At 39.9% G+C, this 72,089-nt stretch overlaps 1 pseudogene; it reads right to left on the minus strand.

Moving 5' to 3' along the window:
- Positions 1-702: 702 nt before the first annotated feature.
- LOC127221013 (heat shock protein HSP 90-alpha-like) lies at positions 703-37,538 on the minus strand (annotated as a pseudogene).
- Positions 37,539-72,089: the final 34,551 nt, after the last annotated feature.

Here is a 72,089-nt window from a genome sequence, read left to right on the forward strand (position 1 = left end):
TTTCACTGGTTGTGCTTAATGAACACTTTAAGATACAATAAAGACTTCAAGTTCTTTGTGTCAACCATTATTACTACTCATGATCATTTGAAAAGATCTGTTTGCTTAAGAAGAGAATAGGAAAAATGATAATTAGCACTCTATAACTCCTTACTCACCTTGATGGGTATTTTTTTAAAAAAAAATCTCACCTGCATTTACCTTTTAAAGTAGAATGTGATTCATTCTCATGCTGAGTTGCATGAGCTAGGGAAGCTTAGGGTTTTGTTCTCAGTACTTTGAAAACAAGACACATGAGGAACCCCTCCATTGTTTCAGCTTGTGAATTTATTTCTAAGACCAGTACATGCAGAATTAACTACAGGGATTGAAAAATTTTTAAGATGAAACTTAAGCCATCTTAATTCTTCCCCTTTAAACACGAAGTTATTAGACAAATGATTTGGTCTACTAAGGAATCCAGCTCAACCGCTAAACACTTGCAACCAGAAACTTAATAGGTTACTTTATGTCTTATAATAAACATTCTACCAACCTGTTGAATCAAACCTATAGTACCACAAGCTGAAAGAAATTTTATCTTCCCCTTAGTTTTCATGCCGCACCAATGTTTTAAATGTTAACAAAAATCAACAAAAATCCTTGAAAATATATTATCAGAAGGAATGAAAGTGAGCATCAAATATATAGTTTTGGTGATGCTTAGTCTACTTCTTCCATGTGTGACATGTCATTATCTCCCTCCAGGGGTGGCATTCTTCAGTTACAGCAGCACTGGTATCATCCATGGAGGATCATCTTCATCAGTACCTAGACCAACCTTGATCATCCTGTAGATGCTGGGATCTTCCAGACTGAAGCCAGAAGACAGAGTGCAGTTTTATACAGCAAGGTCACCAGATCCTTCACAGCCTTGTCATTCTTGTCAGCCTCTGTCTTTTGTTGTAGGGTTTCAATGCTGGGGTGGCCAGGGTTTATCTCCAGGTGTTTCTTTGCTGCCATGTAACCCATCATTGAGTTGTCTCTGAGGGTCTGAGCTTTCATGATTCTTTCTGCATTTGCTGTCCACCCATATATACAGCATGAGGATGTCACCAATCAGTTTTATTTAACCACTTGTTCAACCCTTTCTTTCATAACTTTGCAGAGGTTTTCAAATTTTGTCTTTTCCTCCTCTTCCTCTTTCTTTCTGGAAGTTCCAGTCCCTCTTTGGTAACTGACATCAAGGTCTTGCCCTCAGACCCTTTCAGCTATTACAAACAATACTCATCAATGAGCCTCAATCATATAGATCACATCTAAGCCATGCTTTCAGAGATGGTACACAAAAGCCAAGTTAATAACTTGGTCCTTGCTTAAGTAGATGTGCTCTGGCTTTTCTTCATCCTGATGAAATAGTCCTTGAGAGAAACCATCTCATCTCCAGGAGCAGATGTGTAGTATTGCAACAGCTCAGGAAACTTTTTCTGATTTTGAGAGGCTTTGTGAATTCCAAGGTTTGTATTTTTTGAGAACTGCATATAAAACTTTTTGTAGTTATCTTTATCTTCTGCCAGTTCAGTAAATAGTTCTAAGCATTTCTTGACCAAATTCTTTCTGATAACTTTATAGGTAATCTTTAGAGATGACCTCAGAATCCACCACTCCTCTAATGAAATTCAAATACTGAAGATTAACTCCTCACCATTATCCATAATGAAAACTCTGCTACATACAAATTGATGTTTTTTTCCTTTCTGTTTTCCTTCTCTTTTTTAATAGATTTTTTTTATTATTTTTCTTATTTTACGTATCGATCCCAGTTTCCTCTCCCTCCCTCTCATACCATTACTCCCCACCCCCACCCCACACACACTCCACAGGGAGGGTGAGGCCTTCCAGGAGGAATCAACAAAATCTGTCAAGTCATTTGGAGTAGGGACTAGGCCCTCCCTCCTGCCTCTAGGCTAAAGGAGTATCCCTCGATGGGAAATGTCCTATGCCATTTTCTGTTCTTGGCAGGAACCTAAATGCATAGATACATCAAATCACCCCTCCACACATATAAAATATAATCTTTGTACATTTTTATTTCCTTGATGAGAAAAATATGATTTCTATAAGTTCTGCATAAAACACTGTTAGAATAAGTGTGGTGAGTAGACCAAGTAAACTCTTAGACTGAGACAGTCATGTTGTATTGGGATTGCCTTTGTTATTTCTCAGTCTGGATACAGCAATGTCATGAAGCATGGGAAACAACTCAGAAATGTTCTACCTCCTGAAAACTTTGGAAATCTTGGATCTGAAGGGTCCTTTCCACCATGAGGAAGACACCCTGTCCTCTCAGCTTATTCAAGTTCCCATGAACCAGAAGACAGCATCAGAATGATAAATTCTAATCAGACTCTCCACTGAGAGCATGTCAGCCAACCATTGTGACTCAGAGCCCTTGCTCGCCACCAAAAACTTACAGGAACGTTTGCATCCAACTAGGAAATAGTAAACAACAGGCTCCAGGCCCAGCCCATCTGCTACATCATCCAGGTATAATATCAACAGTGTTTTAACATCCTGACCCTTTTTTCTTAACCTATATGTAGAGACAATGGTGGTAAGAGTAAGCACAAAGGAATCTAATTTAATTTCCTTACCATAGTCTGTCATTTTAAAGATTATTAGGCCACTTGCTTCCCACTTAAGAGACTTTAAACAGCAAAGTTTGACTCCTCTGTGGGAGGAGTCCTGTATTACAGCATCATTCAAATATTTATTCTAAATCCTTCTCTGGAACAACTCTCAGAGTCCTTAGGAAATTCAGTCTTCTTGTACTGGGCTCACATTTAATAACAGCAAAAATCTCACAGTTTTTTCATCTGCTTATGTCTAGATTGATATAAATGTTTTATGGTAATTTTAGATACTGAAATCCTCGTCAGATTCTTCCCTATCTAATAATACTCAATACTCAAAGCAAATCCAAATGATTTCCAAATATATTTATAAATCATGTTATTATTTGAGCAGATGTTTAACCCTCTAAGGGAACCAATTGCAAAAGACAAAATATTCTTTTAATGCATGAGTTTTTGTGTTTGGTAAGTTAGTTATGTTCCTTTCTGATATTCACCATCTTATAGTTCATCAAAATGAAACATAACTTGGTAATTCATTCTTCCCATGTCACTTTGGAATCTTTGGTTATAATTGAATATTTGGGTTTGATAATTATTAAACTTTAGGGTGAAGTCCTGTTTCTCAGATGTAATAAGAGATTGAGGAGAAATCAGTGTTAATTACCCAGTAATGCCCAGGATGATTATTTTATAAGGAGAAGTTGCAAAAAAAAAAAAGAAGAAAGACTAATAATTTCTCATTTGACATGATGTTTTTCTCACTAGAGAAAGATTATATTGGCCATGGTGAGGACATGTTACCCTCCAATAACTATGGAGAAAATGGGCTATGGCTGCCTCTGGTGAAACCAAGGTATCTATTATCTTCTTGTCACCCTACAGATTAAAGACATGTTCATCTGCTTTACCTGTCTTGAGTCCAGCAAAGCTGCTCAGAAGAAACCATTCAGCATCTGGAGAATGAGGCACTAGAATATTCAAGATGACTTTGTGTACAAAGACATCTTCTTACTGTGGAAAAGAATAGGGTTTCTGGAGGAAAGGAGATAAGGAAATGTATAGTGGAAGATGGCCTCCTGAATAGATGCTGCAGGTAAAGAAACTAAAAAATACATGAATTATTTTTCTTATCACTATGACCAATGCCTGCCAAGAGCAATTTTAGGAAGGAAGGGTTTGTTTGGGCTCACAATTAAGGAGGGATGAAATTATGATAGTGATGATATATGAGACAGCTGGTCATATTACCTGTGTGGTTAAGAAAGCAGAGAGACAAATTTAACACAATTACTTGGCTGACTCACATTCCTCCCCCCACTCCCCATCCCCACCCTCCCACCCCTGCCCAGCCTTGTTTTTTTGTTTGTTCGTTTACTTTACTAACTCTGGGTGCCCATCACACAATATGGTACTATTCACATGTGGTTAAACCTCTCTGGAAAGATTCTCACCAACACACTCTAAGATGCTTCTCCTAGGTAATTCCAAACCCAATTAAGTTGACAGTGAGTATTAGCCATCTAGAGGGATGCAGCCAAAACAACTTCCAACTTCCAAGGATCTAGCTCTAACACTTGCAACTGTCAGTTGGGAACAAGAAATACACAGAGAAAAACAATAGTATATACAATATACTTTATCATACATTTTCTTTAAGTCTTATAGATGAGTCATGTACTTAAGACACATAGATAAGACACAGAACATTTCATTCAACTCCCAACCTCCCTTCTGCTGGCCTTATGTAGTCAAATTCTTCCTCTGAAAACCACTGTGATGTTCTTTATTCCTACAGTCTTGCCTTTCCAAAATGTTACATAAATGTAATAATGAGCTTGTTTTCCTGAGGACAATACATTTCAGGATTTATCTATTTTGCTTTATATAGCAATAGTTTTTAAAAATCATTTTGCAGTATTTTGTAATTATTCATGTGGCAATTCAAAGAACCCAGAAAATGTAAAACACCTGAATTTTTAAATAAGGAATCCAAAAATATACTCTGGCAAAAATACAGCACCTTTGGTACATGGTGCTGGTAAAATTGAAATTACAAGAATCCAAACAGATTAGCACCCTATACAGAACCCAAGTTCGAATGAATCAAAGACCTCAATATTAAACCAGATACACTAAACGGGGTAGAAGAAGAAATTGAGAGGAGCCTTGAACTCACTGGAAAACAAAAACAAAACAAAACAAAAAAAGACTTTCTGAATAGAACACTATTAACACAGGCACTAAGATCAACATTAAGTAGATGAGACCTCATGAAATTGAAAAGCTTCTGTCTGGCAAACAACACTGAGTGGTTTGAAAGAAAATGACCTCCAAAGGGATGGTGCGATCTTGTTTGGAGGAAGGGTGTCACTGTGGGGGCAGGCTTTGAGGCCACTTTCACTCAAACTTTGCTTACTGTGACAGTCAGTTCATTTCTTGTTGCCTTCTGATCAAGATGTAGCCAGTACCATGTCTGCCTGCACATCGCCATGCTCCCCACCATGATGATAATGGACTGAAACTCTGAACTATCAGTGAGCCACCCAATTAAATGTGTCTCTTCACAGCAATAGAAACCCTAACAGACACCATCATTCAGACAAAACAACAGGCTACAAAATGGGAAAAGTTTTTTTTGTTTGTTTTCCAACTACACATCCAATAGATGGCTAATATCCAAAATACATAAAGAACCAAACAACAAAAACAAAAATCCCAATAGCAACAACAACAAAACTAGATACCAAGAAAGCAAAGCACAAGAATGTTTTTTCATCATGACCTTAGTTAGAGTGACTGTTGCTGTGATGGAACATCATGATGAAAAGCAACTTGGGGAGGAAAGGGTTTATTCCATATAACCATTCATCATGAGAAGCAGTAAGAAGCATGGTTGAAACCTGGAGGCAGGAGCTGATGCAGAGGCCAATATATATATATTGTTTTTCTCCCTTTTACCTTACAGGTCCTCTCTGTGTATATCATGGTTTTCAGTGTCGTGCTTTCATGGAATTCCTGGGTGTGTAGATGAGAGGGTCTCTGTATCTATATCTGTTTCTTGTGCCTTTTCTTGGGCTCCTTTTCTTCTGTTTGTTTGTTCTAGTCCAATGTATTAGTTCTTGTTTTGTTTTATCTCATTATTACCCATTAGAAGCTTGTTCGTTTTCTAATGAGAGACAGAAAGGGAGTAGATTCTGATGGGGGTGGAACTGGGAGGTGTAGATGGAGGAAAAACTGTAATGAGGACATATTACTTGGGGGGGGAAGCTACTTTTCATTCCCTGGAGGCCTCAGAGAAGTGAAAAGGCAATTATGAAATTACATTTTAAGAAGGGTATTCTTACGGCCTCGGGTTATCCATTCATCTATAAGTGACTGAAAGATTAAGAACCTCTCACACTTTAAATCCATTTAGCCATGAACCTTCCAGTCTCATTTTCTCATCATGAAATAGGGCTGTAACTATTAGAATCATTTGCCCTTTCCATTAATTCTCCTTCACTGATTTGGTATAAGGAGACTCCAATGGGCAGAAAAGCAGTCAAACCTGAGAACAAGAAACATGTCTGTTAAGAAGGAAATCAAGTGTAGCAGAGATGCCCATCTATAGGATACAGAAGTGAATTGTGTATGGTCATCAAGTTTTGCTATCATCAGAAGTACCATTTACCAGTAGGGAACGATTTAGGTCTGGATAAGCAAAGGTATTAGATATTAAGAAAGACAAACCTTGATTTTGTTTTTCAATAAACATTTATGTAACTATGGAGAAAGAGAGGGGGGAGGGAGGGAAAGGGATAAAGAGAAAGAGAAAGAGAGAGAGAGAGAGATGCCTAGATGGGAGGTGAAAGAAGACAAAATCAGGTAACAGAAATAAATGTGATCAAAATATATTACATGCATGTATGAAAATGCTTTAATGAAACCCATTACTATATGTAATCAATATATGTTCACAAAAACAAAGAATAAAACGTAAATATTTATAGACCACCCACTGTAAGGCAAGCACACTGCTGATGCTTAGTTACACAGGGACAGATTGGGGAGGAGAATAAGCTTGCTTTGGTCAGGGAATCCAGTCTGAACTTGAAGATGCTCTGGAATTTGTAATTTTAACATGAAATGTTAATTGTAGGAATACATCTCCATTCCCAGCATGGTGAGCAGAGCCTATGGTACAACTATAGGTAGTGGCAAGAGGAGACTTGCTGGTGATGGGACTAAACTTGCCCTTGATCTAAAGCAATGGAGAAAGCAGGGAAGGTTGGAAGAAGCATTTTTTAGGTTGAAAGGACTGGGAAGAGACGACACAGAGAACGAAGGATGCACAGTGCCAGTGCAGGCTGTGTGGGACTCGGGGCAGAGCAGAGAACAAGGAAAGATTTGGGAAGAAACCTCACTCCATGTGACTGATCCTCCCGTTCTGGCTTACCTGGCCTGCCTAAGATGACTGTGCAGTTCCAAGGTGAGAAGGGGGGACACAGTGCAGCCACAGGACAGTTAAGGAAGATGACATTTTCCTTTTCTTAGCCAAAAGCAGGAGGGTGTGGGCTGAAGAGCATAAAGCTCTTTGGGTTCATATGTTAGCACCTTGGCTCCAAGATAGTACTCGGAGATGGGGCCTTTGGGAGGTGATTAGGTTTGTATTAGGTCATGAGAATTGATGCCCAGGTTTGATAGCATGAATGCCTTTATAAGAGCAGACATCAAGGGTCTTTCTGCTATACTTCTCCTTCCCTCTAACTCTTGAAGACAAAAAGATTCAAGCTCAAAGAGGACTTTCACCAAAGCAGAGCAGAGGGCAGAGAGTGAGGTCTAAAACGTTTTACACAAAAATCTTTAAGAGAAATCTGTTGGCAAGGGGGAGAGGTGGAATGCCAGCTCCCCACCTTCTTCCAGAACTGACGAGTAACAGCATGTGAGAAAGTCCTCACTATGCCCAGTTTTATGGACCACCACTGAACTTCTAAGCCATTTCTCTGCTACAGGCCATTCTCTATCCTTACCAGCATACTGTTCTTAATGGCAATGTCTGTTTCTGCTCAATTCTTTGTTTCAAGACATATGAACCTGAAAATCCTAACATGCTACCGAACCACGACACCCGTTGATACCATTACCAGTGATCAAAGTGGCTGACCTTGATCTAGACCTTCCCAGATTTGTGAGAAATAAATCTTGTTGCTAGAACCACTCAACTTTATGGTATGTTGTTACAGCAGTTACTGTGTTGCCATAGTGTTTAATCTTCATTGTCAACAGACTAGACTTAGAATCAACTCTATGTCTGCCAGGGTGTCTCCAGAATGTTGCAACTGAAGAGGAAGAAGGATCCACTGCAAATGTGGGCAGCACCATTGATTGGGTCTAGGACTGGATTAAAGGTTGAAAATGATCAGAGTGCCCAAATTTGTCTCTCTCTGCTGCTGTGGTACCTGAGTGACTCGCTGCCTCATTCTGGGGTCACCATGCCTTCCTTCATGATGCGCTATATCCCCTCAGGCTCTAAGCCAGAATAAACTTTTCTTGTCTTAAATTGTTTTGGGGATAACCAGCTGCTTTCTGCCTTGATTAAAGGCCAACTCCACAGGAAGGAACACTTGCCTAGTACTAGAAAGGCTCCAGGGAACCCTACTATTATTATTCGGCTAAGTGGACATGATGTCAATCTGTCTTCTAGGGCTGTCTCTGTATCCACAGATTAATACAGCTCTCAGTCCTTATCAAGATGGGTTTTCATTATTTCACCTGAATAGTCAGGTTTGTATTCCACAAAGCAAGAACTGAGCAGATTGAAGAGTGTCCCTGCTAGGTTAGGTCAACAAACATTTGACATATTGCTCAACCATCAATCAGTCCCTCTAGTCTGTCATACGGGACAGGCTTAAAGACTACTTTCTAACAAGTGTTCAGAGGCCTGTCAATCAGTGTTATGCCCACAAATCAGGGAAGGTTACACAAAACAAAGAATGAAGAAGCATTAGATACTGGCTATTACTATGTCTCAGTATCAGGAAAGCACTCTTGGCAAAAACTGTTTCCGACCCCACCTTCTGCATCACAGCCCAAACAGTACAGCCTGTATAAAACTAGGCTGTATTCATAAGACAGGCCTAAACCCCAAACAGTAACACCTGTTAGTAACACCTAACGCTATAGGCTAATTGAAAAAGAAAAATATTAGATGAAAGACTGTTCAAAGTACTGTTTCAAATCATTTTCAGAATTTCCTTGGCCTAAACGCTGATGGTCCAGTAACTCACAAACCAGAGACAATGAAAAGCAGTCATAAATACAGGAGTCCAGCCATGGAGCAGAAGTGAGCAGCTGGACAAAGACACCCAACAGAAAAGGATGCTGGAGAGATGTTGGCAGGACCCTCTGAGCTTTACGCTCTCTGGAGACCAGACAGCACAAGTGCCCTGACATGCCTCTATGACATTTTAATCTTACTCGTGCGTTTTAATTGATTTCTGTTACTTACACCAAAATATATGCTATGATTACATCCCAGCAATAGCTCCATATCATAGGATAATGTTATACACAGTACACATTAAATTCTGTATAGAAATCCAGTAATCTATTTAACTGAATGTATAGAGAGGGGCAGAGAGAGAGAAATTTGTAGTTACAATTTTTCATTTCATTTACATTTGCAAGAGTACCTTAAATATGAATCTTCAGCATACAAAATATGAATGATACAGAAAAATACTAATTTTGTTGTTATGATGAGAGAAAATAAAGAAAGGACTTACTTTGGCTCCCAGTTCAGTGATACAGTCCATTGTCGTGGGAGGGTGCTGCTATAAGAGCATGAGGGAGGGAGCCTTAGTCAGGAAGAGAGAGATGATGATGGTGTCAACTCATCCTCTACTCTCTCTTTCTTAAAATCTAGCCTAGGACATCATCCCACAGGGTGGTGCCACTCATATTCAAGGTGGGTCTTTCCTTCTCCATCAAACGTCTCTGAAAATTTACTCAAGGACACACTCAGATGTGTGTGCCCTAGATACTTCAAAAGCCAAACAAGTTAACAGTAAAGGTGTACCAACACAATAAATAGACAGAAAAACTGTGACTATGAGCATTTTTTCACGTTCTCGCACAATATGGCTTTCAATGGATCATCTTGAAAGCATAGCGATCAGTGAAGAGATACATAAGTCTGCAAGTGAAAAAATGAGGGGAAGAGAGAGGAGTGGAGATAGGGAAAGATCTCTAGACAAGGAGAAGAATGGGATTGATAAGTGAAGAAAGTGCAGTACCAAATGCTTTGCAAAGGAGTGTGGCCAAGCTCTGGATTTCAGTTCTTCCCTGGATTTTGTAGGGCATTGCACTGAGAAGCTATCCATGAGGTGTGCCTTTGACCGGCTTCCACTCAGCAATCTAGGCTTAATATGGCCTCAGATTTCCATTTGACATTAACATTGCAGGTGGCTGATGATTGGTCCTCAAACAAGTGATCAAAGCAATGTCTCCTGTGATATAAAATTGGCAAAGATTGTTCTGAGTGTTACAGGTCACAAATGTGAGTACAGTCACCCGCAGTTATGAAAACAGTTTCCAGCAGCATCACTCTAAAACACATTATCTTAGTGTAGGGAGGGACCTTGAAGAACATACACATCAACTGGTCCTTGGTTGAGATGTGAATACTAAGAGAAGTTGATAGGTAGTGACCACATATGGCATTTATACTCAGCTTGAACTAGATAGCCAGCTTTACTACCCTTGCATTTGTTCTGTGGCCCCTGCCCTTCAAATGCTTAGAGATGGGGGGGATGCTATATAAGAATTGGGGCTTCTCAGCCAGTTAGTTCTAACAAGTATTTTCTCTTTTAGGACCCTGCATTGAGAGAAGAAAGTGATTATCAAAGTAAAACAACCACTCCACAGAATACTAATATGCTGTTTTCCGATGCATTTTAACTTTACATATAGACTCTATTCAGTTTTCAAATTTTAAACAAGCTTTAAACATGACATTAGAGAAGTTCACACACATCTGTTTCCACCTTTTTTATCATAAAATTTCAGTGTCTTCCTTTTTGTTTTTATAAAGGTCAATGAACAAAATTTTCATTTTGAAATGCAATCCCCAGGACTACAGACCTTCTAGCAAATTCTACCTAATGTTCCAGTCAGCATACACACCATGGAAACAATTCCTGACCCATGAAGGAAATACTATGTCACAGAAACCTTTTGTACAATTCTTCTTGCTAATGGAACCAGTGATCTTCAACTGAATTCTATCTTCACTTTCTAGGACACTGCGGCTGGATGCCAGAAAAGAATATATGATCTTCTGCAGTGCCAGAAAATTCTAGACTGGCCTTCAAATGAGATCATGCCCATATTTCACCAAGCAACTGAAGACTAGAACTAAATTTTAATCATTATAGAAAGTGTTTAACATAGTCTCTGGCACTTAGCAGGAATTCGGTAAATAATAAAGTCTTATTAATTATATATTGGCATAATCCAGTAAGACAACAAAACTGGTCAGACATAAATCACAGATAAACGTTAACTGTTAGCACATGTGGTGACTGTCTTAGTTAGAGTTTCTACTGTTGTGATGAAACACCATGACAGAAGCAACTTGGGAGGAAAGGGTTAACTTGGCTCACACATGCACAGACCTGTTCATCATTGAAGGAAGTCAGGACAGGAACTCAAGCAGGGCAGGAACCTGGAGGCAGGAGCTGATGCAGAGGCCATGGAGCTGCTTACTGGCTTGCTCCTCATGGCTTGCTCAACCTGCTTTCTTATAAAACTCAGGACCACAAGCCAGGCATGGATGGACATAGGATGGGAGTGGGCTGGGCCCTCCCCCATCAGTCACTGATTAAGAAAATGCCCTACAGATGAATCTTATGAAAGCATTTGCTTTTTTCTAATTGTGCTTCCCTCCTTTCAGGTAACTCCAGAGAACTAGTTTCTCTGACTAGAGCTCTGAGGCTTTAGGCCAATGTTCTGGTTTCCCTGGGTGCTATTTAATCCTTTTCCTGCATTCTTCCAGCTTCCAGGCTTACCTTGCCTAGACAAACACCAGTCTCCTGGGGATGGACTGGCCTGGTCCCCGGGTTACACAAAGGATTGTGGCCAATGACTAGTATGGGTCGTGCAGAGTGAGATAAGTAACCTGCCCTGGAGGAAGGACAGATGAGAGAGGACAGACTGCAGATGAGGAATCTTAGAGGGAGGGTTTGAAGTGTTTGGGAGAAGGGGAAGAATGTCATCTCCAGACACCAATGGATTTATACAGGAGCTGAGAGGTTTGGTGGGTAGATGAGATCCAGTGGGGCAAAGACTGGACTCTCAAGCAGGGCAGGAGACTCCTGTGAACCTTTTAATATACTGGAGAGCATCTTTAACGTATTTTGAAATTTGATCCAAATTAAATAGACATGACAGATTAGATCCAAAAATCAAAGAGACAGCCCCTCCTCCTTAAAGGTGGAGAGGAAATGAAAATTATGCCTCCTGGTCCTCTGGCCTGATGCATTTGTTCCCTTATTAATATTTATCATGGATGCTCCAGCATCAAGTACTCTCATTCAGCTAAGGTCCAGGGTCCAGGTATATACAGGAGCTGGCAAGCTACTGTAGGGGGCTGGGAGTGACAAGATGAAGAACAGTATTAGGGGCACATTTCTTCTGTTTCTGTAAACACAGCTGAGCAGGCAGGGATCACATGGAAGAGGTAGGGCATAACTAAACTCTGGGGTCCCATCACCATGTTTTGAGGTGTTTGTGTCCTTTCCCCAGTCTCCATCTTAACATGAATGATTTAACCAGTTAGGGTTTGTATTTCCCACTCATCATGTTGCAAAGAAGCGCATCTGCATTCAAATTTTGAATGTAGTTTGTAAGCCTCATGTTTTCCACGGTGGCTTTCCCGGTCTACATCCCTTCTAACGGTTTATGAGGGTTCCAACTTCCCCAAATCCTTGCCGGCACAAAGTTTTGCTATATAGGTCTTTCACTTGTTTGGTAAGTGTTACCCCAAGATACTTGATGTTGTTTGTGGCTATTGTAAAGGATGATGTTTCTCTGATTTCTTTCTCAGCCCCTTTATCATCTGCATATGGTAGGCTATTGACTTTTTTGAGTTAATCTTGTATCTTGCCACTTAGCAGAAGCTGGTTATCAGCTGTAGGAGTTCCCTGGTAGAGGTTTTCGGGTCACTTATGTAAATTATCATATTATCTGCAAGTAGTGAAAGTTTGACTTCTTTCCAATTTGTATCCCCTTGATCTCCTTTTGTTGTCTTATTGATCTAGCTAGACTTCAAGTACAATATTGAATAGATATGGAGAGAGTGAACAGACTTTTAGAGGGATCACATTGTGTTTCTCTCCATTTAGTTTGATGTTGGCTGTTGGTTTGCTGTATATTGCTTTTATTATGTTGAGGTATGTTCCTGTTATCCATAATTTCTCCAAGACCTTTATCATGAAGGCGTGTTGGATTTTGTCAGAGGCTTTTTCAGCATCTAGGGAGATGATCGTGTGGTTTTTCTTTTTCAGTTTGTTTATATGGTGAATCACATTGATAGATTTTCATATGTTGAACCATCCCTGCATCCCTGGGATGAAGCCTTCTTGGTCATGGTGGATGATTTCTCTGATGTGTTTTGGATTCGATTTGCCAGTATTTTATTGAGTATGTTTGCATCAATGTTAATTTGGGATATTGGTCTACAGTTTTCTTTCTTAGTTGTGTCTTTGTGTGGCATGGGTACTAAGGTAATTGTAGCTTTGTAAAAAGAATTTGGCAATGACCCTTCTGCTTCTTTTGTGTGAAACACTTTAAGGAGTATTGGTATTAGCTGTTCTTTGAATTTGCATGTTCTCTCTCTTCCTTTTGGTTAGTTTGGATAAACTATCTATCTTGTTGATTTTCTTGAAGAACCAAATCTTTGTTACATTGATTCTTTGTATTGTTTCCCAAGTTTCTACTTTATTGATTTCAGTCCTCAAATTGATTATTTCCTGGCATCTACTCCTCCCGGGTTAGTTTGCTTCATTTTGTTCTAGAGCTTTCAGTTGTGCTGTTAATTCTCTAATGTGACTTTTCTCCAGTTTCTTCATGTGGGCACGTAATACTATGAACTTAATGCTATGAACTCTTAGTACTGCTTTCAAAGTGTCCCATAAGTTTGGGTATTTTCTGTCTTCATTCTCATTGAATTCTAGGAAGTCTTTAATTTCTTTATTTCTTCCTTGACCCAGGAATGACACAATTGCCCATTGTTCAGTTTCCATGAATTTGTAGGATTTCTGTAATTTGTGTTGTTCTTGATAAGATGGGGGGGGGGCGCTAATCCAATTTTTTTTTGTACCTAATGATGTTTGCTATATTGCCAAGTATGTGGTTGATTTTAGAGAAGGTTCCATGTGGTGCTGAGAAGAAAGTGTATTTTTTTGTGTTTGGATGGAATGTTCTATATATGTCTGTTAAACCCAATTGGGTCATAACTTCTGTTAGTTCCTTTGTTTCGTTGTTAAGTTACTGTCTTATGGACCTGTCTAGTGTTGAGAGTGGGGTATTAAAATCTCCCATTATATGCGTGTGAGGTCTTATGTGCGATTTGAGTTTAAGTAATATTTCTTTAATGAATGTGGATGCCTTTGTATTTGGGGCATAGATGTTCAGGATTGAGACTTCATCTTGATGGATTTCTCCTGTGATGAATAAGAAATTACTTTCAGGTCTTTTGATTGATTTCAGTTTAAAGTCTAGTTTATTAGATATTAGGATTTCTACACCCGCCTTTTTCTTGGGTCCATTTGATTGGAAAATCTTTTCCCAACCCTTAATTCGGAGGTAACGTCTGTCTTTGAAGTTGAGGTGTGTTTCTTGTATGCAGCAGAAGGATGGATTCTGTCTTCGTATCCATTCTGTTAGCCTGTGTCTTTTCATAGATGAGTCAAGACCATTGAGGGATATTAATGACCATTGATTGTTAATTTTTGTTTGTCTTTGATTTGGTGGTGGTGGTATTACGTGTGGATTTCCCCAATTTTTCTTTTGGCTGTTGGTAAAGTGGAATTATCTATTGCCTGTTTTGTGTGTGTAGTGACTTCCTTGGGTTGGAGTTTTTCTTCCAAAACTTTCTGTAGTGCTGGATTAGTTGATATGTATTGTATAAATATGGTTTTGTCATGTAATAGCTTGGTTTCTCCATCTATAGTGATTGAAGGCTTTGCTGGGTATAGTACTATGGGTTGGCATCCATGGTCTCTTAGTGCTGGCAGAATATCTATCAAGGATCTTCTGGCCTTCAGAGTTTCCATGGAAAAGTCAGGTGTAATTCTGATAGGTTTGCCTATATATGTTACTTGGCCTTTTTCCTTTGCTGCTCTTAATATTCTTTCTTTATTCTGCTTTGATTATTATGTGGCAAAGGGACTTTTTTGTGGTCCTCTCTATTTGATGTTCTGTAAGCTTCTTGTTGTTTCACTGGCATGTCTTTCTTTATGTTGGGAAAGTTTTCTTCTATGATTTTGTTGAATATGTGCCTTTGCGTTGGGTTTCTTCACCTTCTTCGATACCTATTATTGTTAGGTTTGGTCTTTTCACAGTGTCCCATATTTCCTGGATAGTTTGTGTTAGGGATTTGTTAGACTTAAGATTTTCTTTGGTTGATGATTCTATCTCTCTTAGTGTAATTTCAACAAGATTCTCTCTTTCATCTTTTGTATTCTGTTGGTTATGCTTGCATCTGTAATGCCTGATCATTTGCCTAGCTTTTCTATTTCCAGCATTCCCCAAGACTGTGGGTTTTTTTGTTGTTGTTGTTGATTTTTTTGTTGGGTTTTTTGTTTGTTTGTTTTTGTTTTTTGTTTTGTTTTTGTTTTTTGTTTGTTTGTTTGTTTGTTTGTTTGTTGGTCTCTATTGAAGATTTTAAGCCTTGCACTCTTTCTTGCAATTTTTGGTGTGTGTTTTCCTCCATGTCTTGAATTTTTGTTTTGTATTGTTTTTTCTTCCATTTCCTTAAGGGATTTTCTCGTTACCTCTTTGAGAGTCTCTAACATCATGATAAAGTTGTTTTTAGAGTTATTGTCTTCTGCTTCATCTATGTTGTGATGTTCAGGTCTTGCTGGTGTGGAGTCCCTAGACTCTGGTGGTGTCATATTGATCTTTCTGTTATTGACTGTGTTCTTATACTGTCATCTACCCATCCCTTTTTCCAGGGCATACCGGTGGGCTCTCTCCTTCTTCTGGTGGATACACGACCAAGGTTCTCTTCCAGTGGGTGCAAGTAGGTCCAGTACTAAGATGGTTCTCCTCTATCAATGGGTAGAGGCAGGACTAGGACACTGGCAGACTCTAGATGGTCTGCTGGGTCGGGTTACCCAGTGCATAGTCCCCAATCCTCAGGAGGTTCTGAGCAGGGCACTGGAAGGCAGGCTCCTCCTATCAATGGAGGCAGAACTAGGACACTGGCAGACTCTGGATAGGCTGGTCCTCCAGGAGAAGTTCCCTTGGGCACAGTCCCCAGTCCTCAGGAGATCCTGTGTTGCTTTCTTAATCTGTTTTGTGCTGATGTAGCAGGGAAACATTTGGCCAATTAACAAGAAGCAGAAATGTATTGGCTTACAGTTTTGAAGGCTTGGAATCCAATGCAAATGAGATATTCCCAACACATTGCATTTGGGATGAAGCTCCCAACACATAACCTTTGACAGACACAGCCAAACAAAACATGTCTTACAGCTCTCTGCCTCCCCTAAACTCAGGATCCATAGCTCTTCTCCAACGGGAAAACATACTTTCCTGATAACATGTGCTCCTCCTAATCTACGGAGTTTTAATATGAATACTTTCATGTATTCAAGCCTTAAAATAGTTAGCTTTTGAAATACTTGGTATAGGTGCAAAAATAGGAAGACCAATGGAATAGAATTGAAAACCTATGGGCACCTGATTTTTTACAAAGAAGCTAAAACTATACAATGGAAAAGAGAAAGCATCTTCAACAAATGGTGCTGACATAACTGGATGCTGACTTGTAGACTGCAGATAAACTCATGTCTATCACCATGCACAAAACATAAGTCCAAATGAATCAAAGACCTCAACATAAATCCAGCCACACTGAAACTCTTAGAAGAGGAATTGGAAGGTACCCTTGAACGAAATCCTAACTTTTCTTTCAAACTATAAATTTTCCAGGAGAAAATTTGAATCCCAACTGAGATTTTTTTTTTATTATTTTATTTTATTTTTTAGTACCCACTCATTCCTATCACACTCCTCCCCAGATAAAACTGATAGCTTTGGTCTAGTTAAAATGTGAGGTGAGTGCCTCATTCAATAATAGAATAATCTTCAAATAGTTAATGGATTATAACATGTTAATTACTCAACTTTGAGGTTCACTTACCAAAGAATCCTTTCCCTGTATGCCTAAGCATCCCTTTAGCTTGATATCAATGGATGATTGTATACACCACCCTGGTTCACATAAGCTTGTCATCCTTCCTTCCTTTTCTCTCCTTCCTTCCTTCCTTCTTTTCTTCCTTCCTTCCCTCCTTCTGTCCTTTCTTCCTTTTGGCAGTATTTATTATATCAATCTGTATTCATGAGGAACATAATGGTTCCATCAATATTCAAGTGACTTGGATTCAGAATCACTAGATCCATTGAATATGCGGATGAAAAGGAAAGTTGGTCTATTCAGCCTATCCCACTATAAGCCAAGAAAACTCTGGCACCAACCAGGAAAAACAAAAATGGGGGTAAAATGTGCTTAATAATAGGGTATCATTCTTTGAAGTGGGATTAGTGGCAAAGCCCATTGGTTCTTTTAATATCGACTGTAATGCTATGAATCCCTCCTGATTTCCAATAATGTTTTTTTTCTCAACAATTGTTTCTTATTGAAATGAACTGAAATAACTCTGAGAGAGATATCTATTATAATAGCTGCAAGTATTGGAGCAGATATGTTTGAGCAGGCTTATGAGAGTGTCAATCTCTGCCACTGGCTTGTGATTCTTTTCCTAAATTACACATTACTTTGATGAAAGTTAATATTTCTATTTTCTACCAGCCACAATTGAATGAGATCAACATAGGGGCCATTTCAACTTGAAATTCAAAGAAAACTAGAAGTTAGTGTTTCAGTGTTTGACAAGTCATCAAGACTTATTATCTATGATGTAGATGCATGTCAAGAAGAGAAAAGACTAAAAATGCATGCAATGATTAATAGAAGCTAACAGTTCATGTGGTTCATTGACTAGGTAATGTCATGGGAAATAATAGATCATCATAATCCCAAAACAGGTGGATTCAATTACTTTCTCAGAAAATCCATTCTAATAGCCTATATTCTCTTGACTTTTGCTGTTTGAAAAAGAATCTTTCCTATTTATAAAACAAGTGAATATTTATTTTTAAATAAACATAACACATAAAATAATAAGAAAGAACTTCCCTGGCCCATCCCCATGAAGCATGATTAGCTTAGTGCTACTTCCTGAAATACAAGTAGTTAAGCTCTTAGAGTCCCTGGATGACCAAGATGGATTTGAGCTGTGCCTGTTCAATTTAATAACTGTCCTCCACCTTATAATCCTATTACCCCATCTCAACCACCTCAAAGTCCATCACTCATGAGTTCTGGAATGGGCATAGTGGGTAATACTTATCTCAGCACTTGGGAGGTGGAGGCAGAAGGACAGCAAGTTCATGTTCATCCTCATCTACATCAAGTTCAAGACCAGAATAGACAGGGACCCTGATCCTACAACACTCTGGGTAGAGTGTGATGTCACACGGTAGACAGACAGCAGCTTCTGGCATATCCAAAGGCAGGAGCCTTTCTGTGTAGAAAGCCCACAAGAGTTGCCTTGTGCCAAAGTGTTTTGAGCTGAGCAAGAACTTCCTTTTATTCCTAAAACAGAGCATCTCTCCCCACACCCCAGGGCCTACAATTTTTACCAGTATGAAACATTTACTTGGATTTTAAAAATCACAGCAAATGTTTGACATTGAAATAACAATGTGTATGTCACTATCTTCTATTCAGTTGCCCACAATCACATAATGTTTTGCAGAAAAGGAACATAAACCCTGAGCTTGTATTCTCCTATGAACATCAGGAAGAGATTCATTGGAACTTGGTGTGTTTATCACAGTTTGGGGGAATAGAAAGTGGCTTTTTCTTGAGAAGCACAAACCCAGCTCTATAAATGATTGGCTCCATGACCTTGGACTAGCTAGCTACTTGGGATGTCATTTGCTCCTTCATTAAATGAATATTTCTAAAGGTTTAACTATGCGACTAAAATTGTGCTAAAATTGGTTATAACGATAAATTAATGCAATCTCTACTATCTATAGCTTAATGGTAAACTAATGCATCCAGTTGAAAAGATAAAGCAGTCATCTCAAGGCTGTGGTGTTCACCTGGGATGACTGTATGTGGAGGTTGAAAATTAGCACAATGTCACATATTGTAAACTCAACACTGGGAGTTTGGAGGCAGGCAGGTCCTTGAGGCTCACTGAGCAGTTTGCCTAGAATAGTGGGTAAGCTCCAGTCTAATGAAAGACCTTGTCTTAAAACATAAGGGATGATATTCTCATAGAATGACACCTGAGGTGTTCACATGCACACACACACACACACACACACAAATCAATTATAGTTAATTTTTAGAAGTACTTCACTTATATTCTGCTTCCTGTATGATATAAAGGATGTCTCAGCACTGACTGGCCAAAATCACTATCCTCACTGGTCAAGACATCATTTGGGACGCCCTACTAGACTGCATCCCTAAGCTGCTCCAAGCCTCTTATTCCTTCCCTGTGTCACAGTGTGCCTCAAGGAAAGACTAGACTGACTAACTACACTATGGACTGGGGTTACTCTGGGATTCTTGCTTTCATGAGTTCCACTGAATCTAAATTCAGTGTAGTTCCCCACAACATGGGAAAAAGAATTTGACCAATTTGTATTTTTTTTTCTAACCAAACTGGCTTGATCTTTCTCTTGAACAATGTAACCTAAGAATACAGAAAAAAATCTGAGGCTAAAGCACATCACTTTGCCCTTTATTTTGAACTAATTGAGTAGAAATTCTCTGTGTAAAATCTTAACTGCCCATTAATGTTTGTTTCCTTACTTCTGCTTCATTGACTATTACCAAGGTACAGTGAATAATAATAATAATAATAATAATAATAATAATAATAATAATAATAGACTTTGAGAGCCTTTTACCCTCTCCACCCCAAAGAATAACGTGTTTGTTTTAAAAACTGTATCAAGGCGGTTGGTTTTCTAGACATAGCAGTGTGGAAATGACCAATGAGACAATTAATAATTTGGGCTTTAAAACTAAAATTGTGATCCACAAAAATTTCGTCAAAAGAATGAAAATAAAAATCATGGACTGGAAATACATATTTTCAAAAGACATACCTAAAGTGCTCTCCGGGACCTCTTATAAAAGTAGTAGATATTCACAAGGGTTCACCTCATGGCCCAATCATCTTCCAAAGGTCCCATGTCCAAATACCATCACATCCGGGACTAGACTTCAACAACAACAAAAATCTTTGGTGAACACGAACATGTAATCTACAAAGTTAAGATATAACAATAAGAAAATGAACTATCCACTTAAAAATTCATACCAGAACTAAAGTGTTACCTCAGCAAGGAAGACATACACAGCACATATGCAAATGATCATCATTATATAGCATTAGGGAAATGCAAATTAAACCATGAGATACCACCACATATCTATGAAAAATACTGAGTAAAATGCAGGAAAGTGTATAGAGCAACAAAACCACTATATATATATATATATATATATATATATATATATATATATATATATAATTGTTTTCTGTGGAATTCAGGCTGAAAGGCAGTTTGGTAGTCTCTTCACAAAACTTATCATATCTTTACAGTATAAACCAGCAATTTTGCTTCTTGACTAAAGGGACCCCCCCTGAGGCCTCATCCCAAATAAATTGAAAACCCATGTCCACATGAAACTGGAATATCGATGTAAGCTTTACTTGCAGCACCAAAACTTGGAACAATCAGTATGCCCTTTAGTGGGTCAATGGATAAATAAACTGTGGTATGTCCAAACAACAGATTCTTTCTCAATGGCAAAAGAACTGACATATCAAGTCATGAAACAAAGGAGAGCAGACAGAAATGCATATTACTGAATGTGATTCTAATTATATGGCATTCTAAGGGGGGATATTTGGGATTAGTCAGGAGTAACCCCAAGAATCAACACCAAAGTAAACATCGGGATATTTTTGACAACAATGTTTCAATATAGGTCCATAAAGTATAAAAAATGTAATTGTGTTAGTCAGCCTTTTGTCACTATGTCAAAATGCCTGAGAAAATCAATTCATAAAAAATCAACTTAAATAATAATAATAAGGAAAAACTGTATGTAGAACAAAAAGTTATTATCTGGAAACTGAGATGGTAGAATGTTCCTCTAGGTTACAAAGTAGAACAAATTACATAATGTGTTTCTAGAGTTTCCTTTGGTTACAATTTAATAAAAATTGGCCATCTGTGAAGACCCTGAGGCACCAGAGTGTCTGCCCCTCCCCTCACTTCCAGCCCGGGAGCCTGCTGCTTCCACATGGCAGCTCGCGACTTGCTCCAACAGTTTCACATCTGGGACTTTTCTTCCCACAGCCAAGGGATGGGCTTTTATTTCTCTTTGAACATAGAGATACAAAACTTTAAATATGAGAGGGATGGATGGGTTGAGGGAATATTTGTTGCATCTCTTGTGCATACTGATTCACTCATTTCATGAATATTTATAGAGTGTCTACTCTGTAGCATCTTCGTACTAGGTAGTCCCTACCTGGGATGTATTGACATGCATACAGAATCCTACTGTTGAGCTTGCTGGCAGGGCAAATTACATCAATTAAAAGCAGTGATTATCTTTGTGGTTGACTCATCCAAATTTTTAGTTGCTTGGGTGAAAGTTTGATACTTTGGGACAGCCAGGTTAGGTTTTGTTTTGTTTGTTGTTATTGTTTTGGGGGGGGGGTTGTTTTAGTTTTGTTTTGTTTTGTTTTTCCCAAGTTGACACAAATTTGGATCATATGGGAAAGTGAACCTAGGTTGAGAAAATCCCTCCATAGGATTGGCCTGTAGGCATGCTTGTGGGCATTTTCTTGTCTAAAGACTGATGTAAAGGGGCTCGGCTCACCATGGGCGGGTGGTTCTGGGTTGTAGAAAAGAGCAAACTGAACAAGTCGTGGGAAGCTGCCTTTCTTCCAGGACTCTGCTTCAGTTCCTGCCTCCAGGTTCCTGGCCTGCTTGTGTTCCTGCCACAGGATTCTCTCCATGACAGACATGTAAGCCAAATAAAATTCTTTCTTGTTTCTTGCCCAATTTGCTTTTGTTTGTAGTCTTTAACACAGCAATAGAAAGCAGACTGGGACTCTGTGTGTGTGTGTGTGTGTGTGTGTGTGTGTGTGTGTGTGTGTGTGTGTAGAATGAAGGAAATAAGCATAACTATCATCCGTATGATGGTTTGAATGACATGTCCCCATAAGTCTCCATTATTTTTGACCCCTGACTGGTGAAGAGTACATGGTAATGCCCTGTTGGAGGAAGCATTGTCACTGACAGGAACTTGGTGGTTTCAAAAGACTTGCACCATCCCCAGTGTCTGCTTCCTATTTGCAGTTTCAAGATTTGCGTTCTCAGGTGCTACTCCAGCCCCCTGCTGCAGGCTACCTTCTCTCAGCCATCTTGGGCTATTATCCATTTGGAACCATGAGTCAAAGAAACCCTTTCTTCTATAAGCTGCATTGGTCATCATGTTTACCACAGCAATAGAATAGTAACTTAAAAACATCTGTTATCTTGGTAGGTTAAGAAAGATATAAAAATAGATTAATTACTTATATTTAATAGGAGCTCAGGCTTGGAAGAAAACCAAGGTCAAAACCAAAGGTCTGGGGCAAGGCTCTTCAAGGAAGGGGAGAGGTTTGTAAAATAATAGTAAGGATTTCTGAAAACATCCTAAGGAATCACACTATTGATGTTTTACCTTAAATACATAACACACATAAGTCTATATAAATCAACATATGAAGTTGAAATGAAATTCTCTCATCTGAGCTAACAATGCTTCTTCCTATAGCCAAAGACCACAACAAAAACCCCAAGAGCAGGCATGAGTTGTTGGTCAATGTTGTTAACATACAGCCTATTGCTATTGCCCTTGATTGCCCCTAAGAGGTGGAGGGTAAGTCCCTATTGCTGGAGACAAATGCACTTCAGACATGGTCCTAGAGGTACCAGAAGGCACCATTCAAGCTCCCAAAGGAGGGAAGCCACCAATAGTCTTTCCCAGATATGATGCCTGTGAACTACAACGAGCAGCACTCTATATTAACAGTAAAAGCTCCACCAAGAAAACTCCTCTCCCTGAAACCAACTGGTTGTCTTGCTCTTACTGTTATCTTCCCCCCACCCCTAGACAAAACATTTTCCAGGCCTCACATTCCCACACATGAATAGCAGTAGGAACTTGTAATCAACAACAACAATTAGCCAAGTGACAATACAACGCCATTCATGGCACCAGAGGAAAGGAGAGCAGGGACAAAGATGCCACTCTACAAGGGTGTCGGGACCCGTAAAGATGGCTCCACTCCATCTTGACTAGAGGTCAGAGAGTTCAAAACTGTCCTTAGTAAGTCATAAGACCTAAAGGTCAAAGGCATGGCTACAGTAGGATGTTTGATCTTGGCCTTGGATGTCTTATCTAAATAACAACAGACCTGGTCTGAAGTGTGGTTACTCTTGACTCTCAAGGCCAGATAACCAGAAATTAAATAAAAGGTATGGTTGCCTAATCCTTGGAGAATTGAGGAAGAAAGGGGACACGGTGTCCCCCCCCCCTTTTTTTGGTAAAGGTATTTAAGAATGGTGAAAAATAAACTCAGGGTTTTTCAGTATGGACTGGATGGCCCTCCTGCCAATACTCCAGTGTCTCCATCTTTCCCCTTAACGGTTTTAGCTAGCCTTTTCCCAATTCCCACTTCCCCTCCCCCTCTCAGGTACGAACCATGGGCATGTCAGCTGGCTCTCACTGCAGCCTCACAAACACAGCCTCCCACACAAGAGAAAGGCAATTCCTTGTGCCCTACCATGGTGGAGGGGACCCTGAGTGACACAAAACAAGCCCTAGTTCATTCTGCCCTAGATCACTAGAAAGTTAGATGGGAGAATGTTCCTCTAGGTCACAAAATGAAATAAACCACTTAATGTGTTTCTAGAGTTTCCTTTTTGTTAAAATTTAATAAAAATGGACTGTCCATTTCATGAAGACACTGGGGCTCCAGGGAGTCTGCCTCTTCCTTCAGCACCAGCCTGAAGCCTGCTACTTCTACGAAAGAATTTAAAGGCTAAGTTTTTTATTTTAAAAGATTTTGCTATTTATAAAAATCTCTCTGTGTCTCTCTCTCTCTCACACACACACACACAGAGCATTATCTTTTAGGTTGTAGGTATATTTAGCGATGCATAAGCAACAGAGGAGCCATGGTGTTTCATAGAATATTAGAGAAAGCTAAAATCAACAAGTAAAGATACTGGTATAGACACTAAATAGGCTTCTAGCATTTTCTATCATAATTCTTTCTTCCTTCTCGAAGTTGTAAGGATGGTGTTCTAAAATAGAATGTGTGGTGTTGGAGAGATGGCTCAGTGATTAAGGACACTGACTGCTCTTCCAGAGGACCTGGATTTAATTCCCAGCACCCACGAGGTGGCTCACAACCACCTGCAACTCCAGTCCCAGGGAATCTGAAGCCTCTTCTGACCTTTGTAGACACCAAGCACACACATGTGCCGCACACTTGCACATGTAGGCAAAACACGTATACACACGAAACAAATAAATCCAAAAAACTTTAAAATGTGCATTTTTGTCACTAAATAGTTCTGACTGAAGTTGGGGGGACATAGATGGTAGTGCCAAGGCCACCTTGAACGTCTAAACCAGCAGCCATTTAGTTAATTTTTCTTTGTTCTTCAGTTTGAAAGTCCAGATAAAGATAGGAACCTCTTGTTTTGTTTCTTGCACAGGGCATTCGTAAGTACATTTTGGTTTGTTACTGGTGTAACTTTGGCAAAGATGGCCAGCACCGTGGAGGTCAACAAGAGCTCCACCCTGGGTGGCTCATGTGGCACTATAGCAGAAACAATGTCTATCACTGTGTGATATGTTGGTACTGATGTCTTCATCGTTTTATGCAATAAATGTTCCCATCCTGTCACTTTAAAAAGAGAAATTTGAAAGAAAATGGTTTTGCTTCCCAGCAACCATTATCATTTATAGATCTTGAGGGAGGGGCAGGGCCTTACTCCGACATACTGTCTCCTGAGCCCTCTGCCCTCTCCATGAGAAAATGTAGTAGGCCCAATTTTATGACTTCAAGATAGCAATGACCACATTGAGGCTGGGAGGAGAGAGCTCCACAACACTGACGAGCCCTAGGCTCCCTGCTTCAGCTCTGATAACAATATTGCATGACCTTGTCTTGTATGTGTCCCTGTATAGAAGTCTATCCTCCCAGGAATGACAGTCACTGAATTCATTATAACTATCAATCGTTATATCTGTAAACACTCTATGTACAAATAAGTTCCAGGCAAAATTTAGATGGGATGGGGGCTACTTATTTCCCTCAGAAGGTGAACAATACCCTATTTTATAGAGGCCGTTACAATTTATTATTATTATTATTTTCAAGAAAGTAAAAACTTCCTTTTTCTAGTAACAACTTTGGAAGAGAGGACACTAGATTCCACAGAGTGAGCCACAAAACCACTGATACGGCCAGCTAGGAGACTAGAAGGAAGTAGGAGTTCCTGGCTGCTCCCCACCATCCTCCCTGTGGTACCGTACTCAGATCTGACCTGCAGTCGCAGCTCAAAGATCCAAATGTTTCTGTTATTCCAAGAACCATCTGAATTTCCATTTGGAATTCTATCTGAAACAATGTGACACCGGATCGGGCAAGGGAGCTGCTATTCATTTCCCATTTTGCTTTGCGGTGTGGCTGTGTGTTATTGATGCACATATGAGTCAAACTGCTGACTAATCGGGCTGCTTTCCCTCAGAGGAGAAGGGCAAGGACTCTGGCAGGGCACTGACAGCCAAGAACTTGACATTAGAGGGCCATTATAGACCAAGGGAATTTGTCCTCACGTGATCTCTGATGGCCCCTCCTGGATGGAAGCAATGGAGAAAATAGAAAGAATCTGTTCTTTGTCTCCTAGCCAAATCTTGAGGACGTCACTAAAGAACTCTTAAAATAATCTCATTCTGTCATGGTTGCGGTGTCAGATGGGAGAAGCAAAGGTTACTTGGGGGTAAAAGTGGCATGGGAATGACACAGTTGGAGGCATGCATGGTTGCTCTTACATTCAGTTGTCAGACAGAAATAGGCCTTGAATTTCATTTGTAAAAGTCAAGTTTATATACTCTGTATTTCCTAGCAAGATCTGCTTACCTCAAGAATCTAACAGAGTGATAGTTCTTGCTAAGACCTGCTGTCGCTGGGCAACAGTCATCTTCATAGCAAGACTCTAAACAACACTTCACGTAATGATCTATTAAAATCAGGTCTTAAGACATTAGCTCGATGCCGATGTCTTATGCGTAAGGGTGGGGCAGTAGACAGGAACCATGGCTTCCTAGGCTCTAGACCTAGAACTGATGACTTAAACTTGGGAGAGTAACATGGAGTCATGCTATTAAGTTTTGGAGATTGATGTGTCACTTAGTAGGACCTGGAGCTCACTCACTTACTGCTCACTCTGTAGAGGTAAACTCTGTCCTTTGCAGTCTGGGAAGAGGGCTCAATTGTTATGACACATATGCACTAACATGAGATGTCATGGGATGTTAGAGCTGCTGGGCCGTGTCACCAGATCAGCCACTAGCAGCCTTTTGTTTTCAACACTATTACCTTTCCAAACATGAGTCCAGGTGACTCAGATCATGAGCACTTCAAAGGGTCTCCGTCAATGAGCTGGGCGTTCCCCTGGATTTCCAAAGACTTACTGTTGGACAACAAAATTCCCTAGCCAACCAAAATGATATTTTAATACATGGAAAGTCAATCTCCTGGATGCATGGGGTACTTTGTGAAAGCGTATCAAGTGACACCGAAACTATCTAATACCCATTCCTAAGATATAAGGAGCACGGATTTGCTTGAGTTCTGATGTCTAGCTCACACTTTAAACATACACATGCTTGAACAAACCTCTTTAATTCTTCCCTCCCACGGTATCTGAGGATAATACTATTCATAACACTGTACCAAGTCATGACTTTCATTTCTTTTCATGTAAGTGAAAGATAATTTTAAATAGCTAGTTGAAATGTAAGCAAACACAGATTTTAAAATGTAATTCAGAACATAAAGTTGATGATGTCTCCATTTCACTAATATTCAGTAAATTGTATATAATTTGAATAATGAGTATATGTAGACAATTACATGGAAGAGCGGATTAGGACTCAGTAACTTACGTTGAGGGCTGAAGGAAAGACTAAGTGATGCTTTTCTGAGAAACATGGAGGGTCACAGAAGCTCATTAACAACATACCATGAGAACAAGGGCCTCGGGTTCTGCGTTACTGGTGGTTCCAAATACATGGAGGCCATTTACTGAAATGTACAGGCTGCAATGTCCAGCTGAATTAATAAAGTTAAGCTGCAGGCATATGCTGGGGTTGAGAGTCTGCAGTGGAGGAAAAAAGGGGGTGCCTAAGGAAGAAGGATGTCTCTGCCTTGTTTTGAAATTAGCTGTAAAAATGACTTTGCCATAAATAAACAAACCCTATGAGGAATAAATGATAGGATCAATAATATGTGATATGTTTTCTTCTAAAAATAATTTTTGTGATGCTTTAAACTCCTACATATAACATTCAAGAGCTGTTGCCAATTCTTTCTATAATTTGGACATTTGGTTATTTTTTAATTTTTAAAAAGGTATTTGTTTAATTTAGAAACAATCTTATTTTACACATCAATCCCAGTTCCCTCTCCCATCCACCCATGTTCCCCAGCCCCCCATTTCACCCCCCATCCATTCCCCAGGGAGGGTGAGGCCTTCCATGGGGGATCATCAAAGTCTGTCATATCATTTGCGAGAAGGTCTAGGCCCTCCTCCATGTGTCTGGACTGAGAGAGTATTCCTCCATGGGGAATGGACTCTCAACGTCCATTTGAGCACTAGGGATAAGTACTGGTCCCACTGTTAAAAGTCCCATAGACTCCCCAGGCCTCCTAATTGGCACCCACATTCAGAGGGCTTGATTCTATCCAATGCTTGTTCCCCAGCTTTACAACTGGGCTCCACATTCTCTCACTTGGTCAGGTCAGATGTTTCTGTGCTGAATCTACATAAATTGCATACATGCAAACAAAAGCTTAGATGGTGATCAAGGGCCCTTTGAGTCCTAGTAGTCTGTATTCTTATTATTTTTATTTTAAAAAATATTTGAAAATTTCTTCATTTACATCATTTCCATTTTCTCTCTCAAACTTTTCTCATCCCCCCTCACTTCCTCTAAAAATCATGGCCCTTTCTTCTTTAATTATACACACACACACACACACACACACACACACACACACACACACACTACTGAGTATATTTAATGTTGCTTGTATGTACACATGTAGAAAGCTGACCACTTAAGACTGGATAATTTATTAGGGGACTCATTCCTGGAGAAAACTGACTCTCCCTTTCTCAGTATCCATTCATTTCCTTTAGCTCTTCAGATATGGTTGGGTTCTTGTGAAATCTCCCCTATGTTAACTGCTGTGTTCATCATTCTGGTCTTGTTTAGCTGTACTGTTAAGTTTCATGGGTGCAATCCCCAAACCCCACTGTCATATCTAGAAGGCAGGAGTCTTGGCAGCAGTCCTGGTCCTTGGGCTCTTACAATCTTTCTAATCCATCTTCCACAATATTATGTGAGTCTGAGGTGTTCTCCTCTATCATCTCTGACCTCTCCAGCTATGAGAAATTGGATAGATTTACAGTATCAGGAATGAATCCCAATTAGATGGCTGTTGGTTACCCCAAAGATATGAGTGTCACTAATACCATTGAAGACATCTTTCCAGGCTGGTCATTGTTGGGATTTATAGACTTTATAGCTAGGTAGGACTATAAATTGTTTTCCTCTCTTGGCACCTTGCATAGAACCCTCAGATGTTATGAGAGCTAGCCCTTAGGTAAGAGTTGCCCAGGCTCCCTTCAGTTTGATTCCTCCAAGCCCTAGGTCCAATCCATATGGTATCTTCAGCAAGAGAGTGACATCTCAAGTTCCAGGAGGCAGCCAAGAGGTACAGCAATATCCTGTTTTTTGGCAATTTCTTGGTCTTCCTCACAATGTTTTCAGGGGTTTCAATGCCAGGTACTGGGGTTTCTGTCAGATACTCTATGGCTTTTGAGAGAGCATTGTTACCCCGATGACATAACACCATTTTAAAACGGCTTTTTCAAATATCCTTAATGTTACCATCTCCCCTCTCCCATGACATCACCTCCCTCCCCAGTGAAAGTCCCATTTTCCCTCTTTCCCCTTCATAGCATCTTTGCCCTACCCTCCTCTCCAGAGCCCCTTCCCTATGCCTCCTAAGGTCCTTTCTACTGTCATGGTTTCGTTAATGTCATCTTGGAACAGAACAATTGTGGGAACTGGAATCAGAAAAACAAATACAGAGTTTACAGCCTAATTCTGTTTGTAGAAAGCTGCTTAATTTTAAGAAAGAATTGTGCTAATTAAACTCAAAATTCTCATCTTTGAAGTGACAATAACAATAACTACTCTGCACTGTTTTGTGGAATGTGGCTCTAACACATATAGTTTTCTGCTCAGTGCCTGGTACCTGCTGCATGGTTGCCAAAGCCTTTGGACCATCTTGTTCCAGTCCCTCTGTCTTATTTTCTCCACATCTTTCAAACCCTGTGTAAATAATCTCCTTCCCATCACACGAATACAGTGGTCTTGCATTCAGCTGCTTTTCTGTTTGCCACACAGAATAAATTCCTAACAAATAATAAGTCAGTCTGCTAATGTCAGAGATCAAAGAGAAAGACTTGTGAAAGTCTGCACACAGAACCGTGGCTTTGTTGCGGCAGTGACAGACTACGATGAAAACAGATTTCACAGCTTGGAAACCATCAGAGGCAAGCAAGAGCGTTAACAGTTCTGGAAACATTTCAAGAGCAAAGAGCAAGAAACAAACGAAAATAAAGCCTGTGACAAATACAAAAACTCAAGGGTCAGTTTCACACAGGAAGTGAAAGGGGAAGGAATCCCTGAGCAGACGGAGAAATTGCTAGCCAGGCAAACCACCTTCTGCCTTACTAAGAAAGCCCTACATCCTACATTCTAAGCTGCAACATTCCTTGTGTCGATGTGAGTACCTACCAACTGGGGTTTCTAATTTGAGAGTAAGCTGTTAAGGACTATTTCATTCCTGCTTGGTGTGGTGGTATACTTCTGCATTGGAGGTAGGAGCATAATGATCAAGCAGGTCATTTACAGAACCTGGGCAAGTTGCTCCTGACAGTTACATACGTGTTCCTGTTACTTTTATGGTTTTCCTCTCTGACAAGGATCCCTCCAGTACTATAATTAGTCCACATGCTTAATACAACCAAAATAATGAACACTTCTACAGATGCCCTCCTCTGTTCCGAAACCAGTAATGATCTCCCATTAAGGAGGTATTTTGACAAAGTTCTCTATACGCTGTTCCTTGCTCTATATGACATATTGGCTTACTGCTTGGTCAAGTCAACTGAGCTGTCGGTCACCAGAGTCCTTGGTCACCTTGATGAATTGTCACATCTTTCTAGCAAAATGTCTCTTGTCCCTCTGTTCTCAACTCCCAGAGACTTTCCACAGTGCCTTTCCTGTGCAGGTGTGAAGTAAGTTTGTTGTATTAAACCTCAGTGTTAGGAGCAAGTCAGACTCCGAGAAGGCACTGTTGGGAACCAGCAGTCTGCTAACTCCGCCCCCAATGATGGGCAGGACGCTCATGGCTATGTCATCGCTAGGTCAGGCTTACCTGGCTGCTCAAGCTTTACCTGGCTGTTTCCATCTTAGCTGCAGATCTCAAAATAAGTAGACCCCAAACCTACAATTGTCAAACCTTTACTTTTCAGCCTTGTTATCATTCCCAGTTCACTCCACAGTCCATCCTCACCATGTCCATTCCCCATAGTAACAGCACATGTCTGTAATGAACAGAAAGCGCATTACCAGGAAAAATGGGAGCAGTAAACTTGGCTCCTTCCCCTTGTAGAGAGAGGTGGGTCCTCAGGGACTTACCCAAGTGAACCCATGGGTGCTTGAGCAAAAAACACATCCAGCGGTGCCCAGTGGAAAGCCCTTATGGATAACTGATCCTAATTTCCTGGTTGAAGGATTCTTAACCCCAGGGTACTTTTGCCTGTTATTCAGGCTACAGAGAAAAACAATCCAGATGCACCTCCTTAGAGTCTTCCTGCCTTTGGAAATGCAGTTAAAACTGCCTCTTTGGCCTTTGAGATTTTCACACTTATCAAATGCATTGGATCTGAGAATCCCTGGGCTCATTGCTTCCCTCCCTAAGAGTCTTCCCCTGCCTGCCATCTCACCATTTGAATCAACTCGGGCATAAACGCCAGTGGTTTTACCTGTTTGCACATGCAGATTCTCACTCCAAAGATGCTACACAAGGAGACCATAACTTGTCCCAAGATAAACATAAGTGTGAGTGAGTCATCAACTCGAAATCAGGGTATTGAAGAGTAATCAAATCACTGGATGGCTTCAAAGCAAGATGGAATGTTTCACGTGGTGGATTTAAGATACCCTGGAGATCCCCACTTGAAGATGCCAGCTCCCCATGGTAATTCAACCATAAGTCCCCCCTCTGTCCTGCTTAGCAACTCTTCCCCCAAAGCATGCCAATAAACAAAGTTTAGACAAACACAACGTGAAACATAGCAAGACTCAAACCAGGAGGCATAGAAATACATATCGGCGAAGAAATTTGCTCCTTTAGGCCAGGAGCAAAGGAGTTTTAGTATGATGCCAAAATCAAGTCCAAAGACTCTGAATATGAGAGGTTAAATGCAATGAAAAACAAGTGAACAATTCTAACTTAAGGGGAAAAAATCAAAGCCTAAGAACCTGGGAAGCAGATGAAATGTAATAGGAAGCTGAGGACCAGAATTTGTTATGAGGTTCTGAATTATCTGGCCATAGCCCGGCTTTTAATGGACCAGGCTTCCCAAGCCAGTTCAGACCTGTGGCTTACTAAAGGACCCTCCTGGCATGAGACAGTTGTATGCAGCACAAATAGGTGGTGCCTGCTCAGTCTAGCTGAGATGAAAAGGAAGAAAGGAATTCTTCACAACTCAATCAGACTAGTGAGTAGCCCATTTCTTTCCCAAGTCACAAGCACACTTTTGATAGGCAGATTACAAGATAAACACCTCAAAAATAAGCTTTTGGAATGAAAGAAAACGTTTTTTTTTTTTTAAATTGCAGAGGCAACATTTCCATCTCATGCCATCTGTTACCACCCAAGTTTCTAGCAAATTGATTATTCACCAGAAATAACGTGAAACAAATGAGATCAAAAGTATGTTATAGGACACAAAAATCCTCAAAAATGTTAAGGCAGCTTTAAAAAATATTGACTCTGATTATCTTTAGCAAAAAGAGAGAATTTGACATCTGGGAACTTTCTTAGAAAAATTACAGGGATGAAATCAAAGCAAACTGCATGCTGCTTGTATCCCAAGCTGCAAGCCCAGCTTGTATCCATTGTCTCCTGGAGGGACAATGCTGAGCTCCCAGCAGCATCCTTTGGGCTTGTCTTAGCCAGGAAAGATCAGCTCACCAAGGGTAAAAACCCTTCCTAGGACCAGTGTAAATCCTGGGTGTTAGTATTCAGGCATCTGGCCTGCCCTTGGGCTTCTGACAGGTTACACCCTCAGCTGCAGCCACTAAGAGCACCACCTGTGCATATTCACTATGCTCCCCTTTTAAAGGGCCCTGCCCACCTCCCATCTTTCTCTCTCTCCCTCTGTTACCCCCCTCTCCCTCTGTCTCTCTCTCTCTCTCTCTGTGTGTGTGTGTGTGTGTGTGTGTGTGTGTGCTTTTCTGCCTGTCTTTCTGTCTCCCCACCTTCTTTTCTCTTCTTCTGCTCCTGTCCCCAGAGGCTGGTCTCCCCACTTTCCCCTAATTAAACAAACAAACAAAACAAACAACAAACAAAAAACCCTCCACCCAAGCACTATCACATGGTGTCTTTCCCTCTCGAGCTGCTTTTTAAATTACAACACTCGTCGTCCATATATCTCTAGGGATGACTCTGAAAACCTATCCTGACTCCAAAGCTCCCGGCAATGGCACTGACTAAGGCAGCTGACTACAGTCCCATCCCTCTTCCTCCAGGTGGCCTTCTTGTCTTCATCCACACAGCAGTGTTGGTTCAAGAACACTCCCATTGGTGCTGGGCATGTTAATCTCAGTCTGCTAATCTTGACCCTGGAAGCAAGCATGGCTTCCTAGACACTGAGAGGCACCTCAGGTAGTAAGTCCTCTTCTAAGCTACCAAGTGAACCTTCTCCAGTTTCACAGATAACACGACACCCCTGGATCAAGGCGGTGTGAGCTACATCTCATATTGATTTCCTATGTTCCAGTTCAATTCTCACCACTTCCAATTCACACCCCAAAAGCAACAACTTCAATTGCTCTAGCAGTTTCTTTTGGTTTCTACCTTCATAGATATAAAAAAATTATAGCATTTAAAAAAATGTGTGTGTGGTGTGTGTATGTGTGTTTGCAAGCATGCAATTATGTGTATGCAGGTACATGCATCCATGATTCTGCCCATGCATCTGAAGGCTAGTGATCAATGTTGGGCTTCTCCCTCATTCACTCTCCACCTTATTTTTTGGAGACACAGTCTCTTAACGACGCCCAATCTCACTGTTTCAAATAGACTTGCCAGCTAGCCAAGCCCTGCGATCCATTTGATACCTCCCCACATGCCATATACTGTCACGCTTGGCTTTTACTCCAGTGCTGGGGATTTGAACTCAGGAACTCATACTTGTTTAGCAAGCACTTTGCCCACCAAGCTGTCTTTCCAGCCTCCTTATGTCATTTTTGTTTGTCTCTCTCTGATAGGATCTGTTGAGTTCCACTGAAGTCAGAGAATTCGCTCTTCGCCACTGTGCCACATTTTCCCTACTCATCTGAGAGCACTAAGTCACATTAAGTGAATAAAACTTTACCAAAGAGTCAAGTAAAATATTACTATCATAGTTCCTCTTCCTTCACTGTTTTCCTGGAATTAATTACCTTTTTAAATTTTCCATTTGGTTTGGATATTTATGTCTCCATCACCTGTGGGCAGCTTTGCAATGTACTTTTCACATCAATTTTCCACATGGTCAAAGCTGTCAGATAATCTATTGGTCTAATGTCTCTCTGGAGTGTTCCTGAAAATCCTTTACCGGGTGAGCAGGATGCTCCATAGGCTTCCTATGCTGCTGGTATCCAAGGAACACCTCGCTGTTATCTAAGGGAATTTCCTCCACTTCTTATCCTCATCAGTGGGTGAAACCCCTAGCCCTAATATTGCCTTTAGAAGGACATTCAGAAGTTCTACCTGAAGACCATTCCCCTTTATACTTGAGGAATAGGTTGAATATAAAAATTTAAAGAATTTTTTAAAATTTAAAGAAATTTAAAGCCTACAGAGTCTTTTAAGAAATGTGGAATTTTTCTGGCTCTTAACATTTTTTATGGAGTTGGATTTAAATCTCTGAAAGAATTTATCCTCTTTCCTATCTGAGAAGTATTTTAATCATCTAAGATGTTCCATGGACCCTTCCAGTCAGGAAGAGTAACTCTCCTTTCTAGGAAACTTGACACTGTTTTTCCATTTCATTTTTTCTGCTCCCTGGATCTAGCACTCAATATTCAATTGAATATTGAATTCTTATTTTTTAATTAACTTTATTTAAATAAAAACAATCTTATTTTGCATATCAATCCCAGTTCCCTCTCCCTCCTGTCCTTCCATTCCCTCCACCAACCCTTCATCCCACCCCCTATCCAGTACCCAGGGAGAGTGAGGCCTCTGATGGGGGACTAGCTAAGTCTGTCACAGCATTTGGGGCAGGACCTAGTCCCTCCCCCATGTATCCAAGCTGAGAGAGTATCTCTCCATAGGGATTGGGCTCCCAAAGCCCATTCGTGCACTAGAGATAAATATAGGTTTCACTGTAAGAGTTTCCATAGACTGCCCAGGCATCCCAACTGACACCCAGGTTCAGGGGGCCTGGTTCAGTCCTATGTTGGTTTCCCAGCTGTCAGACCAGGATCTATGACCTTCCACTTGCTCGGGTCAGCTGTTTCTGTGGGTTACTCCAGCATGGTCTTGACCCCTTTGCTCATCACTCCTCCCTCTCTACAATTGGATTCCAGGAGTATGGCTCAGTGCTTAGCTGTGGGTACCTGGTTCTGCTTCCATCAGCTACTGGATGAAGGCTCTAGGAGGCAATTAAGGTAGTCATCAATCTCATTATAGGGGAGAGGAATTTAAGGCAGGCTCTCCTCTATTGCTTAGATTCTTAGTTTGAGTCATCCTTGTGAATCCCTGGAGATTTTCCTAGTGCCAGATTTCTCTTTAAACCTATTATGGTATCTCTTTTCTTGCTCTCCTTCTCTATTCTTTCCCCAACTCAACCGTCCTCCCCTGGTACTCCCAACTTGCTCAGGAGATCTTATCCTTCACCTTCTCAGGAGGTTCATGTATGCCTCTCTTAGGATCCTCCTTGTTTCCTAGCTTCTCTGGGGTTGTGGATTGTAGGCTGGTGATCCTTTGCTCTATGTCTAATATCCACCTATGATTGAGTGCACACCATGTTTGTCTTCCTGTATCTGGGTTACCTCACTCAGGGTGGTTTCTTCTAGTTCCACCCATTTGCCTGCGAATTTCAATTACCTGTCTCCTGTCTCCTGGGACTATTGTAAGGATAAAATGAAAATACTTAGCAGAAGGATGGCAACTCTCTCAGAAAAGCCAAACATGGTCAGCTCTAATAAAAAAAAGCAGCACTAACATTAGTAGTAACGGCATATGTTTACTAACACTGTGCTCTTATTACTATGGAGACATGGAGTGATTTAGCTGGAAAGGAAGGGACTCTGATTATGTAGTTCTTGAAGCTGCACACGTGCATTAAGGGCCACGTGATTACACGGTTATTTAAAATGGTCTGGCAGGGAGGAAAAAGCTCTGTCAGCACTGCCACTTACCATTATTACTATGGCTGTGTCCTCGTCACTGCTGTCAGAACTACCATTGAGGTAGCAGAGCATTACAGGGCTATGACTGATTGCATTCAGGATGTACTGCCTATGTTGTTCTAGGAAGACAAGAACAAATCTCTATTTGCCCCAGATAAGGTACCAAATCAAACTTGGTGAACCAAAATTGCTTTATTGGGCTAATAAGCCAGGGGCACACAGAATGGACTACTTACAGGACCCTGGATGATTCTAAAAAAACGCTGTGTCACCAAAAAGTTCTACCCAGGCATGGATATTGACCTCCTGAGACTGCATACAGGGAAACCCCCCACTTCTGTAGCCTCTCACCTCCTGTATACTCTCATCCAGCCCCCCTTGAAACCATGTGCAGCAGAATTACAGATAACTCAGGGATGGGGCTCAGGAGAAAGCAGGCAGCTACAACATCAAGTAAGAGCACAATGATCCTCCCAAATCTATTTTATTCCTTCTGTGAGGGAATGCCAATGGACCAGACACATATTGTGGAGAGACTCTCATAGGCAATAACAGCTTCTCTGATAAAGATGGTTGATGGGAGATGTCATTCTGTAAATATGTTTCTCTTATTGGTTAATGAATAAAGCACTGTTGGCCAAAAGGAAAGCAAGATAGGTGAGATGAGGAGACAAGGAGAATTCCGGAAGAGTAGAAAGGATCCAAGATGGAAGACAGAGAGAGCAGAACGCCAGCCCCTCTCTCCGGTAAGATGAGACCACATGGAAATACTTAGACTAATAGAAATAGGTTAATATTTAAGACAGAACTAGCCGATAAGAAACTAGTAACTGGCCAACAGCATAATATCAAAATCAGAGTCTCTGTATGTTAATTGGGGCTGGCGAATGGCCATGTTATGCTCAGAGAAGTGTTGCACAACAGTGCATTCAGGTGTGTGTGTGTGTGTGCGCGCGCATGTTTGTTTTCCCAAAAGAGCTTACCAGTTAACATAAATTCAAATATTGGATGAAGACTTTAGAATCAGTGGCTGGTTCTTTCTGAAGTAAGACTGGTTGACACATTAGGAGAATGACAGTCTGCTGGTCACAGATTCTAAAATGAAATCAGACCTGTTCTTAAGATTAAAGTCTCAAAGAAAGAATCGGTCAATACGTTCCCTTCTCTGCTTACCAGAATATGGTATCTCATCTGCTGTCCTGACCATTTAACTCATGTCTTTCCCTTAATATTTGTAATAAATGTAATAAAATAAAGTAAGATTACTCCAGTGGCAGACTATGATGTGGACCTATAAGCCAAATAAACTTTTTCCTTACCAAGTTGCTGTTAGTCATGGTGTTTCCACAGCAATTGCAACCCTAACTAAGATGATCAGTCCATGAGGATGTTTTCACAGACAGATCTCCTTTTAAGGAAAACAGCATTGAGGACCTACCAGATTCACTGGATTGTTCTATGCAGTAGACAAAGAGCAATTGGCATCCCAGCACAGCATGCATGGTGGGCATTTGGCCCACCACACCCAGCTTGTAGAGCTTTATTTTGTAAAGAGAGAAATATCTAAATAATGCATGGAAAAGTGTTAATGTAAGTCAAACCTGGCTGATGATAGAAAGATATGTATTAATCTACACTTTTATATTTGAATAACTTTATTATGGAAAGCAATTTAATTTAAACTTTAAAATCCAACTCATACACAGCATCTGGTACACACACACACAAAAAAAAAAGATTTCATACTGAATGTTCAATGAAATTCAATTCCAGGTTCAGATCATTATAAGCAGATTGTTTTGTTTTCAAATAGCATATTTATTTTTAAATGATACATGTAAACATAAAAATTATACATATTAATAGGATCCTTGTGATATTTCGAAGTATATGCATATTGCAAAATGATTAAATCAAGTTAAACACATGTATCCCCTTAAGTATTTGTCATTTATCTATGGTACAATCTTCCAGCATCATTTCTCCTAGCTTCTTGAAATTTACAGTGTATTATTGTTCCCCATAGTCACCCTATTGAACAATAGCACACCAGAATTTCTTGATTCTGTGTAAAAACAGGTTTATTATCTCATGAAAATCCATAAAAACATTAAAGACATTTATAAGTCACAAGATACAGATATTTTGACTATATGAGTCCCTTTAATGTGTTAGGCACCCATCGTCTCTGGCAACCGCCTATTAAATTCAGTGGAAGTGTTGCCCAGGCATTCTGCAACCATTCCCCCAAGTGCCCTCAGAAAAGGGAAGCTCTGTTTCTATTGAGGATTATCCCCTAAATATCCCCCTACACCAAACTATCATTTATTGTGCATTGTCCCTTGTCTTCTTTGGAAAACTTTTGCTACATATACATGGTTGATTGAGACTTTTCTATTTGATGCCTAAGTCCCAGAACTATTAACCAAGCCTGCTACCTGCTCCTGTGCCATGTCCAGAGGAGTCTGCTTACCCTCTATGCTACCCACTCCATCACCAGTGCCTTTCTCCTCCTCAGGTGCTTAAAGAACACAAGAGAGTCTTGCTTCTTTCCTAAGACCTTGTCCCCAAGCAATGTAATGCAGAGAGAAGAACTGATTCAGACATTGTGGTTTGTTTGACTTGAGGGTCTAGAGGTCTAAGTTGAGGAACAGGGAGTTCAAATGGTTTGGGCTTCTGAAAAGCATAACAGTGAGTAGAAAGGTTCAGAAGATCCATGACAACCACCTAACTAACTGATAGAGCATCAGAGCAAGTGCTGACATCACGAGACAGGAAGCAGAGGGGCAGAGTTAAGCTGACTGAGAATCTAACAGGGTGGATGATGCTTGCTATCCAAAGAGACACCCAGGAGGCTCCTGGGTGTCTCTGCGTTATGTCAAAGGCCCACGGGGATTGATGTGACACAGGCACAGGAATCTAAAAGAGCCAGTGGATCAGAAGATGCTGCACACACAAAACACTGAAAAATCACTAAGCAGAAATCTAGGTGGGATGTTTCTGTAAAGTCTGGTGGACAGGATTCCCTGTTGAGTCTAGGACATTCCCATTAGGATCCTATTTAACTCTCTCAGCTGTTCTTTTATGAATGCACTCATAATAACATTTCAGAGAGACAGATTTTTAAGTTCAAACCTGCTCTATTACATATTACAGTGTGTGTGTGTGTGCGCGCGCGCACACACGCGCACCCGTGTGTGTGTGTGTGTGTGTGTGTGTGTGTGTGTACATGTTCAAGCATGCATACACATGAAGGCTGATGGTTGACAAAATATATATTCCTCAACTATTGTTCTCCACCTTGCTTTTGGATAAAGAGTTTCTCACTGAACCTAGAGTCCATCAATTTGGTTAGGCCAAGGAGCCCTAGGGACCCACCATCTCCTCCCCAATGTAAGTATTATAGATGCACACCCCCATGTTCCACTCTACATGGATGTTGGGGATCCAAACACAATTCTTATGATTGTACAAACATTTGACCACCTGAGGTTTCCATTTTTTCCCCAGCACACTTATTACAGTTTAGACCTCAGCAAGTAATATACACACTCTCAGACTCCAGTCCTCACCTTCAATAAGAGCAATAATCTGTCTGCTTTATGGGATTTTTGTAGGACTAATTGAGTCAACAAACATAAAAGCATACAAATAGTGTCTGGTCCATAGTGAAATCTATAAATGCCAGGGTGACCATCATTTTGTAGATGTGTAAACTGTCACAGTGAAATTCAGAAAGATCTTAGCAGTGCAGAATCTTAGGCATGCTTGAATCCTCATCAGGATTTAGGGGAAGACTGTGGAAGAAGTACGTATTTGGGAGGCTCTGGAATTCATTTTGTCATAGCCACTCTTTAGAGCAATAAGTTCTCAATTCTCTATATGGATCACTGATCTAGGGTGAATAAATGTAAAATATCTCACATGTCCAGTCATTAATGCATTAGAGACACTCAAAATAGCCTTTATCTTATTGTTAAACTTGATTTTGTGGCCTTGAATTTCATGCATTATTTAGCCTCTTCTGATTACAAATGATTCTTTTTAAAAATAAGTTATACTGGGAAAATTCCATATTGTATATGCCATAGAATAGACTTCATTGCTGTTAGTTCTCTGCAATGTGTGTGTGTATATATATATGTGTGTGTGTGTGTGTGTGTGTGTGTGTGTGTGTGTGTGTGTGTACATATATATGTATGTGTATATGTATTCTTTTTATTTATTTTCTTTTTCCTTCCCTCCTTCTGGTTTTTGGTTTTTAGTTTGGGTTTTTGGATTTTTGAGACAGGGTTTCTCTGTGTATAGCCCTGGCTGTCTTGGAGCTCACTCTGTAGACCAGGTTGGCCTCAGACTCACAGGGATCCATCTGCTTCTGCCTCCCAAGTGCTGGGATTAAAGGTGTGCACCACCACCACTCACCTTCTGCAATATATCTTAAGTCTATCATTTAGGTGAGATTGTAATGCAGACAACATGCATACATCAACCCAGTTTTGCATTGTGGAATAAACACGTTCATCAACAGTATGCATAGATCATATGAGGGAAAAAAAACCAACATTCCTTTGACAGACAGGAGGAGACCTAGTCTTTGATACAAGGATGTTGCTTCTGTAGGATGTTATTCAGCCATGTAAAAACAAAGCACATTATTTGTTATGAGTTAGAATAGTCTCTAATTATGCTCAGTTTGATATCAATGGCATAAAAGCAATCATGGTGCAATCAAGCAAAACAGCGCTGCTTGTACTTTCCACTTTTTCTTCCTAAATTACCATGCTGGCAAAGGCTGAGAATCTCCTAGTACTACCCGAAGTCCAGTCAATACTCCATTTATATGGCCCCCTTCTGTGTGGCTGAGAAGCTGCTGTTTGTTCCTGGGGTGCATAGCTGATTCTGTGTTGCTTTCAGTATCTCCTCTCCCAGGCATCTTCTGAAGATTGAGTTTCATCTCCCCAGGGGGAATGCCAGAGCCAAATCTGAACTGGGGAAGACTGACTCTTTAAAGAGCCACAGTACAGAGCCACCCACATGGAAAGTCCCTAGACCTGATTTCAGCTTTAACATCTCCTTCATATCTCTCACTTTCCAGACTGACTAGTAAATAATAGCATTGTGAAAATGCATTTGAATAGAGTGCTTAGGTTTTTGCTCCAGGCAAGTCTATATGGTGTAAACCTGAATGTACCTGAAATAAATCAGTTCTCTGAAAGATCTTTCTAAAATATAGGTACTGTGCTTTAAGGATTTAATAAGTTTGCTAAAAAATAATAGTTCAACCCTACACAAAGAACTAGAAGCAACTGAGCAAATCTAGGAGCAGGGGAGGTGGTCTTCTCTGGGGAAGGAGAGTATACCAGCTGGTCATCTAGTGCTAAATGGTCAGCCCTGAAAACATACATACAAGTAACATCACACAGATTCATTTAGGAGAGAGAGAGAGAGAGAGAGAGAGAGAGAGAGAGAGAGAGAGAGAGAGATTAACAATGCAACTCAACAAAAATGGAGTTACCACACACAGTCTAAAATCAAACTAATTTTGAGGCAGACATGGGCACTGGATTATGGGAATCACCTCCCCTTTGGTACCTATGCATCATCTCACCTTTGGTACCTATGCATCATCTCACCTTTGGTACCTATGCATCACCTCCCCTTTGGTACCTTTGTGGATGATGCTTTATTGTTTGTTCCTGTAGACTTCATTAGCATATTTTAAGTAAATTTCCCAAAGCTTAACCATCCTTGCAGTGCTGAGACAGACCTTGTAATCTGTGCACACTATTCCTACACTCTGCTTCTCAGCCGGGTTACTTACGATTTCACTCGAATTTTTCAATCGCCATTTATTTGAAGCTGCTCTGTTGTTTCATTATTTCCTCCAGGTTTCAACATAAGGTTTATGCTGGCCTTGTGTGAGTACACGGAAGAGATTTCCATCTTTTCTCTGCTCCACTTCAGGATGGATATGAGAACATCGCCTGATCTCTAGATGTTTAATAGAAGAAGTCAGCGACACATAGGACATTGACTCTTGTATCTCAATCTTCCCTTCTCAGATTAAGCTTATTCCCTTTTCCTAGGGAGTCCGGTGTTACAGGAGGCTGGCTGCTTTTCTTCACTTAGCAAATGCTTTTTTTTTTCTTTTAAAATAATAAACATATGTATGTGCCTAAAATATTTGGATGTTAAAATATTTTCTAGTATACATGTAGCTTCTGGTCTTGTTCGTTTTGCCAGAACTTATTGATCCACTGTAACATATTTTAATTCATATTTTTTAATTTTTTGAGAATTTCATGTGTGCACAATATATTTTCATTGTTTCTACCCCTTTCTACATGGATGAGCAGAGCAGGTGTCTTTCTAGTACGATATGGTGCTTTTAGGGACATGTTCAAGAGCGGTATAACTGGATCATGTTGGTAGGAAAGGGCAGATCTAGAAAGGGTTGAGGGGGGGAACATGATCAAAACACATACTAAACTCTCAGAGAACTAATAACAACGATTCTTAAAACGCATTATATGTATAAAACTATATAAACACATATCAGATAAAGGAGAAAAATTCTTTATTACAAGCTGAGTCTCTCAGGCAAAGCCCGTGTTTTGTGATTCATGCTCTATGTTGAATATGAAAAAGCTATATATTATCATGTCTCTTCCTTCTGGGTCCATGTGCCTAAATTCTCTATAACATTACCAGTGCTTTGCCAACAGAAAGTAACTCCTTACCTCTAGTCAACCATTAATCTCCTCCCATAGAAAACATGGAAATGGGGCCTTTCTCAAAGCAGTCTTGAGTCCCCAGGAGCCTTGGAGTGTGGAGGTATTGGAAGCTAGCTTAGGCTGGCTCCCTGCCTACAGCTACTGCTACTGTATTCCCTTCAGGTAGCTGCCTGACATTGGCACAAAGCAGACTACAAGACTTCTATCTCCTGGAATTCTAGTGAGAAAGAAGGAAATACATTTGCTCAGCTCATGGCTCCTCAAATGTACCAGAGTCCCTGTTATTCCTTCTATTCCAATCTGAACTGGAGTAGGTGGGAGGCCCCTTCTCAGTAAACTTCCCTAATGACCTATGTCCTAATTATCTGCCCAAATTCTGTAACTCTTCCCTTCATCAAAATCTGCCTTAACTTTTCTCTGTCTTGGGAAGTCAAGAACTCTTCCCCTCTCTACTGCTCATGTTACAAATTCTGGGCTCTGGGTTTATTTCACACCTTATTCAGAAACCCCTTCCCCTCTCTAAAAGTCACTTACCTCCCATCAGATTTCCTATATGAGCCTTTACTTCCCGCTGGTTCTTTCATGGTTTCTCTTCCCTAGGCATAAAGCTTTAGCCTTGGCCATTAGTGATGCTGGGCAGTCAGCAGAGTAAGTATGAAATCCATTTCTCTCACATTCTAACTCCAATTTTGAAAACTAAGCATCAATTTCCTCACTAAAAAAATAAAGGAATTTCACCTTGTTCATAGGTGAACATTTATGTGCTTGATATATTGAAATCCCTTAAAACAAATGCCAATATCAAATTGCCTACCCATTGCTCTTGGTGAATGGATTAGAAAAGTATATACATTGCTAGTAAACAATATTGTTGTAATATTTGTAAATGTGGTATAGAATGAAGATGGGAAGGTATAAAAGAATCACATTGTCTTATGGTAAATTCAAGAAAATATGTCTTTATATTGTTGTTCATGTCTTTCATATAATAAGGTATTGTAGGGACTGAAGAGATGTCACAGTGATTAAAAGCCCTGGCTGTTCTTGGCTTGGACCCTGGTTCCATCTCCTGTACTCCTATGGTGGTTTGTAACCAGCTGTAAGTCCAGTCCCAGAGGCTCCAATGCCCTCTTCTGGCCTCCTTGGGCACTGTGTGCACATGGTGTACAGATATAAATGCAGGAAAAACATGCATATGCAGAAAATAAAATTCTTTAAAAGACACTTTAAATGTGATGTATAGATTATTGATGGAGTTGAGGACAGGTGGTTGTGGTATTTCTTAATTATGATTAGGCATGAGGTGCAAGTGAGACTGTGGACTCTCAGGGACAGGATGGATGATGGAATATTTTCTTTAAATCTTGCTAAATGTTAATGGACTAAATATTGTTAACAGAAAAAAGAAGAATATTGCATCAAAGTTCTTTTGCATGAAATAATAAGGAAATTCAAAGCTACATTAGTTAGGGCTAGTAATAAGCTGTTTCTTTACATAATGAGTAGAAAGATGGATACAACTTATATTTGCTTGTTGTGTATTATAAAATAAAACTTGATACATTTTAAAGTTATCTTAGTAGAAAAAACCTACTCCACGGAAAAGTATAGTTTAAAATTATGAAAAAGAATGGGACAGTGTGGCATTTAATCTTCTCAGAATGATGTTTGGATACAAAAATCTTTTTTGTAAATGTTTTACTATAAAAATATTAGCCTTTAAAAATAACTTGGGCATTAATGTCAGAAATAAATGAGAAGCAAATAGATGAGTGAAACCATAAAATTTTAAGCTAAGATACTGCACAAAAACCCCACTGAACCAGACCAGTTGACATGGACAAATGAGAAGAAGAAGCCATCAACACAAAATCAAGTAAATTTTCTACATGAATAATTGGCCTTTGCAAGCAATAGATCTTTATCACTATATTTCCAATATTTAAAAAGGTAATAAATATGCAAAAATCATTTTCCAAGTTTATCCCAGTTTGTTATTATCTCCATTCATTGCTGTCTCTTTATGATAGAAATGCTATGTGATTCTAGCTACCCTATCTGCCTTCTAACCTGTTTAGTGACATCACATTGATAGCTTAACACCGTCTATGATAAAAAGGACCCTCACCACAGAAATTGCCAGCATGTATATTCATCAAGGGCTTTCTTTTTGTTTGGGGATCTGTGGTTAAACTTTTACCAGCATAGTTTGGCAAAACTCTTCCAGAAGGTAAAAATGTGAGAAGCATCTCCATTAAGTCAATGAATTTGACAGGTGATGAATGTGGTGGCCAACTTAATCATCAACTCTGTACAACTCAGAATCACCTGAGAAAAGAATCCCAAGGAGGAACTGTCTACATCGTGTTGGCCTGTGGGTGTGTTGTGTTAATTAGTGTGGGAAGACCAAGCACACTACAGGTGGCACCATTTCTCAGGTAGGAATCCCTGAACTGTGTAAGAGTGGAGAAATCAGTGTAAACAACCAAGTAAGCAAGTGGCCATGTATGTATTTATTTCTCTTTGCTCTTGACTATGGATTTGATGCAACTAGCTGAAGTTCTATTTGGCTTTAGCATGATGATGAACTGAAGTCTGGAGTTGGGAGCTAAAATAAACCCATCTGATAGGAAATGCCATTCTGTAAATATGTTTCTCATACTGGTTAATGAATAAAGCACTGTTGGCCAATAGGAAAGGAAGATAGGTGGGACTAGGAGACAAGGAGGAAAGAGGAAGTAGTGGGAGGAGTCAAGATGGAAGACGGAGAGAGCAGAATGCCGGCCTCTCTCCCTGGTAGGATAAGACCACGTGGAAGTACTTAGATGAATAGAAATGAGTTAATAATTAAGAAAGAGCTAGCCGATAAGAAACTAGTAACTGGCCAACAGAATTGTATCAAATACAGCGTCACTGTGTGTTATTTGGCACAGTGGCGGGACAAGACCAGTGGCAGGCAGAAAAACATACTCATTACACCCATCCTCCCCTTTGTTGCTTTTTATTGGGGTATTTTATGACAAACAGAAATAAATCTAGAACAATATCCAAATTCATGGCAATAGCATGGCTCCTTGAGACCAACACTGCATTCTTATCTTCATGGAGTCTTTGTTCTGATTGACAAGAACCGGTTTGGTTTTGTTTTTCATCCTTCCTGTACTATCATTGTTTTTCTCTTTGTGTTTTTACTCAGACAGTGTAATATCATTACAGCACAAGAAGCAGAGGGACAGATAAAAATGCCTTTCATCTCAGGGCATTTCATCTTCTAAGAAAGGACAGAGAAAGAGTGGGCATGAGTACTTCCACCAGTTTCCTCTTCTCCGGCAATAGTCAAGGAGAGAGTCTGCAATTACTAATTTCTTGTTTATTCTAATCATATACATACATACAGCCATTAATTAGGTTCTTCCAGGTGGCATGAAGAGGGGCATGATTGCGTTGCTCCAATAAGAATTTGCTTGTAATGAGATATGGACACAATACACAAGTGTTTTATTAGACACTCAGCTGTACAAAGATGTTTCCTCCTGCAGACCTTATACAAACTCCTAAAACTTAAGTGTCCCTAATTAGTGTTCTAATTCTTTACTCTGGATGTCACTCAAGTGATGAACAAGTTTAGTGGGACATAAAAATGGATCTTATATCTTTAGTCATATTATTTAGCTGAGAAATCAGAATTTCTTTTTTAATAAGCATGTCATTTCCACACTAATGAAATTCATCAAGTATTAAACTTTTTAAATTTGAAAAGGAAACACTGCTCTTGACATTTGACCAAATAGTACAGATTACAGAATGGAACCTAAATGGATCCTGGAACTTTTACCATTTGCTATCTTACACTCATTAAGTAGCAAGATGACTTCATTAGTGAAAATAAGCCTGTGATTTAAAGTATGGATCCATTCATGTATAATGGTGAAAAGTAAAAACATCCCTTTTGAAATTAAAAGGAAGAAAGGGGCACCCTTCCTTACCACTCCTAGTCAGTACTATACTAAATGACCCAGCCTGTATAAAAATATTTTAAATAATCAAGTAATCAATCAATCACTGTATATAAATTAGAAAAGCAAGAACCAAAACACTTTTAGTAACAGAGGATATGACTCTTGGAAATATATAAGAGTTAGTGGAACTTATTTAGTAATTTCACAAGATTACAAAATACCAGTAAGTATCTAATAAATAATTGCATTTATGTCTCCTAGTAAATAAAACTTGGAAATTAAAATTTTAAATCTAATGTCTCTTAAAATAAAAAACATTATTGGATATTTAGAAACTGATTTGATGAAATTTACCTGTAAAGCCAATATAAATTAAATTCAAATAGAATTTTCTTACACAGATTAACAGACTGACTATAATTATTTTAAACTGTGAAAGTCAGGAAATAGACAAAATAATTTTGAAAATTCAAGTTAGAGACTGAAGAGTACCTGACTTCAAATTTACTATAAATCTACAGTAATAAAGACAGTAAAATCATTGTAGGTACAAAAGATTTGTCACTCATATTGGTTTAATAAAATTCTGATTGGCCAATATCCAGGCTGGAATTATAGGCAGAACTACCAAACTAGGAGAATTCTGGGAAGAGGAAAGGCAGAGATGTAGTGTAGTTGCCAGTCAGATACAAAGGAAACAAGATGTGAATGTAGGAAAAGGTACCCAGCCATGTGGCTAAACATAAATAATAATTATGGGTTAACTTAAGTTGTAAGAGCCTGTTAGTAATAAGCCTGAGCATTAGGCCAGAGAGTTTATAATTCATATAACCCGCTGGGTGCTTATTTGGGGCTGAACAGCTGAGGGACCAGGCAGGAAAGAAATTTCCATCTACACCAGCATATGTGTGAAAGTGTGATCAAGGAAAGGCACATTTTTATAAAACACAGTGAAACAGTTAGGAAGTTTTCTATACAAGCATACAGAAGCATGCGAAAACACCATACAACCCAACATCTCATTCCTTAGGTGTTTATCTAAAATAAATGAAAACACTTGTTCAAAAAATTGATTTGCACATGAATGTTCTCAGCAGTTGTGTACTGGTTACTTTTATGTTGCTGTGACCAAAACACCTGGCAGAAATGACTTGAAAAGAAAAGTTTTGTTTTGGCTCGTGGTCTCTAAGGATCCCAGTCCATCATGGTACAGAAGGAGTGGATGAACAATTCTATGGTGTCAAAACTATGGGATGGCAGCTTGTTTACATAAGCACAGGCAGGAATCAGGAAAAATAGGTAAGGGCCTGTTTCCTGTAGTTGGGGTTTTTTTGTTTTGTTTTGTTTTTTGGGTTTTTTGTTTTTGTTTTTGTTTTTTGTTTTGTTTTGTTTTGGTTTGGTTTGTTTGTTTGTTTGTTTGTTTTTGTTTTTTACTCTTCTCTTTGGGACCTGCCACCCAGGTCCCAAATAAACACATGGAGACTTATTCTTATTTATGAATGCCCAGCTTTTGCTTGGCTTGTTTCTAGCAAGCTTTTAAATTATCACATCTACCTTTTGCCTTTGGACTTTTACCTTTCTCTATTCTATATCCCTTTCTCTCCTTCTTACTCAATGGCTGGTTGTATGACCAGGTGCTGGCCCCAGGAGACCCCCTCTCTGCCTGGCACCCTGACCTGTCCTTCCCCCTGTTTTGCTATTGGACATTCAGCTCTGTATTAGACCAATAAAGTGTTTTAGGCAGGCACAGTAACAGAGCCTCACAGAGTTAAACAAATGCAACATAAAAGAATGTAACACATAGTACATAGCATAAAAGAATGTAACACATCTTTAACTAATATTCCACATTTCTTCAGCAGAGCTGGTTGTGTTCTATTTTTGATTTTACAAATGGACACTTTTACTCATCTTTTCGTAATTTTGTTGTTCATTATTGTGTCCTTTTGTAACATTTTATCTCTGCCTCTTTGCTTTATCTCTAATTGATTTATGTATCTCTAACTTACTGCATGCTATTTTAAGGTCTCTTCATATATAGTACAAAGAGCTACAAGAGGGTGACAATAATCTTGATTGTCAACTTGTCAGGATCAAGAATTACCCAGGAGAGCCTGTATGATACTGCCCAGCCATATGCATTTCTTCAACTTAACAGCCCACATGTGCCTGTATTGCAGCACAGCTGTATAAATGGCAAATTTGTTCACCTTATATATTCCTGAAAACCTCTTTATTAACTTTACATTTGCTAAAGCATTCCGTATATGTTAGTCTGATATGTTTTATCTTGTGTTATTTCCTATAAGATGGATCATAATCATGCCTGTACATACCTTTCTTCCCTTTCTCATTACTTCTAGAACGTTCTACTGTGGTTTTTGTCATTTTCACTCTGGTGCTTCAAGGATGCTGCTCTGTGTTTTCTGCTGGAGTAGGATGACCTTCCCTTGATGGCTTCTTCACAAATGCTCCTCTGAGAATGAGTCAAGGCCTTTAACTTCTCTTTCTCTTCCTACTACCTATATCCAACAATTAAATTATGACCGGTGTCAGGTCGTCATGGCAACAAATTGATCATGTTCTCAGAAATGTAAAGTGATGGCCCACTCAAACAGCTAATTTCATATCCCTGGTTAGGAGGAAAATATAAAGAAGAACATGCACTTTCTTAGCTTATCTTTAAAAACCTAACTAAAATGTAAGTATTTTGTGACTATTACAATGAGTGCTTTTTGTGTCAATTTTTTTTCTGACAACTTTGTAACATGATTGACAGAGAAAAGCAACTTGCCTCAACAATGGAAAGTTCAGTCACCCAGTCACTCGACTGACATGTGAGAGCATATTTGTTGGACAAATATTTTAAGTCAGAAATGATGCTGCATAGAAACAAGTATTGATAATCATTTGTGGTTAAGTTTCTAACATTTAATTTTAACTTCTAAATCTGGTCCATAAAATCTACACTAAAGATTAGACTAAGAGCGCTGGATTGACATCCCATGAAGACACGTTATTGAAAACCTACTGCAAGTCAGACTCCATTGGGAACTGGGGATATACTGGTCAAGACTTTTATGGCTTCTATCTTAGATGATCCACAACACCCCCAGACAGACACAGAAACAAAACATTACATAAAGGATAAGTACTACTGTAAAGAGCAAAGTTTTTCCACCCGCTGCCGGTCTTGTCCCACCTCTGCGCCAGCCCCAAATAACATACAGAGATTCTGTATTAGATATAATGCTGTTGGACAGTTACTAATTTGTTATCAGCTAGCTCTGTCTTAAGTATTAACCCATTTCTGTTAATCTATGTATTTCCACGTGTTCTCATCTTACCGGAGAGCCCGCTCGCATCCTGCTCTCTCCAGACTCTCCATCTTGACTCTTCCTTACTACTTCCTCTTTCCTCCTTGCCTCCTAGTCCCTCCTACCTTCCTTTCCTATTGGCCAACAGTGCTTTATTCATTAGCCATTATGAGAAACATATTTACAGAATGACATCTCCCATCACATTACAAAGAAGGAGGTGGTATCATGAAATACTAGGCTGGCCTAATCTAGAGAAACCTCTCTGGGAAATGGAATTTAATCTGAGGCCTGAGGATAACTGAAAGTTAGCAAATAGAGCTGCCCTCGTGCAGCAGAAAACATGAGAAGGATGGAGTTGCCTCCTTGACTGGTCTTGGTCACTGCTCTTTTGCTGTGATGAAGCACCATGACCAAGGCAACCTTTTGGAGAATCATTTAACTGGGAGCTTGCCTACAGATTTAGAGGGTTAGGCTGTGAGCATCGTGTTAGGGAACAAGCACAGATGGCATGGCAGTAGCTATGAACTTTACACCCTGATCCACAGGCAGCGGGCAGAGGGAGAGACTCAAACTGGTGTGGACTTTTGAAAGCTCAATGCCCACTCCCAGTGACACAACTCCTCAGGCAAAGTCACACCTAATGCTTCCTGAGCAGTTCCCAATGCTCAGTCACTTCCTGATGACTAAGCATCCAAATATATGAGTCTATGGAAGCCATTCTTATTCAAACTATCATAGTTCTATTCTTTCTGATCTTCAGAAATTCTAGAATTATTTTTTATTCTTCCCACATATATGACATCCCAACCACAGTTTCCCCTCCCTCACCTTCCTTCCCCTCTCTCCATCACCTCCCCCCCAGATTCACCCTCCCTCAATCTCCCCTCAGAAGAGATCAGGCTTCTCAGGGATATCAGTCATGGCATAATGTGCTACAATAATGCCAGGCACATATCAAATCTGGACAAGGAAACCTAGAAGGAGGAAAAGGATCCCATAAGTAGGCAAAAGAATCAGAGACAACCTTCACGCCCACTATTAGGAGTCCCACAAGAACACCAAGATACTCAGCCATTACTATAGGCTCCCTGATCTCTTCAAGCCCCTGTGAGCCTAGGTCAGTTAATTCTATGGGTCTTGTTCTCATGGTGTCCCTGTCCCCTCTGGTTTCTCTATTCTTCTTCCCCTTCTCCATAGGACTTCTTGAGTTTCACCTAATGCTTGGTGTGGTCTCTGCATCTACTACCATCAGTCAGTGGATGAAGTCTCTCTGGTCTTTCTGCTCAGATCCCAGAACACTCCGCAGGCAGGACAAACTGTAGGCCAAAGGTTTTTATGGCTGAGTTGATGTCCCAATCCCTCCACTCCAAGCCTTGCCTGGTTACAGAGATAGCCAATTCAGGCTCTGTGTCCCCCACTGCTATCAGTCTTTGTAGGGTTACTCTTGTTGATTCCATGAAGTTTCTATTGCACTAGGTTTCCACCTTAGCCCCAAATGCCCCCTAATTCTAGTTGTTTATCCCAGTATTTCCCACTCCCCTCCCTGTGTGATCTCTCCTGTTCCCAACTTCACCTGCCCCCAGATCATGCTTGAAATTGATTTTATTACCCTTTCCCAGAGAGATCCTTGCATTTCCCCCATAACCCCTCCTTGTTACTTAGCCTCTCTGGGTCTGTGGATGGTGGCATGATTATCTTTTACTTTACGGCTAATATTTACTTATAAGGGAATACACATGTTTGTCTTTCTGGATTACCTTATTGGGATGTGTTTGTTGTTGTTGTTTTGTTTTGTTTTGTTTTTTTCAAGTTCCATCCATTTGCCTACAAATTTCATGAGGTTATTGTTTTTAACAACTGATTAATACTCCATTGTGTAAATGTACCACATTTTCTTTATCCATTCATTGGTTGAGGGACATCTAGCCTTATTGTGTTGGGATTTTGAAATGGATTGTATTGACTCTGTGGATCGCTTTTGGTAGGATGGTCAATTTGACTATGTTCATCCTACTGATCCATACGGATGGGTCTTTTCATCTTCTGATATCGTCTTCAATTTCCTTCTTCAAAGACTTGAAGTTTTTATCATAACAGTATTTTACTTGCTTGGTTATTTACCCCAGGATATTTTATATTAGTTGTAGCTTTTGTGAAGGGTATGATTTCCTGGTTTGTTTCTTAGCCAGTTTGTCATTTATATATAGGAAGGTTACTGATATTTTTGGTTAATTTTGTATTCTTGTATCCAGCCACTTGAATCTAAAATTATTGCACTCAACCATTTCCTAATCCATCCTGTGTCTCATTTCTTTCCCACCTAAACCTGTAGCACCTGAATGATGAGTGCCACTCGAGGCATAGCCCACATACCAGCAATGCTATTAAGAGAAAATGCAAACTTCTAGCCACAAACTGTATTGGTTTCCTGGGGCTAAACTGAGTAATTTATGACAAATTCATTCTCTTACAGTAAGGCCTGAAGTCTTAGAGTGTTGGAAGAACTGTGTTTTCCCCAAAGTCTTGGGGGTTGTGGGTAGACTCTTTATTGGTTTCTTCTGCCCCTCAATCAAATAATGAATGGAGAAAATGTGGTACATTTACACACTGGAGTGCTTCTCGGGTTGGGGGAAACAATGAAATCTTGAAATTCACAGGCAAATGGATAGAACTGGAAGAAAACATCCTGACTGAGGTAACCCAGTCACAAAAAGACAAACATGGTATGTTCTCACTCATATATGGATTTTAGACATAGAACAAAAGATCACCAGCCTACAATTCACACAGCCAGAGAAGCTAGGAAACAAGTAAGACCCTAAGAGAGACATTCATGGTTCCCCATGAAGGGGGAAAGGGACAGGAACTCCTGAGCAAATTGGGAGGGAAGAGGGGAGAAGGAATTAGCAGAAAGAGAAGGGAATAAGGGAGAGGAGATGAGGAGATGAGGAGATGAGGGAGCAAGAAGAGCGAATTGGGGGAGAAATAGAGGAGAGCAAGATAAGAGATGCCATAGTAGAGGAGCCAGTATAGGTTTGAAGAGAAACCTGGCACTAGGAAAATGTCCAGAGACCTACAAGGATGACACCAACTAACAATCTGGAGAAGCTACCTTAAATGTCCTTCCTCTATAATGAGATTGATGACTACCTTATATGTCATCCTAGAGCCTTCATCCAGTAGCTGATGGAAGCAGAAGCAGAGATCCACAGCTAAGCACTGGGCTGAACTCCTGGAATCCAGTTGCAGAGAGAGAGGAGTGATGAGCAAAAGGGTCAGGACCAGGCTACAGAAACTCACAGTGAGCTGACCTAAACACTGAGGAGCTCATGGACCCCAGACTGATAGCTGGGAAACCAGCATAGGACTGACCCAGTCCCTGTGAACGTGGGTCTCTGTTAGGAGGTCTGGGAAGTCTATGGAACCTCTGGCAGTGGAACCAGGATGTATCCCTGGTGCATGAAAGGACTTGGAGAGCACAATCTCTATGGAGGGTTACTCTTTTGGCCTACAGACACGAGGGAAGGCCTAGGCCCTACCCCAAATGACTTGACAGATTTTGATGATTCCCCCCTTGAAGGCCTCGCCCTCCCTGGGGAGTGGATTGAGGATGGAATGGGATTGGGGGCTCTTGGGGGGGTATGGGAGGCTGGGAAGGGAGGAAATGGGATCAATATGTAAAAAAAAGAAAAGAGTTTTTATTCCAAAACTAAGCCTTTCACCCATCTTATACATGAGCCAGCCTAATGGTGGATTGCATCCTAAAAACCAACTGTGGTCTTGAAATGTCAAATGAAAATCTTTTAAACTTTAATCCATCCTGATAGGTTCTTAAAGCTTAATAAATCACCAATATTAACCTTGTGATATAGTTAAAAGTACTGTTTACATTTTTCACAAAGGAAACTCAGTTTGCATATGGTGAGTGACAGATGATGACAGAGAAAGAGAAGGGGGATAGGGATCAAAACCATCTGCTCATGTTTTAAAATGTAAAACAAGCACTTTTTACACACACAGAACTGCACACTACAAGTACACAGTATGCGATTGCATTGTTTTCCTTACTCAGATCAAAACCTGCCTAACTGACACCTTTGCCATCAGATGGCTTTCCATTCGCCTCCCCTTCACCTTCTGCTTGACATGTACCCTGAATGGAGACTGTGCTATTGGAAGCTGCCCATGGGAAACTTGAAAATGTATAGCAATTAATAATTTGTGACAGACATTAAATTCTCGTGTTTAACCGTTTCCATTTTCAAGCCAGTGCCTGAGCAGACAATCATAATAAGTGAAGTATGTGCTATATGTCAGCATAGATTCCATGTTTTCTTAAATAGCAATATGGATGTTTGGTTAACAGCAAGAGGTAGAGTTAGGAACGGTAGCTGTGAGTAATATTTGTATGTTGCAAAATTTGACACAGCAGCTTACCTATGTCTGTACTGGTGGTGTCCCAAGTCCATTTAAAATCATGCTGAACCTAACAGCTTTGTGATTCTTCACAAGTCTCCAGCCTCAACTCCAAATCGGGGTGGGGATAGTATAAAAAGAGATACAGAAAGCCAGTAGAATGTCAAAGTACAGCTAGTCATTTGGAAGTCTGTGTTCAAAAACAACAACCATAGCAAAGGCGGTTCGCCTCAACAGAATTTAAAAGGCAAGTAATTTAAAAATAAAAAGCACAGAGAGATTTGCTGGGCTGCTTAGTGATCAGTCCAATGCAAATCTGTGGGATCAATGTTTCCCTGGCAGAGAAGCAATTACATTTAAGAAAGTTTTAAAAGGTGGTTACCAAGCAACCGCTCTCAGCCTACGCACATTGTTCATACTCTCTGATAAATTATAGGAAATGACAGGCTGTCATTAGAGAACAGAAACGTACAAAATTAAGGCATTGTTGTTCCTCCTCCAGGAGAAAGATCAATTATATCTTTGGTACAGTGATTAGGTTAAGTAACTACAATAGGTACTAAATGTGACCATGATGTGGTATCAATGTGTAAAAAGAGCTCAGGAGTTTTCAAAGAATGACCTTTGTAAGCAGGTACCGCCCTGACCTGACCTGACTTCACAGCGAGAGCAGATCAAAGCACCCCATTGGAAACACTTTAACTGATGGTTTGGTAGAAATTTCCTATAAGGGAAACACACATGTAAGTATAATTCACAACCTGGAATTCTTTATTCTCTCTAATAAAATGATGATATTCTTAGCATCAACCTGTGTTTAATAGTGGTATTTTAATGTCTGCCTACTACTCCTTTAACTGAGGAGATTAGCATGTAGAAGTAGGCAGAATCAAAGTGCCTTTATTTAAGAATGCTCAGAAAACACCTAGTTTCCCGAGCAATGAAGTACTTCTTTGAAAGGGGTATGACCGATATGTATGAGCTGATGTTCTCAAGTTCAGGGTAAACATTCTGACCAAATGTTGCTGACACTTCATTCCCTCATTATGAAGATAATTCCTATGGTCATGAAAAATCAGATCTGTATGAATCTGTTTCTATTACTTTACAAATTTATAAAACAAGCATATCATTGGAAATGAAGTAGTTGTTTCTTGTTTTGCTTTGTTTTGTTTTGCTTGCCTCTTCCCCCATACATCTTCCTAGCCTATAATGGCCACACTCAGATACTCAGACAAATAGAAATTATGAAGCACTAGTGTTATGGTTCTTTCTCCATACACAGCAACAGCCATTTCACAGTTATTTCTCTCAATATAGCTTTCACCACCCTCATTCAAAATTTTCAAGAAGGTGCTGGGGACATGGATCAGTTGCTAAAATAACTGCCAAGCAAGGTTTAGGACTTGAGTTCAGTCTTCCCCAGCCATGTAAAAGCCAGTTATGGTGGCATATGTGCATGGTGCTAACAATGAAGGAGCTCAATGGCCAGCTAACATAGTCCAATTGATGAGCTCCAATTCTAGAGGATCCAATGCCTTTCCTTCCTTCATGGACTTCTACATGCACATAGGTGTGCACATACAAAACAACAATAGAAGAAGACGTTTGCTGACTGGTCCTATTAAATTTGAGCTCTTGTTAGCACAGCTATGTCACTGTTGTTGATTATGACCTAGAAAACTAGGAAAAACTGATAAAAAAAACAAGGCTACAGCAGCACTTTGAAGTAAACAGAAGCTGGTAGAAAGGAAGGGCCATTTGAGAGACCCTCTGCCTTTTAGTCCCCTGCTGTGGCTATACAAACTTTCTTTGATTCCTTTTCTCCTTTGTGTTACTGATTCTCAACTCATGAGACATGTTGCTTTCCCATGGCTTTTGACTCTTTGTAGCTTTGGCTTACCACGGCCCTGTGTATAATTCATAATATGTTTTAATTTCTACCTTCCATTTCTAACTAAACCAGGCCTCATATTTCCCAGTTCAAAACTCTTAGAAAACAGGGGGAAATCCCAGTTTATCTTCTGGAGCTACACTCTGTCATTACCTCAGTGTTTAGGGTCAGGACCAGAGCCCAGGGAATCCTGAGAAGCAAGGCTCTGTCATCCATCCTCAAGAGATCAGTTAAGCACATAATAGTGGAAAACAGAAAAAGGAGATTTATTTAATGTGGCCATGCAGGGAAGAGGAACAAAGTGGTCCAGTGACACCCCCAAGTCCATCTTTGTGGTCTTAACCTCCTGTGCAGTTTTAAATAGAAGTCAAGAGATATGCAAAAACAAAACAGTGTCAGGATGTGGTCTTACTCAAGACTGACTCATCATTCTCTTAGGTCTGGTCTTTACTACAAGGTGGTCTGACAATTTGTCAGAACTGTAAGACAAATTCCTTCCTCTCCTTTTAGCATGAGAGTCTTGTGGAAAATCCAACTTATTGAGGCTAAGTTTATTTCACTAACATAATAGCCAAAGGCATGGGCACAATAGCTCTTCTTAGACTATCTCCATTCTAGCAGCATAATCACACTGTTACAAACACAGTACTTGGCCTCTGAGTTAGTGGCAGCTTTCTAAATGATTTGAAATGTTTGAATCTGCTTTACATCTTCTCCCTTTGAATCTAGACTTCATGAACATGGTAGAAATGACTCTACAGGATTCCAAAATCAGATTAGAAGACAATAGTGTTAATCCAATCGCACTGGTGTGTAAACCACACAGAGAAGCCAGGGAGATATGGCAAAGGTCCCAGACAACCACCAACTGTGTAAGAAAAGCTACCTCCAGTTAATCATTTCCCATCTTTAGGTGTTTATAGCTCACAACTAGCTATTATGAAACAACATCAAGCCATTCTTATGCTATTTGAATTCTTGATTCACAGCATCTATGAGCATAGTCAAATGTGTACTTGATACCATTGACTTCTGAGACAATTTGTTATGCAGTGACCCACATTTGGAAACTATTTGAATCCAACAAATCAAATTTCCACAGCTCTGTTACAAAACATGTATTTCAGTGACCTGAAGCATTTTATTCACTCTTGTATTTCTCAAGGATGTGAGAAGCACTCAGTTGGGTAGCTCCTGCCCAGTGTTTCCTCGTCAGCTGCAGTCACACCTAAGCCGTAACCAGAAGACTGTTATTGCTAAGGCATCGCACAGCAGTCCAGGCATCATCCCCTAAGGGCTGTATGGCCTCTCCACATGTAGAAATCTAGGCTTTACCTCAGTATGGTGAGCCAATGGGAAAAATTATTTACACAGGGGCTAAAAAGCTCCACTCAAATTATTCCAGGGAATCAAATGAAAAACTCATCACCTTGCAAGTCATGGATGTCATTTCCTCCATACTCTTGTCAGCAAATGGCTCACTAAGCCCAGTTTGGATTCAAGGAGTCAGGCTACACAAAACCTACCTCCAGAGATGGTAGTCAAAGGAGTTATTGATGTCTCTTAAAACTTCAGGGGGCAGAGCCCTCATGAGCTATGCTGAAGGTTGGTTGATGAAATCACTAGTCACATATGGCCTCTCTCCTGCTAGGGTTTGGGGTTGGGAGGTCTCCCTCAGCATCGCTTGCCTACCCTGCACTCCGGGTTCTTCCTGCTGCTTACGTCCTGTATTCCTTTGCATCCAGTTAACACCATCTATTGAGCATCTATAGAACTTCCCTTTGCCACCAGTCTCTAGACATCCTCTCCAGAAAGTATAAGGAACATAGAAAGCTACAAAGGAGAGAAAGCACCCTGGCTCCTACACGTGTAGTTCCTGAGGTGACAGATAAGTTAACCTGCTAATAGAACAATAAGAGCATCCAGAAAAATGGAATAGGTAACTTGGAAAGCCACTTTCCTGTCTCAGAATCCAAAGTCTTGGAGATTTCTTCCCTTTTTGGTAGGCTGTTCTCCACATGCCCTATGCACAGCCAGTTATTTCTGACCAGTGGTAAATGCCAATGCAACCTGACTGAAAAGGTGAGACAATAATTGTATTTATAATAACCACTTTTACTTACATAGAGAGGGAAAAGAACTGTCCTTTGAACTTGAAATAATACTTCTTTGTAATCCAGTAGTATATGTAAAATTTTGGTCTGTATTTCTTCTGGTGTTATGTTTATTGTTATTAAAATCTCCTCAATTAGTTTTCCCTACTATACTCCATGACAGAAACTTCAGTCAAATAAAGAAAAAAATTACAGTATAACTATGATTATTTCTATTTTTTCCATTATCTACTGTTAATAGCAAAAAAAAAAACCTATTTATTCAGTCATTTATTTATTTACATAAGAGTATCATCTCAGGATTCAATTCATGGAGTTTTTAGTTATAATTTTAACTATTTCTTAACAAAAACTAGAAGCTAATGAATGAATGAACATATTAAAATATATTATATAGATGAATAAAATGTCATAATGCAACCCATTGTTTTGAATAATTAATACACACTAACATTCATGGCACTGGAAGGTACACCGCATACTACCAAAGGAGAAAGGTAAACAGCAAAGCAGTTACAAGTCCTTCAACGACCATGGTGCCATGCCTGAAGATGCTGCAGTGCAGTAGTGGCACAAAGGTCACAGGACCAACCAACAACTATCTGATGAGCTTTAAGGCCCACTCCATGAGACAGAACCTCTGCCTGACACTACTCAGGTGGCCATGAATCTGAAGCCAGATAGACCAGGGCCTAGGTAAAAACCAAATACTGCTGTTCTGCTAAAGGAACACAGCCATAAATGGCTCTTAACAACATTCCGCTATATTCATAGATCGGTGCCATGCTCAGCCATCACCAGAGAAGCTTCCTCCTACAGTAGATGAGAAACTTATAAAAAAAAAAAAAAAAGAAAAGAAAACCATTCAATTTGGGGATTTGCTTACAGTTTTAGAGGTTTAGTTCATTAGTATCATGACAGCGAGCATGGTGGCAAGCGGGTGTGGTATTGGAGAATTAGCTGAGAGCTGCATCTTGATCAATAAGCAGAAAGAGAAAGCCTAGGTCTGACATGGGCTTTTTAAGCTCCAAAGCCCACTCCCAGTGAAACACCTACTCCAACATGGCCACATCCACACCAACAGGGCCATATCTCCTAATTCTTCTAATCCTTTTTAATAGTGATACTTGGTGGTATCTACACATTCAGATATATGCGCCTATGGGAGCCGTTCTTAATCAAACCACCCACTTTGTTTGTTTGTTTAGTACTATTCTGGTTTGTTTTTATTTTTAATTACATTGTTATTCTTTAAATGCCTGTTTCTTTTCTAACAAGAGAAAGGGATTCAGACAGGAGGGAAGTGGGAAGGACATCAGAGGTGTTGGGGGAGGGGAACCATAATCAGAATATATTTTATAGGAAAAACTATTTTCAATACAACTAAAATAGAGTAAAAATAAACTAATAGTTTTAAATCATAAAAGTTGAATTTAAAACTAGAACACTGTGTGATGTTCAATACATACACATGTCATGATGCTTATGTAAGGCTAAGTACCTGTATTTCCTCAAACACCCATTATTTCCTTATGGTGAAACCTTCTGAGCCCTTTCTCCTAGCTTCTTGAGATGTGCACCAATTGCTGTTTCACCCTATTGTACAAAAGCTAGAACTTCTTGTTCCGATTTAGCATCCACTGATCAACCTCTTCCCATTGCTCCTCCCCTACCCGCCCTACACCTGGTCATCCACAGTCTCCCCTTGACTGTCTTCAATTTCCCATATGAAGAAGATGACACAGTGTCTGTTTTTCTGGGCCTGACACATTTCGCTTTACAAAATCATCTCCACTTTCATCCAAATCGTTTTATCTTTTAAAGATGGGGTAGGCAACAAGTAAAAATTTGCTTCCTATAACTGTACTACTCCCATCCTTGAATTCAAGGGATTTTCACTTCTGAGATGAAGTTCCACTGTGTTGCCAAGACTAGCCTCAAAATACCAGATTCCAACAATCCTTTCTCATCAGCCTCTTGAATAGCTAGAATTATTATGCTCTTTAATTTAAAATGGAAAACATAAATCTGTGTGTAAAATCAGTGGGTTGAGAGGGAAAGAGGGAAGGATGGAGGGAGGGAGGGGGAAGGAGGGAAGGGGAGCTGGGATTGATATGTAAAATAAAAATAAAAAATAAATTAATATAAAAAAGGGAAAAATCAGTGGGTTGAACGTAATTGTTTCTACTTGACCTCCTAAAATCCCACTAAAATAAGAGGAAGTAATTTAAAATTATAAATCCACAAAAGAGAAATGGTTACAGCATATGGAAGATATCAACAAAACCTAGAAGCTGACAAGCAATAAATGAGGAATCATATAAGAGACCAGAGGAAAATGAGGCTTGAATCCATAATGGGAAATCCAATAAGAAGTAAGCTAATTATGTGTCAAAAATTTGATAAGTCACAGAACCTTGGAAACGCTTAAGAGTTGAATGAACCAGACATCACCAAGTCCATTTAACTTGAGCTGAGAGCAAGACCCTTGGCTCAAAGTCCTGATGTCCCCAGTGAATTTCACCCATCTATTCAGATAGGACATGAAGCACAGAAAACCAGAAACAATACAGTAAATACAGAGATAAGGTGACATTGAAAGGTCATTTTCTAACTAGATCCCTAGTCCCAGCTAGGCTTCCTGGACAGTGATCTCAGTCCCATCATCCTGGCAGGAGAGCCAAGAATGCCTCTTTGAAGAATGAGCCTGCCAGGAAATGCTAGATATTGACGTTTAAAGATTCCCTCAGAGGAAGTCACACACTATTTATCAAAGCACACAACTTGGGCATTCAATGCAATAAGCATTTAGAATTTTTACTCACAGTGTAGAGCTTCTATTCAACATTTGAAGATCTTATTCGTAAAAATGAATGGTGCTACCGATTCCAACTCATGTAAGATAAACACACACACACACACACACACACACACACACACACACACACCTGCGTGTATACATACCAACAAAGCTATGAAAAAAAGACTCAGCAAGAAAAAAGAACTCAGAGGGAAAAAAGCAAAAGGGAGAAATAAGGAAAGCCTCCGTGTTTGCTGGGCGCTGTTCAAAACAGCGGAGCCCTGGAGTCGATCTTGGCATCTGCCCGTGTGGGAAATGCAAATGATTCAGACACACACGAGGAGAACTTACTCAACCACTTGGAACAAATCACACCATTTGTGTGAAATGGATGGAAAGAGAGCTAGAAAGATGGACACAGCATGTTCTGTAGGTACCAACAGAGAGCGGCTAGGGGAGGAAAGAATATCATTCAGGCTCTCAACGGAAGAAAGTCCTGTCATTTGCAACAACATGGATAAACTTCAGATGATAATATTCTAAGTGAAATAACCAAGACAAGGAAGGACAAAAACCATAGCACATAACTTGTATTTATATTAAAATACAATAAAATATATGAAATTGTTAAATATGTAAAAAAAATTAAGCGGACATATTCCTTTTAAAATATCAGTATACAAAATAATTGGTTTCACTGTAACATTTTCATACATGGACATCATTGAATTTTACTTATATCAACACTTTCATTAAGTTCTTGTTTTCCCTTTGACCCACTTCCCTTCTTTGGGTATCAACTGCTTTCATTTCATCTCTCTGCTTGTCTATCCACCCATCCATCTATCGTCTACCTATAAATCTAGATTCTGAAGTGAGACGAAATGTATTTCTCTCTCTGACTCTCCCATTGCTCTCTCTTACTCTTTGCCCTCCTCCCCCACTGAACTCCTTATCCCCACATAGATCTCCTATTTTGGGGTCATTTATACATATTCTAGCTTCTGCATATGAGAGAAAAACGTACAAAATTTGCTATTTCAGAATCTGCCTCATTTTGCTTAACACGATGCCCCCCACCTTTTACTGCAAATGACAGTTTCATTTTTCTTTGTGGAAGAATAGATTTCCATTGGGTACGCATACCACATCTTTGTCTATTCATCTGTAGATGCACATGTAGGCCAATTACATTCCCTTGCTAATAGGAATAGAGCAACAATAAACACGGATGTGTAGTTTTCTCCCTTGGTATGCTTGCCTGGATTATTTCCGGCATCTACTCAAGTGTGGTATAGGTGGTTCATGTTGTAGATTTATTTTTATTTTTTTAAGGTACTGCCATACTGAATTCCATATTGTCCACACCAGATTACACCCTCTCTAGTAGTGTGTAAGGATTCATTTTCTTTCTACCCTCCCCAGCATTTCCTGCGTTTATTTTCTTGAGGGTAGCCAGTTTGGCTGGAGTTAGATAGAATCTTAATGGAGTTTTCATTTGCATTTTCTTAGTGACAAGGGATGTTAAACATGTCTTCGTGTACTTACTAGGCAGTTAGTATTTCTCCTTTTAAGACCTGTGTTTGCCCATCTGCAGGTAGGATTGTGGGCCCTTGTAGATTCTAGTTGTCAATCTCCTGTCAGATACGCAGCAGTCTGTTTCTCACTCTGGTAGACATTGTATTTGCTGTGAAGAATTTTTTTAATTGCATGCAATCCGTTTTTGTCAATTCTTGGGATTATTTCCAAAGCTACTGCAGTACATTCCAGAAAGTCTCTGCCTATGTTTTCCAGATGTTTTTAAGTAAAATAAAACAATTTAATATAAAACATACCATTTTCTAATATATTTCAGAAAAACAAAGCTTAAATTGATTTTGTAGACTGTATGAAAGAAATGGAGAGGGAGCTAAGGCTGTCAGGTGTTTTGGGTTTTGTTCTTCTTATTACTATTCTCATTATTAAAAATATTCCATGCAATATATTTTTAATCAGGGTTCTTTCCTCGCCTAACCCCCATATCCTCATCACCCACCCAAATCCACACCCTCTCTTTCTCCCTTTCTCTTTCATCTAAAATACAATAAGATAAAAATGAAAACAAACAAACAAACCAGAATAGGACAAAACATTATGAGACAAAAGAAGAAGAGGAGGAGGAGAAGGAGAAGAAGAAGCTCCTAAAGTACTACTGTGTTTGTGTTGGCCATCAACTGCTGGGCTTGGGGCCTGCTCTTAAGTCTGGTTTGCATACTCAGTGAGATTCTGTTGAACAAAACTAATTTTTCCTTTGAAAGCATTTATCAGATAGATGATACAAATGGGGGCTTACATTCACTTCCCTTCTCAGTGCTGGGAAACCATCTGGCTCGAATCTGTGCAGGCCCTGTGCATGCTGCAACAGCTGTGAGTTAATATGTGTATGAGTCCTGTTGGGTTCAGAAGGCCTTATTTCTGTAGTGTCTTATACTCCCTCTGACTCTTTCGTACATCTCCTCTTCTCTCAGCACCGAGGGGAGGGATTTGATGGAGATATCACATTTAGGACTGAGTTTTCCAAGCTCTCTCATTCTCTGCACATTTTCCAGTTGTGAGTCCCTGAATTTTTCCCCATATACTGCAGGAGGAAATTCCTGATGATGGCTGACCAAGACACTAACTTATGAGTATAGTAGAATGTCTTTAGGAGTCATTTTATTCCTATTTCTTTTGTTTTCTTTTTCTAATTTAAATTAAAAACAATCTTATTTTACATATCAATCCCAGTTCCATCTCCCTCCCTACTCCCACATCCTATCCACTCCCCAGGGAGTGGAGAGGATCATCAAAGTCTGTCACATAACTTGGGGGGGCAGGGTCTAGGCCCTCCCTTGGGTACTTAGGCTGAGAGAGCATCCTTTCATGGAGGAATAGAATCCCAAAGTCCATTGGTGCAGTAAGAATAAATACTGGTTTCACTGCACAAGGCTCCTAACTGTCACCCAAGTTCAGGAGACCTGGTTCAATCCTATGCTTGTTCCTCTGCTGTCTGGCTGGGGTCCATGAGCTCCCACTTGCAGAGCAGTGGTATTTAGTATTCACCTAGGTCCCTGGCCTGTCTGGTCTCAGGTTCTTGACCTCCAGAGCAATGTCAGGTATGGGTTCCACCTAATGGAGTGAGCCTTAAATCCAATCAGATAGTGGTTGGTTACTCCTACAACTTTTATGTTGTTATTTCACCAGTATATTTGGCAGACATGTCACCATTGTAGAACACAGGGTTTGTAGCAGGGTTGGTGTTTACCTTTCTTCTCTGGTAGTGTGCAGAATACCTCTCAAAAACATGAACTAGTCATTAGAGGTGAAGTCACCTCTAGTCAGGAGAGGTAAAGGCTCTAAGTAGGTATCAGCTAGATTTCTCTATGTCCAATGAATTGTATAGATATTGTGTTTATACATAAAGCCTTGACATAAGTTTGTGAAGAGTAATCAATAACCTTGGCAATAGCCTGCATTGTTTGGGAGTTTCCATCGTGTGTCTTTTACCAACAACAATCTCTAGATAACTAGAGATTTCATTTGGTAGCAAAAGATATCTAGTTGGGGCTTTGTCTCCCCTGTTATTTGGTGATTCGATTTAGATGTCTTTCATGTATGTATATATTTTAAGAAGCTTTCGCTTGCAGCAGATGGGAACAAATACAGAGAACCACAGGCAGATATTACACAGAAAGAGACCTTGAGACACACAGCTTTAAATAGGATGTCTCGATCAAATACTTCTCCCTAAAGCTCAGGAAACTCTGCAGAAGAGTAGGTAGAAAGCGTGTAAGAACCAGAGAGAATGGATAACTGTAGGGCCCTACATGGACCCCTGAGGCACCTTGAGCCAGCCTGAAGCTGCTGGCTGGAACATCTTGCACCTGAGTAGTTCTTGGTACTCTTCTTGATTTGCTAACACGCATCTGCTGGGGAGGAGCTAAGCCCAAGAACTTGCATGCTTGACCCTTGATTGTTTTCCACTATGCTGTGAGTCAGTACTTAAGCCCGTTCCTTCCCCTCAATAAATGACATTTGGCATTCCAGCACTCCTGTTGCATGAATGACCCGCTGTGTTCTTTTATTTAAATCTCTAGGCCTTTGCCCAATTAGTGGAACAGATTGTAGCATAGGTGCACAAGTGGAGGTCCCACTGGGACCGGGAAGAAAGGACCACCTAAGAGATTGCCCTCGGAGGCCAGCCGGCAAAGTAAGTGAATGAGGCTGTATTGAAGGATGGGTGCCAGTAACTCTAAGGAAATTCTCAGTGGGCAATTAGTGGCCCTATTGAGTAGACAGGGCACCAGGATTAAAATTAAGACAGCTACTTTTATTGCCATATTAGAGAAGCATAGTCCCTGGAGGCTTCATCATCCCCAGTTGGGAACAGGTAAAAGGAGATCTCAAAAAGGCTTATAAGGAAGAGAAGCCTGATAATTTCCCTATTGCCACCTTTTCCCTTTGGCATCTAGTTAAAGATGTGCTCCTGAGAAACAATATCAACGTAAAAAAACAAATGGCAGGGATGAATAGGACTTTTGAGGAAGTACAAGATTTAGAATCTGTGAAATCTATTAGGGAACAAGAGGGATCCCAACTAGGAGTTGATAGTCCTACAATAACTGATGAAGATACAGAAATTGAATAATTAAAGAATTGCTGAAGCTGATGAGTGCAAACGTGTCTGTCGAGGCACAAACCCCTTTGCTTCTGACCCCTTTAGTAGGGCCTCTGCGCCTTGAGGGGTAGAGGAGGAGGTCAAAGATTTAAAAACCAAGGTAGAAGCATTAGGAAAGGAAAGACAAGCTTTTCCTGTGATTGAGACAGTGGATCCTCAGGGTAACAGGGTTAGGGAGCACAACCCACAAAATTTCAAGGATATAAAAAAGCTTAAGGAGGCTGTCACTGCTGATGGGCCTCATGTTCCTTTCACTCAGGTAATTTCTCTGCGTTTTGCACCCCTAGTGATTGGATGCAGCTCTGTAGAGCCACACTGAGTGGAGGCCAGGTGCTAGCCATTACCTTTTCTCAGAAGGGTCTCAGATGCTCAGGTATGGCCCCTTTTCTGACCACTAATTATAGTTTGGATAAAGCGGCTATAAAATTACACTATGGTCCAAAGGATAAGATTTCACCTTTGGGCTGGAGAAATGGCTCAGCCATTAAAGGCTAGGCTCACAACTAAAAATATAAGAATTTCACCTTCATTTCAGGCACTTGTGTTCTGGCTCCCTTCTTTTCTGTTGTAACTAATGCTACTAATTTTGGATGACGTCTCAATTGTTCTCAGCAGGTCTGCCGACTGGTTAGCTGCTGGATATATGAAACAGCTGTCATGGGCCATGTACCCGGGGTGATAACTATGACAGAGACCTCTATAGATGACCAACTTGTGTGGAATAGAGGAAAGGAGATTTCAGGATCACGGCTGCCATTGTTATTACCATCAACTTTCAAACAAGACAGATTCAACTGTCTTTAGCTCAAGGGAACACCTCTGCCCAAGTATGGCTGGACTTACAAACAAACTAATCACCAGAGATGGGTAAGGCAGCAGGGGGCAAATATCCAACCTAAGATGGAAGGTTACAGGCCTGGGTGACCTCCAATGATGGGTAAGGAATGATGCTGACATCCTCTGCCACCTAAGACAGGTGCTAATTTATATTAAAAGAAACAGGGACCTGTAGGGCCCTGCATGGACCCGGGAGGCACCTTGAGCAAGCCTGAAGCTATTGGCTGGAATATCTTGCACCAGAGTAGTTCTTGGTACTCTTCTTGATTTGCTAACACACATCTGCTGGGGAGGAACTAAGCCCGAGAACTTGCATGCTTGACTCTTGATTGTTTTCCACTGTGCGGTGAATCAGTGCATAAGCCCACTCCTTCCTTCCCCTCAATAAATGGTATTCGGTTGGCATTCCAGCATTCCTGTTGCACAAATGACCCGCTGTCTTGTCTTTTATTTAAATCTCTAGGCCTTTGCCTGATTAGTGGAACAGATTGTAGCGAAGGTGCTACAGAGAACACCAAAAGAACAAGTCCTTCTAAATCAACTGAGCAACATGCATATGAACTCACAGACCTCAAATGGTCCTTTGCTTTGGCTATCCCTCCATTACTTCCTCTTTTATGCCTTCCCTCTGAAACTTCATTTTATCCTCCCATTCTAGTGCTCCTTTCTCCCATCCATCCATAAATATATATTGTATTTCTCCTTCCTCGGGGGATCCTTTACTCCTCCTAATCTCTTATTTTACATCTAATGTCTATGGTTATATGGATTGTGGACTGCTTATTAAAGACTTAACAGCTAATATCCACATATAAGCCAATACATACCATATTTGCCTTTTTGGATCGTCCAGACCTTCAAATTTCATTATGTTTTAAACGGACTAATACTCCATTGTGTAAATTACAACAGTTTATTTATCTACCCTTCTATTAACATCCACCTAAGTTGTTTCCAAATGCTGGCTGTTATTAATAGAGCAGCAAGAATATGGGTGAGCAAATGTCTTTGTGGTAGGGGTGTGGCTAGATCTTGAGATAAATACATTCCCATTCTCCTGAGGAACTGCCACAGTGATTTCCATAATAGATGTATAAATGTTTACTCATACCAGCAATGGATGAGCATTCCCCTTAATCCACATCCTTGCTGAGCTGTCATTTGTTTTATTGATTTTGGCTATTCTTGCTGAAGCAAGATGAAATTTCAAAGTAAGTTTGATTTGCATTTCCCTGATGACTAAGAATATTGAACATTCTTTTAAGTGCTTCTCAGCCATTTGTGTTTCCTCATTTGAGGATTCTTTGCTTTGATCTATAGCACATTTTTAAATTGGATTATTTGCTTTCTTAATGCCTAGGTTTAGAGTTTATTATACATTTTTAGCCCTCTACCAGATGAGTAGTTGGCTAAAAAAAAATCTTTCCTCATTCTGTAGACTGCTGCTTCATCTGAGTGGTGGTGTTCTTTGCTGTGCAAAAGCTTTTTAGTTTCATGGAGTTCCATTTTTTTAATTGTTGATCTTGCCTATGCCATTGGTGTTCTGTTCAAAATTCTTTTCCTGTACCAATGAGTTCAAGACTATTCTCCAGTTTCTCCTCTATCATATTCAGTGTATCTGACCTTATTTTTGAGGCCTTTGATCTATTTGGAGTTGAGTTTTATGTAGGGTGATAAATAAGGTTCTTGTACATGTAGCCATTCAGTTTGAAAAGCACCATTTGTTGAAGATGCTTTATTTTTTCCAGTGTGTGTTTATGGCTTCTTTGTAAAAGTCAGGTGTCTACAAATGCATGGACCTAGGTCTGGGGTTTCAATTCCACTGATCAATATGTCTGTTTTTATGCCAACACCATGCTGTTTATTACTATAGCTCTGTAGTATAATTTGAGATGAGGGGTGGTGAGACCTCCCCCAGTTCTTTTTCTTATTCAGGATTGTTTTATCTCTCCCAGGGTTAGGTTTGTGTTTCCACATGAATCTGAAGATTGTCCTTTCAATTGTGTTGAAATTTTGAGAGAGATTACACTGAATCTGTAGATTACTTTTGGTAGGATGACCATTTTCACTATATTAATCCTAACAACACACAAGCATGGGAGATTTTTCTATGCCCTAATATCCCTTTCAATTTGTTTCTTTGATATCTTAGTTTTCATTATAAAAGTCTTTCACTTGCTTGGTTAAAGTTATCCACAAGACATTTTTGAGGCTAATGTGAAAGGTGTTGTTTCCCTGATTTCTTTCTCAGTCCATTCGTCATTTGTATATAGGAGGGCTACTGGATTTTGTGTGCTAATTTTGTATCCTGCTACTTTGCTGCAAGTGTTTATCAGTTATAGAAGTTCCCTGGTAGATATTTTAGGCTCACTTATATATAAAATCATATCATATGCCATAAAAGATACTTTGACTTTTTCCGTTCCAATTCACATTGCCTTAATCTCCTTCAGTTGTTTCATTGCTCTGGCTAAGACTTCAAGTACTGCATTGAATAGATATGGCAGGAGTGGACAACCTTGTCTTGTTCCTGATTTTAGTGGAAATACCATGAGTTACGATCCATTTAGGTTGATGTTGGCTGTGAGATTGTTGTAAATCACCTTCATTATGTTGGAGTATGTGTCTTATATCCCCAATATCTCCAGGACTTTTATCATGAAGAGGTGTTGGATTTTATTCCTGCTCTGAATGAGATGATCATGTGGGTTTTGTCCTTCAGTCTGTTTGTATGGTGGATTATATTTGTTGATTTACGTACACTGAACCATCCCTGAATCTCTGGGATGGGACCTATTTGAACTTAATGGGTGATTTGTTTTATGTGGTCTTAGATTCAGTTTGTAAGTAATTTAATGAGAATTTTCTCCATTGAGAAGTCAAGTTTAATTCTAATAGGTCTGCCTTTATATGTAGCTTGGTCTTTATTCTTTCTTTCTTCTGTACATTTAGTGTTTTGATTACTATGTGTCACGGGAATTTCTTTTCTGGCCCAGTCTATATGGTGTTGTATATGCTTCCTGTCCCTTGATAGACATCTTCTTTAGAGAAATGTTCTTCTATGATCTGGTTTTGTTGAAAATGTCTTTCTTGCCTTTGACCTGTGTACATTCTACTTTCTCTATTGCTATTATTCTTTGGTCTTTTCATAGTATCCCACATTTCCTGGATATTTTGTAGATTTTCTTTTAGATTTAATCTTTGACTGAGGTACCCTTTTCTTTTATCTTGCCTCAGTGCCTGAGACATTGAAAATGGGGGACAAGGAGAGTGAAGATCACCTACCTGATTCTTGAGCTGATGTGACCAGCAGATTTCTAGGTAGAAAGTTCCTCCAGGTATTGGCAGCTGACACAAAATGACAGGCTAAGGAGGAAGCCTGAGTCCTTTGTTAGGATCTACAGAGTTCCCAGGGCATTTGTTTGCTAGGTTTACTCTGTTTCCTCTAGCAGTTTCAGAATTCAAGGCCTTACACTAAGGTCTTTGATATATATTGACTCTTATGCAGGTTAAATGATAGGAATATCATTCAGTTCATACATCTACATCCAGTCACTCTGTTCTCCCAACACCATGTGTTAAAGAGGCTGTCTTCTCCAGTATATATTTTTGGCACCCTTGTCAGAAATCAAGTAGTTATAGATCACTGGGTTTATTTCTGAGCACTTTATGCTATCCCATTAGCTGTTGGATTTGCTTTTTGTGCCAGTATTGTGCTGGTTTTGTTACTGTGGCTCTATTGTGTAATTTGAAATAAAGTCTTGTGATATCTCCAGCATTGCTTTATGACCATAATTACTTTGGCTACTCAGAGGCTTTCCTGTTTCCATATAAATTTTAAGATAGTTTCTCTTAATTATGTGAAAAATGTCCCTGGAATTTTTGATGGGGATTGCATTGATTACTCTTTTCATAGCATACTCATTTTCACAATATTGATTCTTCTAATATGTGAGTATGAGAGGTCTATCCATCTTTCAGAGTCCACTTTAATTTTATTCCTAATTATTTAAAAGTTTTCTTTGTCAAACTCTTTCACAGCTTTGGTTAGGTTTGTTTTGAGGTATTTCTAAGCTATTGGGAGTGACATCTTTTCCCTGCTCCTTTCTCAGTAAGTTATTGGTGTACAGAAAAGCTGACTTTATTTTTACTTCAGTTATTTTTTTATTTTTTCCATAATGTTTTATTGGGTTTTTTTGGAAATTTCACATCATAACCCCCATTTCCCTCACTTCCAGTCTTCCAATCCTACCCCCCCACCAGTAGGACCTCCCTGTCCAAAAAAAAAAAAAAATGAAGAATAAAACAACAATAACAACAAGTTTAATTTGTGTTGCCCACATACTCATTGGAATTGGAGCATGATCAAACTCCCTGTGCCCAGTCCTTTAAAGAAAACTGTATCCTTCCTCACCCCCACTCCCCAGTCAGAAGCCATCAGTTGTGGAGAGAGAGCTACACATCAGTATCCTTAGCACAATTTTTAAGAGTTTTCTTTCATGGCTTTCTGCCTAGGCTGTTACTTTTTTGAAGGTGGGTTGTCACAGAAGCCTACTATGTTCTTCTTTCTCAACTGTGAGTCTACAGTCCTCAATACCATGGCAAAGGTAGCTTCCTTGCTCTTTAAAGCCAGCGGGAGCAGGAATCTTGTACTTATACATGGTTTCTGCCAACAGCACAGACCATGAACATCCGCATGCTCTTGGGAGTCAGCACATACCAAAGACCTCCACATGGTCTCCAGGCCACAGACATCAACACAGCCCTCAGCAACAGCACAGGCCCGAGACATCACCATGGCCTCAAGAGGCAGTGCAGGTCACTCATATTGTATGGCCCCAGACATCAATATAGCTTTACGAGTCCCAGACTATGGACATCCACACGGCCTTGGTACATAAAATGAGCCCTGGATATCAAGCACAGATCCTGCTGGGAGTAGAATCACCATAGACACAGACATGGCCCTCTACAGCAGCATGGACCCAGACATCACCACAGCTTCTCTGAAGATACCACCCGTAAGAAAACAAAGTTTGCCATGCACGTATCTGACAAAGCCTTCCTATGCAGAAGATATAAAGAACCTTAAGTTCATTTACAATGAAGCAAACATCCCAACCAAAATGAATATTGGCAGCTGGGTTGAAATAGCACTTACAGTAGACCATGCACTAATTATTCCCAATAAGCATGTGAAAATATGCCCCATGCTGTCAGTCATCAGACATGTTCAAGTTAAAAATGCATTGGGATTTACTTTATTTCCACAAGAACCACTAT

This window comes from Phodopus roborovskii, unplaced genomic scaffold (assembly GCF_943737965.1).
Source record: "Phodopus roborovskii unplaced genomic scaffold, PHOROB, whole genome shotgun sequence".
NCBI classification, from domain to species: domain Eukaryota; kingdom Metazoa; phylum Chordata; class Mammalia; order Rodentia; family Cricetidae; genus Phodopus; species Phodopus roborovskii.